At 34.6% G+C, this 72,089-nt stretch overlaps 1 long non-coding RNA gene across 1 annotated transcript; it reads right to left on the bottom strand.

Annotated features, from left to right (window-relative positions):
• Positions 1-22,506: 22,506 nt before the first annotated feature.
• On the bottom strand, positions 22,507-49,475 carry LOC141369402 (uncharacterized). The gene is made up of 3 exons (XR_012373077.1): positions 49,263-49,475; positions 24,805-24,866; positions 22,507-24,711 (listed from the first exon to the last, which is right to left on the bottom strand). It is a non-coding gene; the product is annotated as an uncharacterized lncRNA (long non-coding RNA).
• Between the last annotated feature and the right edge of the window lie 22,614 nt (positions 49,476-72,089).

The following is a 72,089-nucleotide window of genomic DNA, read 5'->3' on the forward strand; positions in this document are numbered from 1 at the left end:
AATTTAAAAGGTAATATCAACTGTGTGCTAATTATTTTTCAAAATATTTTCTTCATCATTTATCAAAATACTTCCAAAATATTTTTTTCCTACTATGGAAGTCAATGGTAATGTATTTCATTATTTGCTTTTACAGGCTTGCAGAGGTGATATGATGAAGACTTAAACATCCTTGACACAACTGAATGCACAACTTAAAGAGATAGTTCAATGAAAATTCTGTCATCATTTACTCATCCTCGTGTTGTTTAAAACCTGTATGCATTAGTTTTTTTATTAACACAAAAGAAAATATTTTGAGGAATGATGGTAAACCCACAACAGATAGTGACCATTGACTTCCATAGTAGGATTAAAAAAAATATGGAATTTAAAAGGTAATATCAACTGTGTGCTAATTATCATTTTTCAAAATATTTTCTTCATCATTTATCAAAATACTTCCAAAATATTTTTTTCCTACTATGGAAGTCAATGGTAATGTATTTCATTATTTGCTTTACAGGCTTGCAGAGGTGATATGATGAAGACTTAAACATCCTTGACACAACTGAATGCACAACTTAAAGAGATAGTTCAATGAAAATTCTGTCATCATTTACTCATCCTCGTGTTGTTTTAAATCTGTATGCATTATTTTTTTCTGATTAACACAAAAGAAAATATTTTGAGGAATGATGGTAAACCCACAACAGATAGTGACCATTGACTTCCATAGTAGGATTAAAAAAATTATGGAATTTAATAGGTACCATCAACTGTGTGCTAATTATCATTTTTCAAAATATTTTCTTCATCATATATCAAAATACTTCCAAAATATTTTTTTCCTACTATGGAAGTCAATGGTAATGTATTTCATTATTTGCTTTACAGGCTTGCAGAGGTGATATGATGAAGACTTAAACATCCTTGACACAACTGAATGCACAACTTAAAGAGATAGTTCAATGAAAATTCTGTCATCATTTACTCATCCTCTTGTTGTTTTAAATCTGTATGCATTATTTTTTTCTGATTAACACAAAAGAAGATATTTTGAGGAGTGATGGTAAACCCACAGCAGATAGTGACCATTGACTTCCATAGTAGGAATAAAAATGATGGAATTTAAAAGGTAATATCAACTGTGTGCTAATTATTTTTCAAAATATTTTCTTCATCATTTATCAAAATACTTCCAATTTTTTTCCTACTATGGAAGTCAATGGTAATGTATTTCATTATTTGCTTTACAGGCTTGCAGAGGTGATATGATGAAGACTTAAACATCCTTGACACAACTGAAGGCACAACTTAAAGAGATGGTTCAATGAAAATTCTGTCATCATTTACTCATCCTCGTGTTGTTTAAAACCTGTATGCATTAGTTTTTTTATTAACACAAAAGAAAATATTTTGAGGAATGATGGTAAACCCACAACAGATAGTGACCATTGACTTCCATAGTAGGATTAAAAAAATTATGGAATTTAATAGGTACCATCAACTGTGTGCTAATTATCATTTTTCAAAATATTTTCTTCATCATATATCAAAATACTTCCAAAATATTTTTTTCCTACTATGGAAGTCAATGGTAATGTATTTCATTATTTGCTTTTACAGGCTTGCAGAGGTGATATGATGAAGACTTAAACATCCTTGACACAACTGAATGCACAACTTAAAGAGATAGTTCAATGAAAATTCTGTCATCATTTACTCATCCTCGTGTTGTTTTAAATCTGTATGCATTATTTTTTTCTGATTAACACAAAAGAAGATATTTTGAGGAGTGATGGTAAACCCACAGCAGATAGTGACCATTGACTTCCATAGTAGGAATAAAAATGATGGAATTTAAAAGGTAATATCAACTGTGTGCTAATTATTTTTCAAAATATTTTCTTCATCATTTATCAAAATACTTCCAATTTTCTTTTCCTACTATGGAAGTCAATGGTAATGTATTTCATTATTTGCTTTACAGGCTTGCAGAGGTGATATGATGAAGACTTAAACATCCTTGACACAACTGAAGGCACAACTTAAAGAGATAGTTCAATGAAAATTCTGTCATCATTTACTCATCCTCGTGTTGTTTAAAACCTGTATGCATTAGTTTTTTTATTAACACAAAAGAAAATATTTTGAGGAATGATGGTAAACCCACAACAGATAGTGACCATTGACTTCCATAGTAGGATTAAAAAAATGATGGAATTTAATAGGTACCATCAACTGTGTGCTAATTATCATTTTTCAAAATATTTTCTTCATCATATATCAAAATACTTCCAAAATATTTTTTTCCTACTATGGAAGTCAATGGTAATGTATTTCATTATTTGCTTTTACAGGCTTGCAGAGGTGATATGATGAAGACTTAAACATCCTTGACACAACTGAATGCACAACTTAAAGAGATAGTTCAATGAAAATTCTGTCATCATTTACTCATCCTCGTGTTGTTTTAAATCTGTATGCATTATTTTTTTCTGATTAACACAAAAGAAGATATTTTGAGGAGTGATGGTAAACCCACAGCAGATAGTGACCATTGACTTCCATAGTAGGAATAAAAATGATGGAATTTAAAAGGTAATATCAACTGTGTGCTAATTATTTTTCAAAATATTTTCTTCATCATTTATCAAAATACTTCCAATTTTTTTCCTACTATGGAAGTCAATGGTAATGTATTTCATTATTTGCTTTACAGGCTTGCAGAGGTGATATGATGAAGACTTAAACATCCTTGACACAACTGAAGGCACAACTTAAAGAGATGGTTCAATGAAAATTCTGTCATCATTTACTCATCCTCGTGTTGTTTAAAACCTGTATGCATTAGTTTTTTTATTAACACAAAAGAAAATATTTTGAGGAATGATGGTAAACCCACAACAGATAGTGACCATTGACTTCCATAGTAGGATTAAAAAAATTATGGAATTTAATAGGTACCATCAACTGTGTGCTAATTATCATTTTTCAAAATATTTTCTTCATCATATATCAAAATACTTCCAAAATATTTTTTTCCTACTATGGAAGTCAATGGTAATGTATTTCATTATTTGCTTTTACAGGCTTGCAGAGGTGATATGATGAAGACTTAAACATCCTTGACACAACTGAATGCACAACTTAAAGAGATAGTTCAATGAAAATTCTGTCATCATTTACTCATCCTCGTGTTGTTTAAAACCTGTATGCATTATTTTTTTCTGATTAACACAAAAGAAGATATTTTGAGGAATGATGGTAAACCCACAGCAGATAGTGACCATTGACTTCCATAGTAGGAATAAAAATGATGGAATTTAAAAGGTAATATCAACTGTGTGCTAATTATTTTTCAAAATATTTTCTTCATCATTTATCAAAATACTTCCAATTTTTTTTCCTACTATGGAAGTCAATGGTAATGTATTTCATTATTTGCTTTACAGGCTTGCAGAGGTGATATGATGAAGACTTAAACATCCTTGACACAACTGAAGGCACAACTTAAAGAGATAGTTCAATGAAAATTCTGTCATCATTTACTCATCCTCGTGTTGTTTAAAACCTGTATGCATTAGTTTTTTTATTAACACAAAAGAAAATATTTTGAGGAATGATGGTAAACCCACAACAGATAGTGACCATTGACTTCCATAGTAGGATTAAAAAAAATGATGGAATTTAATAGGTACCATCAACTGTGTGCTAATTATCATTTTTCAAAATATTTTCTTCATCATATATCAAAATACTTCCAAAATATTTTTTTCCTACTATGGAAGTCAATGGTAATGTATTTCATTATTTGCTTTTACAGGCTTGCAGAGGTGATATGATGAAGACTTAAACATCCTTGACACAACTGAATGCACAACTTAAAGAGATAGTTCAATGAAAATTCTGTCATCATTTACTCATCCTCGTGTTGTTTTAAATCTGTATGCATTATTTTTTTCTGATTAACACAAAAGAAGATATTTTGAGGAGTGATGGTAAACCCACAGCAGATAGTGACCATTGACTTCCATAGTAGGAATAAAAATGATGGAATTTAAAAGGTAATATCAACTGTGTGCTAATTATTTTTCAAAATATTTTCTTCATCATTTATCAAAATACTTCCAAAATATTTTTTTCCTACTATGGAAGTCAATGGTAATGTATTTCATTATTTGCTTTACAGGCTTGCAGAGGTGATATGATGAAGACTTAAACATCCTTGACACAACTGAAGGCACAACTTAAAGAGATAGTTCAATGAAAATTCTGTCATCATTTACTCATCCTCGTGTTGTTTAAAACCTGTATGCATTAGTTTTTTTATTAACACAAAAGAAAATATTTTGAGGAATGATGGTAAACCCACAACAGATAGTGACCATTGACTTCCATAGTAGGATTAAAAAAATTATGGAATTTAATAGGTACCATCAACTGTGTGCTAATTATCATTTTTCAAAATATTTTCTTCATCATATATCAAAATACTTCCAAAATATTTTTTTCCTACTATGGAAGTCAATGGTAATGTATTTCATTATTTGCTTTTACAGGCTTGCAGAGGTGATATGATGAAGACTTAAACATCCTTGACACAACTGAATGCACAACTTAAAGAGATAGTTCAATGAAAATTCTGTCATCATTTACTCATCCTCGTGTTGTTTTAAATCTGTATGCATTATTTTTTTCTGATTAACACAAAAGAAGATATTTTGAGGAGTGATGGTAAACCCACAGCAGATAGTGACCATTGACTTCCATAGTAGGAATAAAAATGATGGAATTTAAAAGGTAATATCAACTGTGTGCTAATTATTTTTCAAAATATTTTCTTCATCATTTATCAAAATACTTCCAAAATATTTTTTTCCTACTATGGAAGTCAATGGTAATGTATTTCATTATTTGCTTTTACAGGCTTGCAGAGGTGATATGATGAAGACTTAAACATCCTTGACACAACTGAATGCACAACTTAAAGAGATAGTTCAATGAAAATTCTGTCATCATTTACTCATCCTCGTGTTGTTTAAAACCTGTATGCATTATTTTTTTCTGATTAACACAAAAGAAGATATTTTGAGGAATGATGGTAAACCCACAACAGATAGTGACCATTGACTTCCATAGTAGGAATAAAAATGATGGAATTTAATAGGTACCATCAACTGTGTGCTAATTATCATTTTTCAAAATATTTTCTTCATCATATATCAAAATACTTCCAAAATATTTTTTTCCTACTATGGAAGTCAATGGTAATGTATTTCATTATTTGCTTTTACAGGCTTGCAGAGGTGATATGATGAAGACTTAAACATCCTTGACACAACTGAATGCACAACTTAAAGAGATAGTTCAATGAAAATTCTGTCATCATTTACTCATCCTCGTGTTGTTTTAAATCTGTATGCATTATTTTTTTCTGATTAACACAAAAGAAAATATTTTGAGGAATGATGGTAAACCCACAACAGATAGTGACCATTGACTTCCATAGTAGGATTAAAAAAATTATGGAATTTAAAAGGTAATATCAACTGTGTGCTAATTATCATTTTTCAAAATATTTTCTTCATCATTTATCAAAATACTTCCAAAATATTTTTTTCCTACTATGGAAGTCAATGGTAATGTATTTCATTATTTGCTTTACAGGCTTGCAGAGGTGATATGATGAAGACTTAAACATCCTTGACACAACTGAAGGCACAACTTAAAGAGATAGTTCAATGAAAATTCTGTCATCATTTACTCATCCTCGTGTTGTTTAAAACCTGTATGCATTAGTTTTTTTATTAACACAAAAGAAGATATTTTGAGGAATGATGGTAAACCCACAACAGATAGTGACCATTGACTTCCATAGTAGGAATAAAAATGATGGAATTTAAAAGGTAATATCAACTGTGTGCTAATTATTTTTCAAAATATTTTCTTCATCATATATCAAAATATTTCCAAAATATTTTTTTCCTACTATGGAAGTCAATGGTAATGTATTTCATTATTTGCTTTTACAGGCTTGCAGAGGTGATATGATGAAGACTTAAACATCCTTGACACAACTGAATGCACAACTTAAAGAGATAGTTCAATGAAAATTCTGTCATCATTTACTCATCCTCGTGTTGTTTTAAATCTGTATGCATTATTTTTTTCTGATTAACACAAAAGAAGATATTTTGAGGAGTGATGGTAAACCCACAGCAGATAGTGACCATTGACTTCCATAGTAGGAATAAAAATGATGGAATTTAAAAGGTAATATCAACTGTGTGCTAATTTTTTTTCAAAATATTTTCTTCATCATTTATCAAAATACTTCCATTTTTTTTCCTACTATGGAAGTCAATGGTAATGTATTTCATTATTTGCTTTACAGGCTTGCAGAGGTGATATGATGAAGACTTAAACATCCTTGACACAACTGAAGGCACAACTTAAAGAGATGGTTCAATGAAAATTCTGTCATCATTTACTCATCCTCGTGTTGTTTAAAACCTGTATGCATTAGTTTTTTTATTAACACAAAAGAAAATATTTTGAGGAATGATGGTAAACCCACAACAGATAGTGACCATTGACTTCCATAGTAGGATTAAAAAAAATATGGAATTTAATAGGTACCATCAACTGTGTGCTAATTATCATTTTTCAAAATATTTTCTTCATCATATATCAAAATATTTCCAAAATATTTTTTTCCTACTATGGAAGTCAATGGTAATGTATTTCATTATTTGCTTTTACAGGCTTGCAGAGGTGATATGATGAAGACTTAAACATCCTTGACGCAACTGAATGCACAACTTAAAGAGATAGTTCAATGAAAATTCTGTCATCATTTACTCATCCTCGTGTTGTTTTAAATCTGTATGCATTCTTTTTTTCTGATTAACACAAAAGAAGATATTTTGAGGAGTGATGGTAAACCCACAACAGATAGTGACCATTGACTTCCATAGTAGGAATAAAAATGATGGCATTTAAAAGGTAATATCAACTGTGTGCTAATTATTTTTCAAAATATTTTCTTCATCATTTATCAAAATACTTCCAATTTTTTTTCCTACTATGGAAGTCAATGGTAATGTATTTCATTATTTGCTTTACAGGCTTGCAGAGGTGATATGATGAAGACTTAAACATCCTTGACACAACTGAAGGCACAACTTAAAGAGATGGTTCAATGAAAATTCTGTCATCATTTACTCATCCTCGTGTTGTTTAAAACCTGTATGCATTAGTTTTTTTATTAACACAAAAGAAAATATTTTGAGGAATGATGGTAAACCCACAACAGATAGTGACCATTGACTTCCATAGTAGGATTAAAAAAATATGGAATTTAATAGGTACCATCAACTGTGTGCTAATTATCATTTTTCAAAATATTTTCTTCATCATATATCAAAATATTTCCAAAATATTTTTTTCCTACTATGGAAGTCAATGGTAATGTATTTCATTATTTGCTTTTACAGGCTTGCAGAGGTGATATGATGAAGACTTAAACATCCTTGACACAACTGAATGCACAACTTAAAGAGATAGTTCAATGAAAATTCTGTCATCATTTACTCATCCTCGTGTTGTTTTAAATCTGTATGCATTTTTTTTCTGATTAACACAAAAGAAGATATTTTGAGGAGTGATGGTAAACCCACAGCAGATAGTGACCATTGACTTCCATAGTAGGAATAAAAATAATGGAATTTAAAAGGTAATATCAACAGTACGAATATATCAGTATAAAAGAATACAACAGTATGAACCTGTAGCTGGAATCAGCTTTCAAATGAGATCAGATGTGTTTCAACAGTGGGCACTTTTAAATCTAGATTTAAAGACACATCGGTTTAACTTTGCATTTACTGAAGAATATAAAACAGTACGAATTAAACAGTATAAAAGAATACAACAGTATGATCGGTTTAACTTTGCATTTACTGAATGATTTAAAACAGTACGAATAAAACAGTATAAAAGAATACAACAGTATGAACCTGTACCTGGAATCAGCTTTCAGAAGAGATCAGATGTGTTTCAACAGAAGACACTTTTAGATCTAGATTAAAAACATATCGGTTTAACTTTGCATTTACTGAATGATTTAAAACAGTATAAAAGAATACAACAGTATGATCGGTTTAACTTTGCATTTACTGAATGATTTAAAACAGTACAAATAAAACAGTATAAAAGAATACAACAGTATGAACCTGTAGCTGGAATCAGCTTTCAGAAGAGATCAGATGTGTTTCAACAGAAGAAACTTTTAGATCTAGATTAAAAACACATCGGTTTAACTTTGCATTTACTGAATGATTTAAAACGGTACGAATATCAGAGTATAAAAGAATACAACAGTATGAACCTGTAGCTGGAATCAGCTTTCAGAAGAGATCAGATGTGTTTCAACAGAAGACACTTTTAGATCTAGATTAAAAACACATCGGTTTAACTTTGCATTTACTCAATGATTTAAAACAGTATAAAAGAATACAACAGTGAAAAAGAATACAACAGTATGATCGGTTTAACTTTGCATTTACTGAATGATTTAAAACAGTATGAATAAAACAGTATAAAAGAATACAACAGTATGAACCTGTAGCTGGAATCAGCTTTCAGAAGAGATCAGATGTGTTTCAACAGAAGACACTTTTAGATCTAGATTAAAAACACATCGGTTTAACTTTGCATTTACTGAATGATTTAAAACGGTACGAATATCACAGTATAAAAGAATACAACAGTATGAACCTGTAGCTGGAATCAGCTTTCAGAAGAGATCAGATGTGTTTCAACAGAAGACACTTTTAGATCTAGATTAAAAACACATCGGTTTAACTTTGCATTTACTGAATGATTTATCGGTTTAACTTTGCATTTACTGAATGATTTAAAACAGTACGAATAAAACAGTATAAAAGAATACAACAGTATGAACCTGTAGCTGGAATCAGCTTTCAGAAGAGATCAGATGTGTTTCAACAGAAGACACTTTTAGATCTAGATTAAAAACACATCGGTTTAACTTTGCATTTACTGAATGATTTAAAACGGTATAAAAGAATACAACAGTATGAACCTGTAGCTGGAATCAGCTTTCAGAAGAGATCAGATGTGTTTCAACAGAAGACACTTTTAGATCTAGATTAAAAACACATCGGTTTAACTTTGCATTTACTGAATGATTTAAAACAGTATAAAAGAATACAACAGTGAAAAAGAATACAACAGTATGATCGGTTTAACTTTGCATTTACTGAATGATTTAAAACAGTACGAATAAAACAGTATAAAAGAATACAACAGTATGAACCTGTAGCTGGAATCAGCTTTCAGAAGAGATCAGATGTGTTTCAACAGAAGACACTTTTAGATCTAGATTAAAAACACATCGGTTTAACTTTGCATTTACTGAATGATTTAAAACGGTACGAATATCACAGTATAAAAGAATACAACAGTATGAACCTGTAGCTGGAATCAGCTTTCAGAAGAGATCAGATGTGTTTCAACAGAAGACACTTTTAGATCTAGATTAAAAACACATCGGTTTAACTTTGCATTTACTGAATGATTTAAAACGGTACGAATATAACAGTATAAAAGAATACAACAGTATGAACCTGTAGCTGGAATCAGCTTTCAGATGAGATCAGATGTGTTTCAACAGTAGGCACTTTTAAATCTAGATTAAAAACACATCGGTTTAACTTTGCATTTACTGAAGGATTTAAAACAGTACGAATGAAACAGAATAAAAGAACACAACAGTATAAACCTGTAGCTGGAATCAGCTTTCAGATGAGATCAGATGTGTTTCAACAGTAGGCACTTTTAGATCTAGATTAAAAACACATCGGTTTAACTTTGCATTTACTGAATGATTTAAAACGGTACGAATATAACAGTATAAAAGAATACAACAGTATGAACCTGTAGCTGGAATAAGCTTTCAGATGAGATCAGATGTGTTTCCACAGTAGGCACTTTTAAATCTAGATTAAAAACACATCGGTTTAACTTTGCATTGACTGAAGGATTTAAAACAGTACGAATGAAACAGTTTAAAAGAATACAACAATATGAACCTGTACCTGGAATCAGCTTTCAGAAGAGATCAGATGTGTTTCAACAGAAGACACTTTTAGATCTAGATTAAAAACACATCGGTTTAACTTTGCATTTACTGAATGATTTAAAACAGTATAAAAGAATACAACAGTAAAAAAGAATACAACAGTATGATCGGTTTAACTTTGCATTTACTGAATGATTTAAAACAGTACGAATAAAACAGTATAAAAGAATACAACAGTATGAACCTGTAGCTGGAATCAGCTTTCAGAAGAGATCAGATGTGTTTCAACAGAAGACACTTTTAGATCTAGATTAAAAACACATCGGTTTAACTTTGCATTTACTGAATGATTTAAAACGGTACGAATATCACAGTATAAAAGAATACAACAGTATGAACCTGTAGCTGGAATCAGCTTTCAGAAGAGATCAGATGTGTTTCAACAGAAGACACTTTTAGATCTAGATTAAAAACACATCGGTTTAACTTTGCATTTACTGAATGATTTAAAACGGTACGAATATAACAGTATAAAAGAATACAACAGTATGAACCTGTAGCTGGAATCAGCTTTCAGATGAGATCAGATGTGTTTCAACAGTAGGCACTTTTAAATCTAGATTAAAAACACATCGGTTTAACTTTGCATTTACTGAAGGATTTAAAACAGTACGAATGAAACAGAATAAAAGAACACAACAGTATAAACCTGTAGCTGGAATCAGCTTTCAGATGAGATCAGATGTGTTTCAACAGTAGGCACTTTTAGATCTAGATTAAAAACACATCGGTTTAACTTTGCATTTACTGAATGATTTAAAACGGTACGAATATAACAGTATAAAAGAATACAACAGTATGAACCTGTAGCTGGAATAAGCTTTCAGATGAGATCAGATGTGTTTCCACAGTTGGCACTTTTAAATCTAGATTAAAAACACATCGGTTTAACTTTGCATTGACTGAAGGATTTAAAATAGTACGAATGAAACAGTTTAAAAGAATACAACAATATGAACCTGTACCTGGAATCAGCTTTCAGAAGAGATCAGATGTGTTTCAACAGAAGACACTTTTAGATCTAGATTAAAAACACATCGGTTTAACTTTGCATTTCCTGAATGATTTAAAACAGTATAAAAGAATACAACAGTATTGTGAAGTACGTGTGCGTTATTTGCTGGCGCTACCCAAGCTGGCTATGTACTCCGGTAAGAGAGTCGCTGCAACCTTGGATTTATTCAACAGATTTATTGACATCCCATTCTTGCAGGCAAATACAGTGCTTTGTGTTAGTGCAATTGTCTGTGTGTGTGTGTGGTTTTCTGTAAATAAAGAAATACAGAATATGTAAATAAAACCTGTACATAACAATTACACATATACACAGATTAAAGATTAATAAGTAACTACTCACTCTGAAGTATAATAATTATATGCAATAAATAACTGCTATACAACAACAAACAATACTGAGTAGTAATGGAAATTACTATAATCCAATAAAGTAAAGAATGCAGTTATATCTATTGGCCACTAGATGTCAGTCTAAGACCACAAATGAACATATCGTCAATATGCAGGTGCAACAGTCACGTGACAGACTGGTGGCGCGAACGGCACAATGAAACGCGCTTCAACATTTAAATAAGCAAATACCATTGCTAGTGCAAACTAAACTAATCCTAAACAGGATTATAATTAACAAATGTACAACATATGCATAAATCAAGATATTAACTATTGTTTCTAAATTATATTAACAGCACGTTATTATCATTACAGAAAACGTGAGCATGCTGAACTATAATTAAGAGAAACACTATTATGTTAACAAAACAAATAAAGACACATGCAATACCATCATTGACATAATATTGTGCACTTACGTTCTCAATAACGCACACGGCAACACAACAGAAAAGTATACAATTAACATACAACTCAGGAGCAGCTGTAATCGTGTCAGCAGCGAACTATAAAGTAAAATGGCGAAACTGCGCATGTGCACAAATACGTGAGTCTAGGGAGTGACGTAAGATCATCAGTCCAGCAGGGAGTTTTCCACAGCCGCCCCCGGATTCGTAGGACGAATGCGCAGTAACAGTAAAGTTGTCACAAGTCGGGGTGGACCCAGATGTAAATAAGGTCACGCCCCTTTCTCCACCTCGAGGAGATTCCCAAAGCCACCCCAATGACCAGACACACAAGGTAGGCATAAATTAAAATGTATTTTATTTAATTTATTTAAAAATAATAAATAGGGCAGGGAACAAGGGGAACTTAAAATAACGGCCCCTCTAGGCTCTCTTCACAACTCGGCATCTCAGCGTTCACGCTAGCTCTCCTTCTCTCCACAGACGTCTGCTGGGACACAAAGACACAGTGAATCGTTTTCCAATGGTTCTCTCACCTCGTCGCTGACTACAGCTTTGGGTAGGTATGGCTCTCTTCACAGGTCGGTATCTCAGCGTTCACGCTGTCTCCACAGATGTCTGCTGACTACCGCTTCGAGGTAGGTATGGCTCTCTGCACAGCTCTCACAACACTCTCCTCTTCCCTGTCGATTCGGCAACTTCAACAGGTTATGTTTCATTCAACAGGGTGGCGGACTTACGATGGCTGGCTACGCGATGCGTCAACTGGACAGTGGTTTCCTAGGTGGCGCCGGGGGCCAAAACCCTCTCGGCGAGCTCGTTGGTCTACAGAGGGGCGAGGACGTCACGCCGGCACACCGGGTCGAGCGCTGCCCTTTCCTCGAGACCCGTTGGTCGATCGAAAACTGGACCGGGGCGCCCTTTCGTCGAGACCTCGGGGCGGCGGATCTCCTTCGCCTCAAGCTCTGTGATGATCAAAAGACACAGGTAAGGTAGCAATATTATAGGTAATATTCACACACAGTCAATAGCACAGTTCTTCACCGCCACTCCTAAACCCAAGTCCGCCGAGCGTTTGGCTGGGAAAATACTTCGAGATGACACTCCGTGATTTTAAGACTGAAACACACTCACAGCATAATCATGTACAGGTCTTACTCTAGGACCGTTCTTTCCTCTTCGTCGCCTCAGGAGCGAGTGGCTGGAGGCGGGGGTACGTCAGACAAGACAACAGCAATCCCACTGCAATACACAGCATTACACAGCACCACTTCAAGTGAAAATTTCTACATCCAAGGCTCACCCACCACTCAGTGCACACAATAGACGCCCGTCTTCCTTTACTTCGCTCTGGACGAGAATATGGAGATGGTAACACGGCCTAGTGTTTGTTTTCGTCACTGGAGTTGTGTCCACACAAAGACCCTTCGGCTCACCCACCGCGCTGGCTCAGGGGTAGGGCCGTCCACTCTCTTTCGGAAACACTCAGAGAAACATACAGGTCAAATACATGCACAACACTTCCATAAGAAGGTTCCGTTACTCACACTTGCTGTACTTTCTTTGTCCTAGGTTGCCTTCACGCTGTAATAATTCCAGATGCACAGACAGGGCGTTTTCCAGCCACCAACAACACTTTTCCACAGACGTATACTCACAATGGTGCGTCTTTCCTTCGTTTCTTTCATCCACGGTCAGTATTCGTTTAATCCTTCTACCTATAAGGTCTTCGGTATCTTCCTCAATGTAAGTCTATAATCCAAACGAGAGAGAGAGCAATACAGCAATCCAGAATAGCGTACCCGGTGAGCCCAACTCAGCGCTACGACACACATCGACAGACAGCGGATAGCATCAACGGTTTCGGGGTGCTCCTTCTTAAAGATCCACGACCTGCCTTTCTTTCACCCTGTTTGGCTCTGTCCTCTTTCCGCCCGCTTCAGCGATCGCCGGATCAACAGAGCCTTCGGGCTCTTCAAAAGGTGCGTGTCTTCGTTTGCCTTTGGCAAAGGAGCTTCCCCCGTGTCAACCGCTTCCCATGTACATCGCTCCGTGTCAATCGCTCTTTTTTTCTCTGTGTTCCAACAGAGCTATTTAAATCCTTCATCTTTCCGCAACCTCCAATCACACTTCATTTCGTTAATGCTTTACACCTGTGGCTCGTAAAGCCCTGATAGCGTTTCCCTGGAAACCAGGAAGTCAAAAGGTCCGTCTTCATATGTGGCCCGATGGGGAAACCTTCCGGGCGGAACCAAAACTTCCCTAACTTTGGTTCCGCCCTTAAAAAGATCGTCACCTTGTGACAAAGTCACTGCTGGGCTAGGAAGAGCTAGTATCTTCGTTGTCAGGCATCCTCGGAAGCTCTATCAGTTTGGCGACAGGACGTGTGTAAAGTTTCCCCTTGATGTCGATCTCTGCAGTGCGAACCTTGCCATCATCGCTGTGAATGATCCGTGTGATGCGTCCAACCGGCCATAGCGCTCTTGGGAGCTGTGAATCAACCACCATGACGACAGCATCCACAGCTAGGTCTGATGTTGAGTTCCGCCACTTCTGACGTGGTTGGAGACCAGGGAGATACTTGTGGGTGAACTGACTCCAGAAATGGTCAGCGAGTACCTGACTGTGTCGCCAACGGCGGCGTCCTAATAGATCACTGGAGCCGTACACAGCTTCAGGCAGCGAAGCATCCCGCCGCCCCATGAGCAGAAGATTAGGGGTCACTGGATCAGGGTCGGCAAGATCCGATGAAGCATATCCTAACGGCTTGGAATTTAGAATTCCCTCAATTTCAATTAGGACGGTCAGTAGAACTTCCTCAGGGATAGCCTGGTCCTTCAGGATGGTTTGGAGAGATGTCTTCACAGATTTGATTTCCCTCTCCCATGTTCCACCAAAGTGTGGAGCCAGAGGCGGGTTAAATCTGAAGGTGATGCACTGTGTTGCCAACTGTTCCTTGAGCGATGGTTCGAGAGCCTCAAATGCCTCCTGAAGCTCCTTGTCCCCACCGCGGAAGTTGGTGCCTCTGTCGCATAAGATCTCGAAGGGTTTTCCTCTTCTTGCGATGAAGCGGCGGAGAGACAAGAGAAATGAATCGGTGTCCATATGAGGCAGTAGATCAAGGTGAGCACACCTGGTAGTGAGACACTTGAACACAATGCCCCATCGTTTCTCCTGTCGCCGTCCTATCTTGACCATATATGGTCCAAAACAGTCCACACCAGTTGACCAGAAGGGGGGCTTATTGAGTCGGAGTCGAGCGGCTGGGAGGTCTGCCATTTTAGGGATCACCGGTTTACTGCGCCACTTGCGACACTCCACACACTGTCGCTGGTGTTTCTTAATGGCTTGTCTCCCTCTAAGGATCCAATATGTCCTTCTGATCTCTGCGAAGATTCGCTCAGGGCCTGCATGGAGTAAACGATCATCATAGTCTCGCACCAACAGCTGTGTAATGGGGTGATCAGGCGCAAGAACAATAGGATGAACTGAGTCCTCAGGCAAATCCTCTGCTTTACGGAGACGACCCCCAACTCGGATAAGGCCTAGAGTCTGGTTGTACTCGGGAGAAAGTGGAATGAGATGACTGGTAGACCGGAGAGGGTGAGAATGCTGCAGTGTGTTGATTTCCTCAGGGAAGCTTTCACTCTGTGCTCGCCTAAGAAGGACTACCTCTGTGTCCAGTCGGTCTGAAGCAGACATAGGGAGTGCTGCCGCCCCATGAAGGGACTGGTAAGTAGCCTGAAGTAGGTCAAACCAGGTGTTGTACTGTGATGGGTCAGGAGTAGATGCATCAGGGACAGTCAGCTGACCACAGAAGGTGAATTTCTTGAGCTCACCTATGTCTTCTGATTTTACCGTGTGGATAGCTGGCCATTGAGCAGGGTGATCATACAGGAAAGCTGGTCCATTCTTCCAGCGGGTAGGTTGTGTCAGCTGATATAGTGACTTTCCCCGTGTTATGTCATCTGCCGGGTTATGCTCAGATGAGACGTACCTCCAGCTAGTAGCATCTGTGAGCTCCTGTATTTCACCTATACGTGTCCCAACAAACACCTTATACTGAGACGAGTCAGACTGGATCCAGCTGAGTACAGTCGTAGAGTCTGACCACATTGTCGTCTGCCTAATAGGTATGGTGAGCTCAGTATGTAGCAGTTTGGCCAGTTGAGCTCCAGTAAGTGCAGCACTGAGCTCCAAGCGGGGCATGGAGAGCTGTCTTCGTGGAGCAACACGAGATCTGGACATAACGAATGAAACATGAATGTGTCCTTCATCACCTTCGGCACGCAGATAGGCGACAGATCCATACGCCTTCTCTGAGGCGTCACAGAAGATATGCAAGTCCACAGGAGAGTTATAAAGATCAAAGCCAACTGGCATGTAGCACCGAGGCATGTTAATGTTATGGAGATGAGACAACTCGTTCTCCCATGACTGCCATACAGAGAGGAGTTCACCGGTGATAGGCTCATCCCAGCCTTGCTCATTCCTCCATAGAGCCTGGATCAAGACCTTAGCCCGCGTGGTGTAGGGAATAATGTATCCGAGTGGGTCATATTGAGATGCTAACACTCTGTATACATTTCTCAGTGTGGGCTCTGTAGCTACTGCTTGCCGGTGCTTGTAACCGATGGTGTCAGAGGGGCAGTGCCACCGGAGACCTAGTGTTGACTCCTGGGGATCAGCTCTGTCTGCAGTCAGCCACAGCTCGTAGCCCTCTGATCGTGCCTCGGGGGGAAGATGAGCAATGACCTCTGGTTGATTACTCGCCCATTGTCTCATATCAAATCCACCATCAGCGAGCAGGGCTCTCATCTTGTCAATAAGCTGTTTTGCTTGTGATGGGGTACGAAGAGACTGCAGGCAGTTATCCACATAAAAGGCGTTGATGACAGAGTCCAGTACCTCTTGATTGCCAGAGCTGTTGTCCTTGGCGTGCCGCTGCAGTGCGTATATGGCACAGCACGGACTGCAGGTAGTGCCAAAGGGTAGGACACGCCATTCATAGATATCAGGATTACGGTCTCTTTCCATATCCCGCCAGAGGAAGCGGAGAAGTGGTTGATCTTCACGAAGGAGCCTGATCTGGTGGAACATCCCACGTATGTCCCCACTTATGGCGACTGGATACTCCCTGAACCTGAGGAGTACACCTAGTAGTGTTGAACCAAGGTTAGGACCAGGAAGCAGGGTGTCATTAAGAGCAAGTTGCTGGTATTTGAATGAGCAATTAAATACCACTCTGGCCTTTCCGTTGTGGTGAACAATGTGGTGAGGAATATACCACGATTCATTGGATTGACTTGCCTCATCACTACTGATCTTCACAACGTACCCAGCCTTCACCAACTTGTTTATTTCCTCCTTGTAGACCTTAGCTAGATCTGGTCTGCCGACCAAGCGCCGCTCAGTAGCTCTTAGAAGGGGCATTACTGCAGCTGGAGGAGCATATAGCCTTGGTGACGCTGCTTTACGTAGAAGGGGCGTAGCGTAGCGGCCTACTCCATCTACTGTGACTCGAGTAGTTTGCTTCTCCAGTGTGCTGATAGCTACCTGGTCTTGCTTAGAACGCACAGCTTCCTTTTCAGATCTGTATGGCAATGTGTCGATTTGCCAAAGCCTTTCAACGTGCTGATGCAGGTCTTGAGCAGAAGGCAGGAATGCTGTGTGTAGACAGGAGGCTTCTCTGGTAGGGTTCTGTAGGAAGTTGGTCGGTCCCTGAATAGCCCAGCCTAACAGTGTAGATATAGCCACTGGGCCACCTGGAGGTCCCATCTGTACTGGACATACTGGAGTGATCAAATGAGGATGGTCGGAACCAATGAGAAGCATGGGCTGTACTCTATTGAAACCACATATTGGTACTCCACGCAGATGGTCATACCCCTTTTTTAGGGACTCCACTGGACATGACTGATCAGCAAGACTCAGCTCATCTGCAGTAAAAGCATGGTGTATTTGGTATTTCACCTGTTTGTTGGTCTGAGAAGACACCTCAAATGATACAGATGCACCTTTAAGTTTCACAACATCCTGGCGAATAGTCCTAAGGGGCAAGACTTCATCCTCCTTGTAGAGACCAAGATGTTTGGCAGCAGCTGGAAGGATGATGGTTCGTTCAGAGCCGTCATCCAATACGGCATGTGTATCCAGAGTCCTGCCTCCATTGTGAAGCTGTACAGGGACTACTTTCAAAAGGACACGACTGGAGTGGCTAGCCTGGCCCACATACACCATACTAGAGGTAGTACTAACTGTGAGGACACTCTGATTGGCTTGGAGTGCAACATCATGTAGGACAATGAAGTGCTGATCATTACATGTAGAGCATGGCTTCTTTAAGGTACATATCTCTGGTTTATGTCCACGTCCACATCTCCAGCATTTGTTCTTTTCTTTTATCCAGTTAGCCTTCTCAGTTGTGTTGAGCTTAGCGAACTCAGTACAGGCACTGAGGTAATGTTCCTGATTAGAACAGTAGGGGCAGTACGGCTTAAAGCGCTCTCGCTTCTTAGTAGTGGACTGACCTGGCTTGTGATAACCGCTGGGTGTGTCAGGGTTGTGAGGGGGCTCCGAAGTCACCTGTCGATTGGTGATGTAGACATTAGCAGACTTAGACTTCTGGGGCCTTGTTGCCCTGTCTCTACGCTCTATTTGGGCAGGTTCCATCCTGGATGCTTCAGTAACTCTCCTTGATACCTGTATGGCTTGGGCTTTCCTTTCCAACCACAGAGCAAAGTCAGGGAGCGTGTATGTATTATCAGTGCCACTGCGGATGATACCTTGAGATATGCAGTACTCAACAAAGCCTTCTCTGTAGTTGGCAGGCAGCTTACTAAGCAGAGTGTCTACGTGAGAGCCACATCTCAGCTCAGCTCTGGAGGGGCCATCCATAGTCCCTAGCAGCCCCACCAAGGTACTAACAGCTGCTGAGAAATCCTCAAAGGCTTGTGCATCACCTGGCTTGATAGGAGGAGAGTTAAGAATGGTCTTCAGCTCTCCTTGAACAAGCTGCCGTGGCTGGCCATAACGCTGTTCTAGGGCGTGGATGGCGCTAGTGTATGGAGTTGGATCGTTCACATACCTCTTCGCCACCTGATAGGCATTTGGTAGTTTAAGGAGTTCTAAAAGCACCTGGTACTTATAATCCTCTGATAGATGCTTGTGTGGACCAAGCACACTGTCCAGTCCTTTCTTCATCATTATGAAGTCACTCTCCTTACCAGTACTGAATGGAGTCAGTTTAGGCTTAGGGATACCAAATGAAGAAGCAATGGCCATTTCCAAGATACCTGGGACTGTAGGGTCTGCCAATGGCATGGACGGTGCATAATGCACAGCTGGCTGCATCGGTAATGGTTGCCCTGGTGGAGGTGGCACATGCTGTGGATAATACAACCCAGCTGGATAAGGAGGATATGGACAGTAGGATTGGTACTGTAGCGGCGACTGACGAGGAGACGGAGGATGAGCCTGATGCATGACGGGCTGGGCAGGCGAAGCCTGATGTAGAGCAGACTGAGGCACAGACCGTTGATGCAGAACAGTATCCTGACCAAGATGAGGAGAAAGCAGAGAGGTGTGCTGAACAGGTACTGCATAATCCGTAGCTACCGTTTGCCTGGACGTGACACCTGAGGTAGTATGCCCCAAGGGACTGTGAATTGGGCTGCCTAACTCTAGCTGAGGCAGACTGCTGTAATGTTGAGGATGCTGGTGATAATGTGAAGGATAAGCTGGGCAGCTTTGAGGATAAGGCATACGTTTAGTACTATCCATCGTAATCTGCAGCTCTTCCAGCCTTTTACTCATGTCCTTATAACGCGCTACCCAAGCTGGCTATGTACTCCGGTAAGAGAGTCACTGCAACCTTGGATTTATTCAACAGATTTATTGACATCTTATTCTTGCAGGCAAATACAGTGCTTTGTGTTAGTGCAATTGTCTTTGTGTGTGTGTGTGGTTTTCTGTAAATAAAGAAATACAGAATATGTAAATATAACCTGTACATAACAATTACACATATACACAGATTAAATATTAATAAGTAACTACTCACTCTGAAGTATAATAATTATATGCAATAAATAACTGCTATACAACAACAAACAATACTGAGTAGTAATGGAAATTACTATAATCCAATAAAGTAAAGAATGCAGTTATATCTATTGGCCACTAGATGTCAGTCTAAGACCACAAATGAACATATCGTCAATATGCAGGTGCAACAGTCACGTGACAGACTGGTGGCGCGAACTGCACAATGAAACGCGCTTCAACATTTAAATAAGCAAATACCATTGCTAGTGCAAAACTAAACTAATCCTAAACAGGATTATAATTAACAAATGTACAACACATGCATAAATCAAGATATTAACTATTGTTTCTAAATTATATTAACAGCACGTTATTATCATTACATAAGACGTGAGCATGCTGAACTATAATTAAGAGAAACACTATTATGTTAACTAAACAAATAAAGACACATGCAATACCATCATTGACATAATATTGTGCACTTACGTTCTCAATAACGCACACGGCAACACAACAGAAAAGTATACAATTAACATGCAACTCAGGAGCAGCTGTAATCGTGTCAGCAGCGAACTATAAAGTAAAATGGCGAAACTGCGCATGTGCACAAATACGTGAGTCTAGGGAGTGACGTCAGATCATCAGTCCAGCAGGGAGTTTTCCACAAGTATGATCGGTTTAACTTTGCATTTACTGAATGATTTAAAACAGTACAAATAAAACAGTATGAAAGAATACAACAGTATGAACCTGTAGCTGGAATCAGCTTTCAGAAGAGATCAGATGTGTTTCAACAGAAGACACTTTTAGATCTAGATTAAAAACACATCGGTTTAACTTTGCATTTACTGAATGATTTAAAACAGTACGAATAAAACAGTATAAAAGAATACAACAGTATGAACCTGTACACTGTAAAAAAATTCCGTATAAATTACAATGGCATTGCAGCTGGGTTGCCGGTAATTCACCGCAGATTAACATTTATGTAATCTACTGGCAAGAGTTTGTTCAAAGTTAAATAAATTTTTAACATCAACAAGTCTTTATCTTTACAGAATAAAACCATACAACAACAGACTCATGCAAAGCATTCTGGGAACCAGAAATCATCATCAACCTTTTTCTGATTTTTGCTTCAGATTTTGTTTCCCGGAATGTTTTGCTTGATGCTGTTTTTTTAGTTTTACTCTGTAAAGACAAAGACCTGTAAATGTTTCATGTTCATTTAACTTTGAACAAAATGTTGCCAGTAAAAAACAAATTTAAATCCACGGCAAATTACCGGCAACCCAGCTGCAATTTCTACGGAATTTTTTTACAGTGTAGCTGGAATCAGCTTTCAGAAGAGATCAGATGTGTTTCAACAGAAGACACTTTTAGATCTAGATTAAAAACACATCGGTTTAACTTTGCATTTACTGAATGATTTAAAACGGTACGAATATAACAGTATAAAAGAATACAACAGTATGAACCTGTAGCTGGAATCAGCTTTCAAATGAGATCAGATGTGTTCCAACAGTGGGCACTTTTAAACCTAGATTAAAGACACATCGGTTTAACTTTGCATTTACTGAAGAATTTAAAACAGTACGAATAAAACAGTATAAAAGAATACAACAGTATGATCGGTTTAACTTTCCATTTACTGAATGATTTAAAACAGTACGAATAAAACAGTATAAAAGAATACAACAGTATGATCGGTTTAACTTTGCATTTACTGAATGATTTAAAACGGTACAAATATCACAGTATAAAAGAATACAACAGTATGAACCTGTAGCTGGAATCAGCTTTCAAATGAGATCAGATGTGTTTCCACAGTGGGCACTTTTAAACCTAGATTAAAGACACATCGGTTTAACTTTGCATTTACTGAAGAATATAAAACAGTACGAATGAAACAGTATAAAAGAATACAACCGTATGAACCTGTAGCTGGAATCAGCTTTCAGATGAGATCAGACGTGTTTCCACAGTAGGCACTTTAAAATCTAGATTAAAGACACATCGGTTTAACTTTGCATTTACTGAAGAATATAAAACAGTACGAATGAAACAGTATAAAAGAATACAACCGTATGAACCTGTAGCTGGAATCAGCTTTCAGATGAGATCAGACGTGTTTCCACAGTAGGCACTTTTAAACCTAGATTAAAGACACATCGGTTTAACTTTGCATTTACTGAAGGATTTAAAACAGTACGAATGAAACAGTATAAAAGAATACAACAGTATAAACCTGTAGCTGGAATCAGCTTTCAGATGAGATCAGATGTGTTTCAACCAACCCATTCTCACCAAAAAGCATACAAATGACACGCAGTGTCATTATCGTGCAATAGATACGCCAAATTCCGATTTTGCGTGCATATGATACGCCAGTCCTTCCCATTCACTTATATGGCGAATCGTTTCGTGACGTTTTATTTATTGTTTTCTCATTTGTTTTCTGTTTTTTTTACAATTTTTGCTTGGGTTTAGGGTTAGAACAAATTTTTGTTATATAAAAATGACATCCTAACCCAAACCCCAACTCTAACCCCAACTCCAAGCGACCATGGCTTAAAAATAGATAAAAACATAGAGAAACCTGTATATTAAATAACCTGCTTAAACAAATGTGAAATCTAACCCTAAACCCAAGCGAAAATGGTTTAAAAAACAGAAAACAAATGAGAAAACAATAAATAAAACGTCACGAAACGATTCGCCATATAAGTGAATGGGAAGGACTGGCGTATCATATGCACGCAAAATCGGAATTTGGCGTATCTATTGCACGATAATGACACTGCGTGTAATTTGTACGCATCTTGGTGAGAACGGGTAGGTTTCGACAGTGGGCACTTTTAAACCTAGATTAAAGACACATCGGTTTAACTTTGCATTTACTGAAGAATATAAAACAGTACGAATAAAACAGTATAAAAGAATACAACAGTATGATCGGTTTAACTTTGCATTTACTGAATGATTTAAAACAGTACGAATAAAACAGTATAAAAGAATACAACAGTATGATCGGTTTAACTTTGCATTTACTGAATGATTTAAAACAGTACGAATAAAACAGAATAAAAGAATACAACAGTATGATCGGTTTAACTTTGCATTTACTGAATGATTTAAAACAGTACGAATAAAACAGTATAAAAGAATACAACAGTATGAACCTGTAGCTGGAATCAGCTTTCAGAAGAGATCAGATGTGTTTCAACAGAAGACACTTTTAGATCTAGATTAAAAACACATCGGTTTAACTTTGCATTTACTCAATGATTTAAAACGGTACGAATATAACAGTATAAAAGAATACAACAGTATGAACCTGTAGCTGGAATCAGCTTTCAAATGAGATCAGATGTGTTCCAACAGTGGGCACTTTTAAACCTAGATTAAAGACACATCGGTTTAACTTTGCATTTACTGAAGAATATAAAACAGTACGAATAAAACAGTATAAAAGAATACAACAGTATGATCGGTTTAACTTTGCACTTACTGAATGATTTAAAACAGTACGAATAAAACAGTATAAAAGAATACAACAGTATGATCGGTTTAACTTTGCATTTACTGAATGATTTAAAACAGTACGAATAAAACAGTATGAATACAACAGTATGATCGGTTTAACTTTGCATTTACTGAATGATTTAAAACAGTACGAATAAAACAGTATAAAAGAATACAACAGTATGATCGGTTTAACTTTGCATTTACTGAATGATTTAAAACAGTACAAATGAAACAGTATAAAAGAATACAACAGCATGAACCTGTAGCTGGAATCAGCTTTCAGAAGAGATCAGATGTGTTTCAACAGTAGGCACTTTTAAATCTAGATTAAAGACACATCGGTTTAACTTTGCATTTACTGAATGATTTAAAACAGTACGAATAAAACAGTATAAAAGAATACAACAGTATGATCGGTTTAACTTTGCATTTACTGAATGATTTAAAACAGTACGAATAAAACAGTATAAAAGAATACAACAGTATGATCGGTTTAACTTTGCATTTACTGAATGATTTAAAACAGTACAAATGAAACAGTATAAAAGAATACAACAGCATGAACCTGTAGCTGGAATCAGCTTTCAGAAGAGATCAGATGTGTTTCAACAGTAGGCACTTTTAAATCTAGATTAAAAACACATCGGTTTAACTTTGCATTTACTGAATGATTTAAAACAGTATGAATAAAACAGTATAAAAGAATACAACAGTATGATCGTTTTACTTTGCATTTACTGAATGATTTAAAACAGTACGAATAAAACAGTATAAAAGAATACAACAGTATGAACCTGTTAGCTGGAATCAGCTTTCAGAAGAGATCAGATGTGTTTCAACAGAAGACACTTTTAGATCTAGATTAAAAACACATCGGTTTAACTTTGCATTGACTGAAGGATTTAAAACAGTACGAATGAAACAGTATAAAAGAATACAACAGTATAAACCTGTAGCTGGAATCAGCTTTCAGATGAGATCAGATGTGTTTCAACAGTAGGCACTTTTAAATCTAGATTAAAAACACATTGGTTTAACTTTGCATTTACTGGATAAATTAAAACAGTATGAATGAAACATTATAAAAGAATACAACAGTATGAACCTCTAGCTGGAATCAGCTTTCAGATGAGATCAGATGTGTTTCAACAGTAGACACTTTTAAATCTAGATTAAAAACACATCGGTTTAACTTTGCATTTTCTGGATAATTTAAAACAGTATGAATGAAACATTATAAAAGAATACAACAGTATGAACCTCTAGCTGGAATCAGCTTTCAGATGAGATCAGATGTGTTTCAACAGTGGGCACTTTTAAACCTAGATTAAAGACACATCGGTTTAACTTTGCATTTACTGAAGAATATAAAACAGTACGAATAAAACAGTGTAAAATAATACAACAGTATGATCGGTTTAACTTTGCATTTACTCAATGATTAAAAACGGTACGAATATAACAGTATAAAAGAATACAACAGTATGAACCTGTAGCTGGAATCAGCTTTCAAATGAGATCAGATGTGTTCCAACAGTGGGCACTTTTAAACCTAGATTAAAGACACATCGGTTTAACTTTGCATTTACTGAAGAATATAAAACAGTACGAATAAAACAGTATAAAAGAATACAACAGTATGATCGGTTTAACTTTGCATTTACTGAATGATTTAAAACAGTACGAATAAAACAGTATAAAAGAATACAACAGTATGAACCTGTAGCTGGAATCAGCTTTCAGAAGAGATTAGATGTGCTTTAACAGCAGGCACTTTTAAATCTAGATTAAAAACACATCGGTTTAACTTTGCATTTACTGAATGATTTAAAACAGTACGAATAAAACAGTATAAAAGAATACAACAGTATGATCGGTTTAACTTTGCATTTACTGAATGATTTAAAACAGTACGAATAAAACAGTATAAAAGAATACAACAGTATGATCGGTTTAACTTTGCATTTACTGAATGATTTAAAACAGTACGAATAAAACAGTATAAAAGAATACAACAGTATGATCGGTTTAACTTTGCATTTACTGAATGATTTAAAACAGTACGAATAAAACAGTATAAAAGAATACAACAGTATGATCGGTTTAACTTTGCATTTACTGAATGATTTAAAACAGTACGAATAAAACAGTATAAAAGAATACAACAGTATGAACCTGTAGCTGGAATCAGCTTTCAGAAGAGATCAGATGTGTTTCAACAGAAGACACTTTTAGATCTAGATTAAAAACACATCGGTTTAACTTTGCATTTACTGAATGATTTAAAACAGTACGAAATGAAACAGTATAAAAGAATACAACAGTATGAACCTGTAGCTGGAATCAGCTTTCAGAAGAGATCAGATGTGTTTCAACAGTAGGCACTTTTAAATCTAGATTAAAAACACATCGGTTTAACTTTGCATTTACTGAATGATTTAAAACAGTACGAATAAAACAGTATAAAAGAATACAACAGTATGATCGGTTTAACTTTGCATTTACTGAATGATTTAAAACAGTACGAATAAAACAGTATAAAAGAATACAACAGTATGAACCTGTTAGCTGGAATCAGCTTTCAGAAGAGATCAGATGTGTTTCAACAGAAGACACTTTTAGATCTAGATTAAAAACACATCGGTTTAACTTTGCATTTACTGAATGATTTAAAACAGTACGAATGAAACAGTATAAAAGAATACAACAGTATGAACCTGTAGCTGGAATCAGCTTTCAGATGAGATCAGATGTGTTTCAACAGTGGGCACTTTTAAACCTAGATTAAAAACACATCGGTTTAACTTTGCATTTACTGAATGATTTAAAACAGTACGAATAAAACAGTATAAAAGAATACAACAGTATGATCGGTTTAACTTTGCATTTACTGAATGATTTAAAACAGTACGAATAAAACAGTATAAAAGAATACAACAGTATGAACCTCTAGCTGGAATCAGCTTTCATAAGAGATCAGATGTGTTTCAACAGAAGACACTTTTAGATCTAGATTAAAAACACATCGGTTTAACTTTGCATTTACTGAATGATTTAAAACAGTACGAATATAACAGTATAAAAGAATACAACAGTATGAACCTGTAGCTGGAATCAGCTTTCAGATGAGATCAGATGTGTTTCAACAGTGGGCACTTTTAAAACCTAGATTAAAGACACATCGGTTTAACTTTGCATTTACTGAATGATTTAAAACAGTACGAATAAAACAGTATAAAAGAATACAACAGTATGATCGGTTTAACTTTGCATTTACTGAATGATTTAAAACGGTACGAATATAACAGTATAAAAGAATACAACAGTATGAACCTGTAGCTGGAATCAGCTTTCAAATGAGATCAGATGTGTTTCAACAGTGGGCACTTTTAAACCTAGATTAAAGACACATCGGTTTAACTTTGCATTTACTGAAGAATATAAAACAGTACGAATAAAACAGTATAAAAGAATACAACAGTATGATCGGTTTAACTTTGCATTTACTGAATGATTTAAAACAGTACGAATAAAACAGTATAAAAGAATACAACAGTATGAACCTGTAGCTGGAATCAGCTTTCAGAAGAGATCAGATGTGTTTCAACAGAAGACACTTTTAGATCTAGATTAAAAACACATCGGTTTAACTTTGCATTTACTGAATGATTTAAAACAGTATGAATAAAACAGTATAAAAGAATACAACAGTATGATCGGTTTAACTTTGCATTTACTGAATGATTTAAAACAGTACAAATGAAACAGTATAAAAGAATACAACAGTATGAACCTGTAGCTGGAATCAGCTTTCAGAAGAGATCAGATGTGTTTCAACAGAAGACACTTTTAAATCTAGATTAAAAACACATCGGTTTAACTTTGCATTTACTGAATGATTTAAAACAGTATGAATAAAACAGTATAAAAGAATACAACAGTATGATCGGTTTAACTTTGCATTTACTGAATGATTTAAAACAGAACGAATAAAACAGTATAAAAGAATACAACAGTATGAACCTGCAGCTGGAATCAGCTTTCAGAAGAGATCAGATGTGTTTCAACAGAAGACACTTTTAGATCTAGATTAAAAACACATCGGTTTAACTTTGCATTTACTGAATGATTTAAAACGGTACGAATGAAACAGTATAAAAGAATACAACAGTATGATCGGTTTAACTTTGCATTTACTGAATGATTTAAAACAGTACGAATAAAACAGTATAAAAGAATACAACAGTATGAACCTGTAGCTGGAATCAGCTTTCAGATGAGATCAGATGTGTTTCAACAGTGGGCACTTTTAAACCTAGATTAAAGACACATCGGTTTAACTTTGCATTTACTGAAGAATATAAAACAGTACGAATAAAACAGTATAAAAGAATACAACAGTATGATCGGTTTAACTTTGCATTTACTGAATGATTTAAAACAGTACGAATAAAACAGTATAAAAGAATACAACAGTATGAACCTGTAGCTGGAATCAGCTTTCAGAAGAGATCAGATGTGTTTCAACAGTAGGCACTTTTAAATCTAGATTAAAAACACATCGGTTTAACTTTGCATTTACTGAATGATTTAAAACAGTACGAATAAAACAGTATAAAAGAATACAACAGTATGATCGGTTTAACTTTGCATTTACTGAATGATTTAAAACAGTACGAATAAAACAGTATAAAAGAATACAACAGTATGAACCTGTAGCTGGAATCAGCTTTCAGATGAGATCAGATGTGTTTCAACAGTAGGCACTTTTAAATCTAGATTAAAAACACATCGGTTTAACTTTGCATTGACTGAAGGATTTAAAACAGTACGAATGAAACAGTATAAAAGAATACAACAGTATAAACCTGTAGCTGGAATCAGCTTTCAGATGAGATCAGATGTGTTTCAACAGTAGGCACTTTTAGATCTAGATTAAAAACACATCGGTTTAACTTTGCATTTACTGAATGATTTAAAACAGTATGAATGAAACATTATAAAAGAATACAACAGTATGAACCTCTAGCTGGAATCAGCTTTCAGATGAGATCAGATGTGTTTCAACAGTAGACACTTTTAAATCTAGATTAAAAACACATCGGTTTAACTTTGCATTTACTGAATGATTTAAAACAGTATAAAAGAATACAACAGCATGAACCTGTAGCTGGAATCAGCTTTCAGAAGAGATTAGATGTGCTTTAACAGCAGGCACTTTTAAATCTAGATTAAAGACACATCGGTTTAACTTTGCATTTACTGAATGATTTAAAACAGTACGAATAAAACAGTATAAAAGAATACAACAGTATGATCGGTTTAACTTTGCATTTACTGAATGATTTAAAACAGTACGAATAAAACAGTATAAAAGAATACAACAGTATGAACCTGTAGCTGGAATCAGCTTTCAGAAGAGATCAGATGTGTTTCAACAGAAGACACTTTTAGATCTAGATTAAAAACACATCGGTTTAACTTTGCATTTACTGAATGATTTAAAACAGTATGAATAAAACAGTATAAAAGAATACAACAGTATGATCGGTTTAACTTTGCATTTACTGAATGATTTAAAACAGTACAAATAAAACAGTATAAAAGAATACAACAGTATGAACCTGTAGCTGGAATCAGCTTTCAGAAGAGATCAGATGTGTTTCAACAGTGGGCACTTTTAAAACCTAGATTAAAGACACATCGGTTTAACTTTGCATTTACTGAATGATTTAAAACAGTACGAATAAAACAGTATAAAAGAATACAACAGTATGATCGGTTTAACTTTGCATTTACTGAATGATTTAAACGGTACGAATATCACAGTATAAAAGAATACAACAGTATGAACCTGTAGCTGGAATCAGCTTTCAAATGAGATCAGATGTGTTTCAACAGTGGGCACTTTTAAACCTAGATTAAAGACACATCGGTTTAACTTTGCATTTACTGAAGAATATAAAACAGTACGAATAAAACAGTATAAAAGAATACAACAGTATGATCGGTTTAACTTTGCATTTACTGAATGATTTAAAACAGTACGAATAAAACAGTATAAAAGAATACAACAGTATGAACCTGTAGCTGGAATCAGCTTTCAGAAGAGATGTGTTTAAACAGAAGACACTTTTAGATCTAGATTAAAAACATATCGGTTTAACTTTGCATTTACTGAATGATTTAAAACAGTATAAAAGAATACAACAGTATGATCGGTTTAGCTTTGCATTTACTGAATGATTTAGAACAGTCAATTTAACTACCACTATCAGATGATGCATGGGATTCTGGAGCTCAGGACCCCTCCCTCCACCTTCACACAGGCAACATCAAGTACCTAGGGATTCAGATTTCCCCCAGGCTGTCAGAGCTTTTCACTCTCAACTACACTCCTCTCCTTAAGAAAATTGAAGACGAATATAAACGCTGGTCTAAACATTCAATTCAATTCAATTCAATTCAATTTTATTTATATAGCGCTTTTCACAATACTCAATTGTTTCAAAGCAGCTTTACATTAATAGAAGCAGTAAAAGCACAGAAAAATGACAGATAGCACAACATAATACACAATAGCATAAGCTGTCAAATTTGCTGAGGCTATGACTCGACATTATGAACGAGCGTATTACTAATGTAACGTCTAGGAGAAGAAGCTAAATTAAGCCCAAGCAGGCTACCTCCCCGGGGTAAAAAACCCCCTAGGAGAAAAAAAACAAACACCCCGGGTTGTTGAGCCGAGGAAAAAAAAATAAAAAGTCCTAGGAGGGAAAAACCCTTGGGAGATATATATGTATATAAACACATATAAACGGATAAGGAGATTAAGCGGGGATTAAGCGGGGTTTAAGCGGGTTCTGCCGGTGGTCGTTGGTCAGGCATCAGCTGGGCATCACAGTGATGGACGACCAGTAGATCAGAGGTGAGTCGACTTTCACATCTACCGGAACTGGGTCTGTTTGTCCCATTGTCCTCAGGGTCGAGGACAGGACAGGGAGAGAAAAACAAAATCATATTAGCGTAGGGGCCGTTCACATGTAATGCAAGTGTCACACAGTGATGTGGTTTAATCAGCTTAGTTTCAGACAGACTAACTATTGCGGCATAATTATATTATCCACAGTTGAGGATTTTGCAAATTGGGGGCCCACTGCGACGGTATATATGGTAACTAAGGGTCACCTTCTGATTTTTAAGAGAAAGAGAAAATGAAACCTGTCGACCCGTTTGACTAAGGCCTGTAACCCCACTGTCGTCGTTAATGCAGGTTCAGTGGCAAACGGGTCTATATTGCATGCTATTTACAAGATCATGAGAAAACGCCAACATTGCAACCTGACCATACGTGCCAACCCGTTTGACTAAGGCTGGAGGCCCCACTGTAGTCGTTAATGCAGGTTCAGTGGCAAACGGGTCTGTATGGCATACTATTCACAAGACACAAAAAAGCGCCAAAATCGCAACCCGACCATACGTGCCAACCCGTTTGACTAAGGCTGGAAGCCCCACTGTCGTCGTTAATGCAGGTTCAGTGGCAAACGGGTATGTATGGCATAGTATTCGCAATATAAAGAAAGAGCCAAAAGCCCAACCCAACCGTACGTGCCAACCCGGTTGACTAAGGACGGATGCCCCACTGTCGTCGTTAATGCAGGTTCAGTGGCAAACGGGTTTGTATGGCATACTATTCACAAGAACACGAAAGTTCCAAAATCGCAATCCGACTATACGTTAAGATAAGGTTTTTATTTATTTATTTGGTTGGTCTGTTTTATGACCGCGAGTGCTATGTTCGGTACAAATAACTATTTCGAGTTAAGTACTTTTACTATACAAATTATGCGAATGCTTTGTTGAAGAGAAAAGTTTTAAGTCTAGATTTAAAATTATCGACTGTGTCTGATTCTCGGACATCGGTTGGTAAATCATTCCAGAGCTTAGGGGCTAAGTAGGAAAATGACCTTCCACTTTTAGACACTTTTGATAGTCTAGGGATAATCAAGAGACCAGAATTTTGTGACCGTAGTGTGCGTGATGGATTGTATTCTGATAGTAATTCTCTAAGGTATGAGGGTGCTAGGCCATTTAAAGCTTTGTAGGTGAGTAGTGATATTTTAAATTGTATGCGATATTTAACTGGTAGCCAGTGTAAAGATGCCAGAATTGGGCTTATGTGGTCGTACTTTTTAGATCGAGTAAGTACCCTTGCGGAAGCGTTTTGAACTAGCTGAAGCTTGTTTACTTGATTTGCATGGCATCCCCCGAGTAGCGAGTTACAATAGTCTATTCTAGAGGTCATAAAAGCATGGATAAGCTTCTCTGCGTCAGATGTAGACAGTATATGGCGTATTTTCGAGATATTTCTAAGGTGGAAGAAAGCTGTACGGCAGACGTTGGCGATATGACTATCGAAGGATAAGTTGCTGTCGAACATCACACCTAAGTTCCTTACCGTGGAAGATGGCACCACAGTGCAGCCTTCTATGTGCAACGTGTAATCTGACATATTATGTTTGTAGCGATTCGGTTCAATAATAAGTATCTCTGTCTTATTGGAGTTCAGCTTAAGAAAGTTATGTGCCATCCAGTCACTAACATCGCTAAGGCAGTCTGTTAGCTTAGAAAACGTGTGTGTTTCGCTGGGATGTGAGGAGATGTAAAGCTGGGTATCATCCGCATAGCAGTGAAAACTTATGTTATGTTTCCTGATAATGTCTCCTAGAGGTAACATGTATAACGAGAACAGGATAGGACCTAAAACCGATCCCTGCGGTACACCGTATTTAACCAGGGAGTGATATGACTCTTCCTCGTTTACATAAACAAAGTGATAGCGATTGGTTAGATACGACCTAAACCATGCTAGCGCCTGACCACTGATACCAACATAGTTTTCTAGTCTATTGAGTAAGATTGTATGATCTATTGTGTCAAAGGCTGCACTAAGGTCTAATAATATAAGAATTGAGATTTCACCACGATCGGATGTTAATAGGAGGTCATTTGTAACTCCAAGCAACGCTGTCTCTGTGCTATGGTGGGGCCTGAATCCTGATTGGAACTTTTCATATGTACTATTATTTGTCAAAAATGTGCGTAACTGGCTTGCCACTACCTTTTCTAATATTTTCGAAAGAAAAGGGAGATTTGAGATTGGTCTAAAGTTATTAAGCTCTCCCTGATCAAGCTGTGGTTTTTTAATCAGCGGTTTAATAACTGCTAGTTTGAAAGATGTTGGAACGTATCCTATTTCTAGCGATGAGTTAAAGATATTTAGAACCGGAGTTGACACTACAGGAAATACCTCTTTAAGTAGTTTTGTGGGAACGGGGTCTAATATACAGGACGATGATTTGGATGACGTTACTAGTTTAGAGAGCTCTTCTATTGTAGTAGGTTTAAATGAATCAAGATGTTCGTGTGGTAGTCTAGTGTTAAGTGAACTAACGGGTAGAGTGGTGGCTGCCTGTGTAGCTACGATGTTTTCCCTTATAGCCGTAATTTTGTTAGAAAAGAAGTTCATGAAGTCGTTACTATTGTGTTGGAGTTTACTATTGGTTTCTGTTTGTTCTTTGTTTCTAGTCAGTTTTGCAACGGTGCTAAAGAGGAAACGAGGGTTATTATGATTCTCATTTATAAGCTTGCTAAGATAGGTAGATCTGGCGGTTTTAATAGCCTGTCTGTAGTGTTTAACACTATCTTTCCATGCTGCACGCCATACTTCTAATTTTGTGCTTCTATAATTTCTTTCCATTTTCCTAGTTGCCTTTTTAAGAGCTGCGGTGTGATGATCATACCATGGAGCTGGCGGCTTTTCTTTGATTCTCTTTTTTCGAATGGGAGCAACGGCATCCAATGTGTTAGAACAGACATTGTTTAGGTTTTCTATTACAATATCTAGATCATCACAGTTATCTGCATGTTTAATTTGGGACAGGTCTGGAAGAGTGCTAATAAAGCTATCTTTAGTGGTGGAAATTATTGTTCTGGCTAATCTGTAGCATGTTGTGGATTGAGTGATCCTATCTAGAAGTACAGTGTATGACACAAGGTAATGGTCAGAAACTGCATCACTCTGAGGTGATATTTTGATGTCATTAATATTAAGCCCGAGTGACAGAATTAAGTCTAATGTGTGCTTACGAGTATGCGTTGGCCCTGTCACGTTTTGTCTAATATTGAGAAAATTTAGAACATCCATAAACGCACGTCCTAATGCATCTTTATGGTTATCCACATGAATATTAAAATCACCAACGATAAGAGCTTTATCTACAGTGACTACAAGCTCAGACAGAAAATCTGCTATTTCTTTAAGGAAATCTGCATGGTGGCCCGGAGGTCTATAGATTGTAGCTAAGGCAAAAGAGAGCTGTTTGTGGTTACGATCAGTTATTTCCATATTTAACAACATTAGTTCAAATGATTTAAATTTTAGTTCAGATTTTTGGTTTACTTTAAAAATTTTGTTGTATATTGTAGCTACACCACCCCCTCTCCCCTTTAACCTAGGTTCGTGTTTATAATAATAGTCTTGTGGGGTGGATTCGTTTAAACTAATGTAGTCGTCTGCTTTAAGCCAGGTTTCTGTTAAACAGAGTGCATCTAAGTTTTGGTCATTAATTATTTCATTAACAATAGGTTCTTTATTGGTAAGCGATCTAATGTTAAGAAGGCCGAATTTTAACATTCGAGGTTCATCTTGTAATGTATTGTTTTCTAATTTTATGTTGGTCAAATTTGTACGTGATGTGGCAAGCGGTGCTCTGTATTTGCTTGTTCGGGGAACAGATACAGTTGAAATGTGTTGATATTCTGGTAAGATCGACTCGAAGTTCTGGGATATATGTGATCTAGACATATCATGCCAGCTAACAGACGGACAGTTAAGCTGATCCGTCTGTTTCCTGACCTGGGCCCTGGATAGTCATACTATATCAGAATTAAGAATATTAATCAGATTTCTGGTGAGTATAGCACTTCCTTCTGATGTCGGATGAAGGCCATCTCGGGTTAGGAGAAATGGTCTACCCCAGAAATGCTTCCAATTGTCTATAAACCCTACATTATGCTGAGGGCACCACTTTGACATCCAGCCATTGAGAGACACTAATCTACTATGTGTTTCATCTCCCCGGTAGGCGGGGAGGGGACCAGAGCATATTACATTGTCTGACATTGTTTTTGCAATTTCACACATCTCCTTAATATTATCTTTGGTGATTTCCGACTGTCGGAGTCTGGTGTCATTTGTTCCGGCGTGAATAACAATCTTAGAAAACTTCCGTTTAGCATTAGCCAGCACTTTAAGTTTGGATCTAATGTCAGACGTTCTGGCTCCCGGTATACAGTCGACTAGGGTGTTTGGTGCCTCAAATTCAATGTTAGTGTTCCTGAGTATAGAATCTCCAATGACCAGGGCACTTTTAACAGGTGTTTCAGCTAGTGTATTCCTTAGGGGATCGAATCTGTTAGAAAGTACCGTAACGTTATGGGTCTTAGATGGACGCCGTATAAGACTATGCCGCCTGACAGTCACCCAGTTAGACCGCCGACTTGACTCTGATGTCGGAACCGAGCCATGTGTATTATTGTAAACACTATGCGCGCTCGATACAGTATTTATAATGTTTACATTAGCATCTGATGTCGGAACACTATGTGCGCTTGATACATTGTTTGTAATGTTTACATTAGCATCTGATGTCGGAACCGAGCCATTAGTCTTTTCGCTCGATACAGTATTTACAACAGTAACATTAGCGGTTTTGCTATCCTCAACTAGCGTTCGGATGCGCGATTCTAGTTCAGCAACCTTCTCAGTTAATCTTAATACTTCAATACACTTAGTGCATGTAAACCCATCTATGCTAACGGCAGAAGCTAAACTGTACATGTAGCAAGTAGTACATGTTACAATAACAAGCGGAGTCTTACCGCTTTCATGCTGGGCGATGGCGTCTTTGTTTACCCGAACGCGCTCCGCGGAGCTGCATCGCGTTGGGGGTTTGGTTGTGGTAAGCCTCAGTCGCCTGCGAACGTCTGGGTCCAGGGTGATGTTGGGCATGCTGAATCTGCGAAGGCCGGGCAGCGGCTCCTCCACAGCTTCCCGATCGCTTTCATGTTGGGCAATGGCGTCTCCGTTCACTCGCTTACGGTCCGTAAAGCTGCATCGCGTGGAGCACTCGTTTGTCGCATTCCTCGGTCGCTTGTGGACGTCCGGAGACATGGTGAAGTGGGCGCTGTAGCTCGCGTTGGATCTGCTCAAACCGATCAACTCCTTCGCACCTTCCCGCTCAGGCGAGGACAGGTCAGAAAAGCATATATCAGATGAATCCGCCATTAGATCGGAAAATGCTAGCTTCAGTCGGCAGCGTTTGTTGAAGCTAGCGGGCCACTAACATTAATCGGAAGAATAGCCGCTGTAAAGATGAAAACCCTACCTCAGATTAACTACCTTTTTTCTATGATCCCTGTCACTCCTACAGATAAATGGTTCAAAACTCTTAATTCTTTAACAACACAATTTTATTGGAAAAATAAAAAACCCAGAATTTCACTCTCAACACTACAAAATAAAAAATCACATGGGGGGCTTGAGGCTCCAAACTTCCATCATTACTTCCTGGCGAATCAATTACAGTATTTAGTTAAATGGATCAATATACACAAGTACAATTACCCATGGCTAGAATTGGAACAAAACCAATGCATAAATATCCCAATTTCAGATCTCCCCTTCCTCTCACAATCAATTAAGAAATCCAACCTATTCCAAAGCATTACTATACAATCAACTCTGACAGCCTGGTGGAAAACAAATCAAATCACAAAATCATCACTAGAATTAAATAAGTTTACCCCACTTTGGCACAACCCAGAATTCAAGATTCAAAATAAACCTCTTTTTTTCCCGACATGGGCACAAAAAGGAATCACACATCTTCACCATGTATTTGAGAACCACCACTTCATGTCATTTGACACACTCACACAGAAATATGGGGTTGGGAAAGAACAATTTCTTCAATATCAACAACTTAGACTTAGAATTAAACACAAAACCAGACTTATCAACAACACATTACAACCATCTCAACTTATAGAAGAACTTATGAGAATTAATACTTTCAAAAAATTAACCTCCCAACTATACACACTGATTTCCCACCAAAACACAACAATAACACTCCCAACAACCAAATGGGAAGCTGACTTGGCCTTATCTTCCAACCCTGAGTACTGGGAACAAATCTGCAGGAACACATTTTTCATGACCAATAACACAAACCTGCAGCTTATACAATATAAAGTCATTCACAGAACTCACATCACCCAAAGTAAAATGTTTAAAATGGGCCTACACAACACCAATATTTGTTCACAATGCACTTTAGGTAGGATAGATGACTATTTACACGCCATGTGGCAATGCCAACCAGTTCAATTATTTTGGGTTACAGTCACCGAGACATTATCCACCGTCCTGAGTCACAGAATCCCATTATCTCCAACACCCTGTCTCATTGGCGACATTTCTGAAATCCATATCCCCCAAAAATACAGGAATCCATTGCTCGTCTCTCTAGCTGTCGCTAAGAAAGTAGTTCTCCAAAACTGGAAATCAAAGAAATCTTGCAACATCAATCATTGGATAAATTTAATTTCTGAACACATTTCAATAGAGAAATATAATGCACGCAGATGGAAGCAGATATCAGCCTTTGAAGACATCTGGTCCCCATTTCTATCATTTCTTAACACAAAAACATAGCTACAAGCCGTGTACATTACCAATCACACATCTCTCTCTTCTATTATGTAATTTTATTTATTTTATCTCTATAGGCACACACTATTTAAACTCATGCATAACATGTTTTTCCAACCCTTTTTAAACCCATTTCCGCTTAAATACTCTAACTGTGACTAACGAACGTGAACCTCAAGATCATTCTATTCAACCAGCAATAATAATGTCTCACTGCAACTGTATTGTCCTTTTGTAATTTGTCTGTTATTTTGTTGTATGTATGTTATGTGTTACACTTTTACGTGGTGCTTAATCCCCCTCCCCTTATGTGCACTGTAAAGAAGTATTTCTATTTTCCGTACTGTAAAAAAATGTACTTTATATAAAAAAAAAAAGTTGTCCTCCGAAGAGGGGGGGGTGGTGGCGGGCCAAAAAAAAAAAAAAAAAAAAAAAATGATTTAGAACAGTACAAATAAAACAGTATAAAAGAATACAACAGTATGAACCTGTAGCTGGAATCAGCTTTCAGAAGAGATCAGATGTGTTTCAACAGAAGACACTTTTAGATCTAGATTAAAAACACATCGGTTTAACTTTGCATTTACTGAATGATTAAAAACAGTATAAAAGAATACAACAGTATAAAAGAATACAACAGTATGATCGGTTTGACTTTGCATTTACTGAATGATTTAAAACAGTACGAATAAAACAGTATAAAAGAATACAACAGTATGAACCTGTAGCTGGAATCAGCTTTCAGAAGAGATCAGATGTGTTTCAACAGAAGACACTTTTAGATCTAGATTAAAAACACATCGGTTTAACTTTGCATTTACTGAATGATTTAAAACGGTACGAAACTCACAGTATAAAAGAATACAACAGTATGATCGGTTTAACTTTGCATTTACTGAATGATTTAAAACAGTACGAATAAAACAGTATAAAAGAATACAACAGTATGAACCTGTAGCTGGAATCAGCTTTCAGATGAGATCAGATGTGTTTCAACAGTGGGCACTTTTAAACCTAGATTAAAGACACATCGGTTTAACTTTGCATTTACTGAAGAATATAAAACAGTACAAATAAAACAGTATAAAAGAATACAACAGTATGATCGGTTTAACTTTGCATTTACTGAATGATTTAAAACAGTACGAATAAAACAGTATAAAAGAATACAACAGTATGAACCTGTAGCTTTCAGAAGAGATCAGATGTGTTTCAACAGAAGACACTTTTAGATCTAGATTAAAAACACATCGGTTTAACTTTGCATTTACTGAATGATTTAAAACGGTATGAATATAACAGTATAAAAGAATACAACAGTATGAACCTGTAGCTGGAATCAGCTTTCAGATGAGATCAGATGTGTTTCAACAGTAGGCACTTTTAAATCTAGATTAAAAACACATCGGTTTAACTTTGCATTTACTGAAGGATTTAAAACAGTACGAATGAAACAGTATAAAAGAACACAACAGTATAAACCTGTAGCTGGAATCAGCTTTCAGATGAGATCAGATGTGTTTCAACAGTAGGCACTTTTAGATCTAGATTAAAAACACATCGGTTTAACTTTGCATTTACCAAATGATTTAAAACGGTACGAATATAACAGTATAAAAGAATACAACAGTATGAACCTGTAGCTGGAATCAGCTTCCAGATGAGATCAGACGTGTTTCCACAGTAGGCACTTTTAAATCTAGATTAAAAACACATCGGTTTAACTTTGCATTGACTGAAGGATTTAAAACAGTACGAATGAAACAGTATAAAAGAATACAACAATATGAACCTGTACCTGGAATCAGCTTTCAGAAGAGATCAGATGTGTTTCAACAGAAGACACTTTTAGATCTAGATTAAAAACACATCGGTTTAACTTTGCATTTCCTGAATGATTTAAAACAGTATAAAAGAATACAACAGTATGATCGGTTTAACTTTGCATTTACTGAATGATTTAAAACAGTACAAATAAAACAGTATAAAAGAATACAACAGTATGAACCTGTAGCTGGAATCAGCTTTCAGAAGAGATCAGATGTGTTTCAACAGAAGACACTTTTAGATCTAGATTAAAAACACATCGGTTTAACTTTGCATTTACTGAATGATTTAAAACGGTACGAATATAACAGTATAAAAGAATACAACAGTATGAACCTGTAGCTGGAATCAGCTTTCAGATGAGATCAGACGTGTTTCCACAGTAGGCACTTTTAAATCTAGATTAAAAACACATCGGTTTTACTTTGCATTGACTGAAGGATTTAAAACAGTACGAATGAAACAGTATAAAAGAATACAACAGTATAAACCTGTAGCTGGAATCAGCTTTCAGATGAGATCAGATGTGTTTCAACAGTGGGCACTTTTTAACCTAGATTAAAGACACATCGGTTTAACTTTGCATTTACTGAATGATTTAAAACAGTACGAATAAAACAGTATAAAGAATACAACAGTATGAACCTGTACACTGTAAAAAAAATTCCGTATAAATTACAATGGTATTGAAGCTGGGTTGCCGGTAATTAACCGTAGATTAACATTTATGTAATTTACTGGCAAGAGTTTGTTTAAAGTTAAATAAATTTTTAATATTAACAAGTCTTTATCTTTACAGAATAAAACTATACAATAACAGAGTCATGCAAAGCATTCTGGGAACCAGAAATCATCATCAACCTTTTTCTGATTTTTGCTTTAGATTTTGTTTCCCAGAATGTTTTGCTTGATGCAGTTTTTTTAGTTTTACTCTGTAAAGACAAAGACTTGTAAATGTTTAATGTTCATTTAACGTTGAACAAAATGTTGCCAGTAAAAAACATAAATTTAAATCTACGGTAAATTACCGGCAACCCAGCTGCAATTTCTACGGAATTTTTTTACAGTGTAGCTGGAATCAGCTTTCAGAAGAGATCAGATGTGTTTCAACAGAAGACACTTTTAGATCTAGATTAAAAACACATCGGTTTAACTTTGCATTTACTGAATGATTTAAAACGGTACGAATATAACAGTATAAAAGAATACAACAGTATGAACCTGTAGCTGGAATCAGCTTTCAAATGAGATCAGATGTGTTCCAACAGTGGGCACTTTTAAACCTAGATTAAAGACACATCGGTTTAACTTTGCATTTACTGATGAATTTAAAACAGTACGAATAAAACAGTATAAAAGAATACAACAGTATGATCGGTTTAACTTTGCATTTACTGAATGATTTAAAACAGTACGAATAAAACAGTATAAAAGAATACAACAGTATGATCGGTTTAACTTTGCATTTACTGAATGATTTAAAACGGTACAAATATCACAGTATAAAAGAATACAACAGTATGAACCTGTAGCTGGAATCAGCTTTCAAATGAGATCAGATGTGTTTCCACAGTGGGCACGTTTAAACCTAGATTAAAGACACATCGGTTTAACTTTGCATTTACTGAAGAATATAAAACAGTACGAATGAAATAGTATAAAAGAATACAACCGTATGAACCTGTAGCTGGAATCAGCTTTCAGATGAGATCAGACGTGTTTCCACAGTAGGCACTTTAAAATCTAGATTAAAAACACATCGGTTTAACTTTGCATTGACTGAAGGATTTAAAACAGTACGAATGAAACAGTATAAAAGAACACAACAGTATAAACCTGTAGCTGGAATCAGCTTTCAGATGAGATCAGATGTGTTTCAACAGTGGGCACTTTTAAACCTAGATTAAAAACACATCGGTTTAACTCTGCATTTACTGAAGAATATAAAACAGTACGAATAAAACAGTATAAAAGAATACAACAGTATGATCGGTTTAACTTTGCATTTACTGAATGATTTAAAACAGTACGAATAAAACAGTATAAAAGAATACAACAGTATGAACCTGTAACTGGAATCAGCTTTCAGATGAGATCAGATGTGTTTCAACAGAAGACACTTTTAGATCTAGATTAAAAACACATCGGTTTAACTTTGCATTTACTCAATGATTTAAAACGGTACGAATATAACAGTATAAAAGAATACAACAGTATGAACCTGTAGCTGGAATCAGCTTTCAAATGAGATCAGATGTGTTCCAACAGTGGGCACTTTTAAACCTAGATTAAAGACACATCGGTTTAACTTTGCATTTACTGAAGAATATAAAACAGTACGAATAAAACAGTATAAAAGAATACAACAGTATGATCGGTTTAACTTTGCATTTACTGAATGATTTAAAACAGTACGAATAAAACAGTATAAAAGAATACAACAGTATGAACCTGTAGCTGGAATCAGCTTTCAGATGAGATCAGATGTGTTTCAACAGTGGGCACTTTTAAACCTAGATTAAAGACACATCGGTTTAACTTTGCATTTACTGAAGAATATAAAACAGTACGAATAAAACAGTATAAAAGAATACAACAGTATGATCGGTTTAACTTTGCATTTACTGAATGATTTAAAACAGTACGAATAAAACAGTATAAAAAAATACAACAGTATGATCGGTTTAACTTTGCATTTACTGAATGATTTAAAACAGTACAAATGAAACAGTATAAAAGAATACAACAGTATGATCGGTTTAACTTTGCATTTACTGAATGATTTAAAACAGTACGAATAAAACAGTATAAAAGAATACAACAGTATGATCGGTTTAACTTTGCATTTACTGAATGATTTAAAACAGTACAAATGAAACAGTATAAAAGAATACAACAGCATGAACCTGTAGCTGGAATCAGCTTTCAGAAGAGATCAGATGTGTTTCAACAGTAGGCACTTTTAAATCTAGATTAAAGACACATCGGTTTAACTTTGCATTTACTGAATGATTTAAAACAGTACGAATAAAACAGTATAAAAGAATACAACAGTATGATCGGTTTAACTGCATTTACTGAATGATTTAAAACAGTACGAATAAAACAGTATAAAAGAATACAACAGTATGAACCTGTAGCTGGAATCAGCTTTCAGAAGAGATCAGATGTGTTTCAACAGAAGACACTTTTAGATCTAGATTAAAAACACATCGGTTTAACTTTGCATTTACTGAATGATTTAAAACGGTACGAATATAACAGTATAAAAGAATACAACAGTATGAACCTGTAGCTGGAATCAGCTTTCAAATGAGATCAGATGTGTTTCAACAGTGGGCACTTTTAAACCTAGATTAAAGACACATCGGTTTAACTTTGCATTTACTGAATGATTTAAAACAGTACGAATAAAACAGTATTAAAGAATACAACAGTATGATCGGTTTAACTTTGCATTTACTGAATGATTTAAAACAGTACAAATAAAACAGTATAAAAGAATGCAACAGTATGAACCTTAGCTGGAATCAGCTTTCAGAAGAGATCAGATGTGTTTCAACAGAAGACACTTTTAGATCTAGATTAAAAACACATCGGTTTAACTTTGCATTTACTGAATGATTTAAAACGGTACGATAATCACAGTATAAAAGAATACAACAGTATGAACCTGTAGCTGGAATCAGCTTTCAAATGAGATCAGATGTGTTTCAACAGTGGGCACTTTTAAACCTAGATTAAAGACACATCGGTTTAACTTTGCATTTACTGAAGAATATAAAACAGTACGAATAAAACAGTATAAAAGAATACAACAGTATGATCGGTTTAACTTTGCATTTACTGAATGATTTAAAAAAGTACGAATAAAACTGTATAAAAGAATACAACAGTATGAACCTGTACCTGGAATCAGCTTTCAGAAGAGATCAGATGTGTTTCAACAGAAGACACTTTTAGATCTAGATTAAAAACACATCGGTTTAACTTTGCATTTACTGAATGATTTAAAATGGTACGAATATAACAGTATAAAAGAATACAACAGTATGAACCTGTAGCTGGAATCAGCTTTCAAATGAGATCAGATGTGTTTCAACAGTGGGCACTTTAAAACCTAGATTAAAGACACATCGGTTTAACTTTGCATTTACTGAATGATTTAAAACAGTACGAATAAAACAGTATAAAAGAATACAACAGTATGATCGGGTTAACTTTGCATTTACTGAATGATTTAAAACAGTACAAATAAAACAGTATAAAAGAATGCAACAGTATGAACCTGTAGCTGGAATCAGCTTTCAGAAGAGATCAGATGTGTTTCAACAGTGGGCACTTTAAAACCTAGATTAAAGACACATCGGTTTAACTTTGCATTTACTGAATGATTTAAAACAGTACGAATAAAACAGTATAAAAGAATACAACAGTATGAGCGGTTTAACTTTGCATTTACTGAATGATTTAAAACAGTACGAATAAAACAGTATAAAAGAATACAACAGTATGAACCTGTAGCTGGAATCAGCTTTCAGAAGAGATCAGATGTGTTTCAACAGAAGACACTTTTAGATCTAGATTAAAAACATATCGGTTTAACTTTGCATGTACTGAATGATTTAAAACAGTATAAAAGAATACAACAGTATGATCGGTTTAACTTTGCATTTACTGAATGATTTAGAACAGTACAAATAAAACAGTATAAAAGAATACAACAGTATGAACCTGTAGCTGGAATCAGCTTTCAGAAGAGATCAGATGTGTTTCAACAGAAGACACTTTTAGATCTAGTTTAAAAACACATCGGTTTAACTTTGCATTTACTGAATGATTTAAAACAGTATAAAAGAATACAACAGTATAAAAGAATACAACAGTATGATCGGTTTAACTTTGCATTTACTGAATGATTTAAAACAGTACGAATAAAACAGTATAAAAGAATACAACAGTATGAACCTGTAGCTGGAATCAGCTTTCAGAAGAGATCAGATGTGTTTCAACAGAAGACACTTTTAGATCTAGATTAAAAACACATCGGTTTAACTTTGCATTTACTGAATGATTTAAAACGGTACGAAACACACAGTATAAAAGAATACAACAGTATGATCGGTTTAACTTTGCATTTACTGAATGATTTAAAACAGTACGAATAAAACAGTATAAAAGAATACAACAGTATGAACCTGTAGCTGGAATCAGCTTTCAGATGAGATCAGATGTGTTTCAACAGTGGGCACTTTTAAACCTAGATTAAAGACACATCGGTTAAACTTTGCATTTACTGAAGAATATAAAACAGTACGAATAAAACAGTATAAAAGAATACAACAGTATGATCGGTTTAACTTTGCATTTACTGAATGATTTAAAACAGTACGAATAAAACAGTATAAAAGAATACAACAGTATGAACCTGTAGCTGGAATCAGCTTTCAGATGAGATCAGATGTGTTTCAACAGTGGGCACTTTTAAACCTAGATTAAAGACACATCGGTTTAACTTTGCATTTACTGAAGAATATAAAATAGTACGAATAAAACAGTATAAAAGAATACAACAGTATGATCGGTTTAACTTTGCATTTACTGAATGATTTAAAACGGTACGAATATAACAGTATAAAAGAATACAACAGTATGAACCTGTAGCTGGAATCAGCTTTCAGATGAGATCAGATGTGTTTCAACAGTAGGCACTTTTAAATCTAGATTAAAAACACATCGGTTTAACTTTGCATTTACTGAAGGATTTAAAACAGTACGAATGAAACAGTATAAAAGAACACAACAGTATAAACCTGTAGCTGGAATCAGCTTTCAGATGAGATCAGATGTGTTTCAACAGTAGGCACTTTTAGATCTAGATTAAAAACACATCGGTTTAACTTTGCATTTACTGAATGATTTAAAACGGTACGAATATAACAGTATAAAAGAATACAACAGTATGAACCTGTAGCTGGAATCAGCTTTCAGATGAGATCAGACGTGTTTCCACAGTAGGCACTTTTAAATCTAGATTAAAAACACATCGGTTTAACTTTGCATTGACTGAAGGATTTAAAACAGTACGAATGAAACAGTATAAAATGAATACAACAGTATAATACAACAGTATGAATAGCTGGAATCAGCTTTCAGAAGAGATCAGATGTGTTTCAACAGAAGACACTTTTAGATCTAGATTAAAAACACATCGGTTTAACTTTGCATTTCCTGAATGATTTAAAACAGTATAAAAGAATACAACAGTATGATCGGTTTAACTTTGCATTTACTGAATGATTTAAAACAGTACAAATAAAACAGTATAAAAGAATACAACAGTATGAACCTGTAGCTGGAATCAGCTTTCAGAAGAGATCAGATGTGTTTCAACAGAAGACACTTTTAGATCTAGATTAAAAACACATCGGTTTAACTTTGCATTTACTGAATGATTTAAAACGGTACGAATATAACAGTATAAAAGAATACAACAGTATGAACCTGTAGCTGGAATCAGCTTTCAGATGAGATCAGACGTGTTTCCACAGTAGGCACTTTTAAATCTAGATTAAAAACACATCGGTTTTAACTTTGCATTGACTGAAGGATTTAAAACAGTACGAATGAAACAGTATAAAAGAATACAACAGTATAAACCTGTAGCTGGAATCAGCTTTCAGATGAGATATGATGTGTTTCAACAGTGGGCACTTTTTAACCTAGATTAAAGACACATCGGTTTAACTTTGCATTTACTGAATGATTTAAAACGGTACGAATATAACAGTATAAAAGAATACAACAGTATGAACCTGTAGCTGGAATCAGCTTTCAAATGAGATCAGATGTGTTCCAACAGTGGGCACTTTTAAACCTAGATTAAAGACACATCGGTTTAACTTTGCATTTACTGAAGAATTTAAAACAGTACGAATAAAACAGTATAAAAGAATACAACAGTATGATCGGTTTAACTTTGCATTTACTGAATGATTTAAAACAGTACGAATAAAACAGTATAAAAGAATACAACAGTATGATCGGTTTAACTTTGCATTTACTGAATGATTTAAAACGGTACAAATATCACAGTATAAAAGAATACAACAGTATGAACCTGTAGCTGGAATCAGCTTTCAAATGAGATCAGATGTGTTTCCACAGTGGGCACGTTTAAACCTAGATTAAAGACACATCGGTTTAACTTTGCATTTACTGAAGAATATAAAACAGTACGAATGAAACAGTATAAAAGAATACAACAGTATGAACCTGTAGCTGGAATCAGCTTTCAGATGAGATCAGACGTGTTTCCACAGTAGGCACTTTAAAATCTAGATTAAAAACACATCGGTTTAACTTTGCATTGACTGAAGGATTTAAAACAGTACGAATGAAACAGTATAAAAGAATACAACAGTATAAACCTGTAGCTGGAATCAGCTTTCAGATGAGATCAGATGTGTTTCAACAGTGGGCACTTTTAAACCTAGATTAAAGACACATCGGTTTAACTTTGCATTTACTGAAGAATATAAAACAGTACGAATAAAACAGTATAAAAGAATACAACAGTATGATCGGTTTAACTTTGCATTTACTGAATGATTTAAAACAGTACGAATAAAACAGTATAAAAGAATACAACAGTATGAACCTGTAGCTGGAATCAGCTTTCAGAAGAGATCAGATGTGTTTCAACAGAAGACACTTTTAGATCTAGATTAAAAACACATCGGTTTAACTTTGCATTTACTCAATGATTTAAAACGGTACGAAACTCACAGTATAAAAGAATACAACAGTATGATCGGTTTAACTTTGCATTTACTGAATGATTTAAAACAGTACGAATAAAACAGTATAAAAGAATACAACAGTATGAACCTGTAGCTGGAATCAGCTTTCAAATGAGATCAGATGTGTTTCAACAGTGGGCACTTTTAAACCTAGATTAAAGACACATCGGTTTAACTTTGCATTTACTGAAGAATATAAAACAGTACGAATAAAACAGTATAAAAGAATACAACAGTATGATCGGTTTAACTTTGCATTTACTGAATGATTTAAAACAGTACGAATAAAACAGTATAAAAGAATACAACAGTATGAACCTGTAGCTGGAATCAGCTTTCAGATGAGATCAGATGTGTTTCAACAGTGGGCACTTTTAAACCTAGATTAAAGACACATCGGTTTAACTTTGCATTTACTGAAGAATATAAAATAGTACGAATAAAACAGTATAAAAGAATACAACAGTATGATCGGTTTAACTTTGCATTTACTGAATGATTTAAAACGGTACGAATATAACAGTATAAAAGAATACAACAGTATGAACCTGTAGCTGGAATCAGCTTTCAGATGAGATCAGATGTGTTTCAACAGTAGGCAATTTTAAATCTAGATTAAAAACACATTGGTTTAACTTTGCATTTACTGAAGGATTTAAAACAGTACGAATGAAACAGTATAAAAGAACACAACAGTATAAACCTGTAGCTGGAATCAGCTTTCAGATGAGATCAGATGTGTTTCAACAGTAGGCACTTTTAGATCTAGATTAAAAACACATCGGTTTAACTTTGCATTTACTGAATGATTTAAAACGGTACGAATATAACAGTATAAAAGAATACAACAGTATGAACCTGTAGCTGGAATCAGCTTTCAGATGAGATCAGACGTGTTTCCACAGTAGGCACTTTTAAATCTAGATTAAAAACACATCGGTTTAACTTTGCATTGACTGAAGGATTTAAAACAGTACGAATGAAACAGTATTAAAAGAATACAACAATATGAACCTGTACCTGGAATCAGCTTTCAGAAGAGATCAGATGTGTTTCAACAGAAGACACTTTTAGATCTAGATTAAAAACACATCGGTTTAACTTTGCATTTCCTGAATGATTTAAAACAGTATAAAAGAATACAACAGTATGATCGGTTTAACTTTGCATTTACTGAATGATTTAAAACAGTACAAATAAAACAGTATAAAAGAATACAACAGTATGAACCTGTAGCTGGAATCAGCTTTCAGAAGAGATCAGATGTGTTTCAACAGAAGACACTTTTAGATCTAGATTAAAAACACATCGGTTTAACTTTGCATTTACTGAATGATTTAAAACGGTACGAATATAACAGTATAAAAGAATACAACAGTATGAACCTGTAGCTGGAATCAGCTTTCAGATGAGATCAGATGTGTTTCCACAGTAGGCACTTTTAAATCTAGATTAAAAACACATCGGTTTAACTTTGCATTGACTGAAGGATTTAAAACAGTACGAATGAAACAGTATAAAAGAATACAACAGTATAAACCTGTAGCTGGAATCAGCTTTCAGATGAGATCAGATGTGTTTCAACAGTGGGCACTTTTTAACCTAGATTAAAGACACATCGGTTTAACTTTGCATTTACTGAATGATTTAAAACAGTACGAATAAAACAGTATAAAAGAATACAACAGTATGAACCTGTAGCTGGAATCAGCTTTCAGAAGAGATCAGATGTGTTTCAACAGAAGACACTTTTAGATCTAGATTAAAAACACATCGGTTTAACTTTGCATTTACTGAATGATTTAAAACGGTACGAATAAAACAGTATAAAAGAATACAACAGTATGATCGGTTTAACTTTGCATTTACTGAATGATTTAAAACAGTACGAATAAAACAGTATAAAAGAATACAACAGTATGATCGGTTTAACTTTGCATTTACTGAATGATTTAAAACGGTACAAATATCACAGTATAAAAGAATACAACAGTATGAACCTGTAGCTGGAATCAGCTTTCAAATGAGATCAGATGTGTTTCCAACAGTGGGCACTTTTAAACCTAGATTAAAGACACATCGGTTTAACTTTGCATTTACTGAAGAATATAAAACAGTACGAATGAAACAGTATAAAAGAATACAACCGTATGGACCTGTAGCTGGAATCAGCTTTCAGATGAGATCAGACGTGTTTCCACAGTAGGCACTTTTAAAATCTAGATTAAAAACACATCGGTTTAACTTTGCATTTACTGAATGATTTAAAACAGTACGAATGAAACAGTATAAAAGAATACAACAGTATAAACCTGTAGCTGGAATCAGCTTTCAAATGAGATCAGATGTGTTCCAACAGTGGGCACTTTTAAACCTAGATTAAAGACACATCGGTTTAACTTTGCATTTACTGAATGATTTAAAACAGTACGAATAAAACAGTATAAAAGAATACAACAGTATGAACCTGTAGCTGGAATCAGCTTTCAGATGAGATCAGATGTGTTTCAACAGTGGGCACTTTTAAACCTAGATTAAAGACACATCGGTTTAACTTTGCATTTACTGAAGAATATAAAACAGTACAATAAAAAAACAGTATAAAAGAATACAACAGTATGATCGGTTTAACTTTGCATTTACTGAATGATTTAAAACAGTACGAATAAAACAGTACAAAAGAATACAACAGTATGATCGGTTTAACTTTGCATTTACTGAATGATTTAAAACAGTACGAATAAAACAGTATAAAAGAATACAACAGTATGATCGGTTTAACTTTGCATTTACTGAATGATTTAAAACAGTACGAATAAAACAGTATAAAAGAATACAACAGTATGAACCTGTAGCTGGAATCAGCTTTCAGAAGAGATCAGATGTGTTTCAACAGAAGACACTTTTAGATCTAGATTAAAAACACATCGGTTTAACTTTGCATTTACTGAATGATTTAAAACGGTACGAATATAACAGTATAAAAGAATACAACAGTATGAACCTGTAGCTGGAATCAGCTTTCAGATGAGATCAGACGTGTTTCCACAGTAGGCACTTTTAAATCTAGATTAAAAACACATCGGTTTAACTTTGCATTTACTGAATGATTTAAAACAGTACGAATAAAACAGTATAAAAGAATACAACAGTATGAACCTGTAGCTGGAATCAGCTTTCAGAAGAGATCAGATGTGTTTCAACAGAAGACACTTTTAGATCTAGATTAAAAACACATCGGTTTAACTTTGCATTTACTGAATGATTTAAAACGGTACGAATATAACAGTATAAAAGAATACAACAGTATGAACCTGTAGCTGGAATCAGCTTTCAAATGAGATCAGATGTGTTCCAACAGTGGGCACTTTTAAACCTAGATTAAAGACACATCGGTTTAACTTTGCATTTACTGAAGAATATAAAACAGTACGAATAAAACAGTATAAAAGAATACAACAGTATGATCGGTTTAACTTTGCATTTACTGAATGATTTAAAACAGTACGAATAAAACAGTATAAAAGAATACAACAGTATGATCGGTTTAACTTTGCATTTACTGAATGATTTAAAACGGTACAAATATCACAGTATAAAAGAATACAACAGTATGAACCTGTAGCTGGAATCAGCTTTCAAATGAGATCAGATGTGTTTCAACAGTGGGCACTTTTAAACCTAGATTAAAGACACATCGGTTTAACTTTGCATTTACTGAAGAATATAAAACAGTACGAATGAAACAGTATAAAAGAATACAACCGTATGAACCTGTAGCTGGAATCAGCTTTCAGATGAGATCAGACGTGTTTCCACAGTAGGCACTTTTAAAATCTAGATTAAAAACACATCGGTTTAACTTTGCATTTACTGAATGATTTAAAACAGTACGAATGAAACAGTATAAAAGAATACAACAGTATGAACCTGTAGCTGGAATCAGCTTTCAAATGAGATCAGATGTGTTTCAACAGTGGGCACTTTTAAACCTAGATTAAAGACACATCGGTTTAACTTTGCATTTACTGAAGAATATAAAACAGTACGAATAAAACAGTATAAAAGAATACAACAGTATGATCGGTTTAACTTTGCATTTACTGAATGATTTAAAACAGTACGAATAAAACAGTATAAAAGAATACAACAGTATGAACCTGTAGCTGGAATCAGCTTTCAGAAGAGATCAGATGTGTTTCAACAGAAGACACTTTTAGATCTAGATTAAAAACACATCGGTTTAACTTTGCATTTACTGAATGATTTAAAACAGTACGAATAAAACAGTATAAAAGAATACAACAGTATGATCGGTTTAACTTTGCATTTACTGAATGATTTAAAACAGTACGAATAAAACAGTATAAAAGAATACAACAGTATGAACCTGTAGCTGGAATCAGCTTTCAAATGAGATCAGATGTGTTTCAACAGTGGGCACTTTTAAACCTAGATTAAAGACACATCGGTTTAACTTTGCATTTACTGAAGAATATAAAACAGTACGAATAAAACAGTATAAAAGAATACAACAGTATGATCGGTTTAACTTTGCATTTACTGAATGATTTAAAACAGTACGAATAAAACAGTATAAAAGAATACAACAGTATGAACCTGTAGCTGGAATCAGCTTTCAGATGAGATCAGATGTGTTTCAACAGTGGGCACTTTTAAACCTAGATTAAAGACACATCGGTTTAACTTTGCATTTACTGAAGAATATAAAACAGTACGAATAAAACAGTATAAAAGAATACAACAGTATGATCGGTTTAACTTTGCATTTACTGAATGATTTAAAACGGTACGAATATAACAGTATAAAAGAATACAACAGTATGAACCTGTAGCTGGAATCAGCTTTCAGATGAGATCAGATGTGTTTCAACAGTAGGCACTTTTAAATCTAGATTAAAAACACATCGGTTTAACTTTGCATTTACTGAATGATTTAAAACAGTACGAATAAAACAGTATAAAAGAATACAACAGTATAAACCTGTAGCTGGAATCAGCTTTCAGATGAGATCAGATGTGTTTCAACAGTAGGCACTTTTAGATCTAGATTAAAAACACATCGGTTTAACTTTGCATTTACTGAATGATTTAAAACGGTACGAATATAACAGTATAAAAGAATACAACAGTATGAACCTGTAGCTGGAATCAGCTTTCAGATGAGATCAGATGTGTTTCAACAGTAGGCACTTTTAAATCTAGATTAAAAACACATCGGTTTAACTTTGCATTGACTGAAGGATTTAAAACAGTACGAATGAAACAGTATAAAAGAATACAACAGTATGAACCTGTAGCTGGAATCAGCTTTCAGAAGAGATCAGATGTGTTTCAACAGAAGACACTTTTAGATCTAGATTAAAAACACATCGGTTTAACTTTGCATTTACTGAATGATTTAAAACAGTACGAATAAAACAGTATAAAAGAATACAACAGTATGATCGGTTTAACTTTGCATTTACTGAATGATTTAAAACAGTACAAATAAAACAGTATAAAAGAATACAACAGTATGAACCTGTAGCTGGAATCAGCTTTCAGAAGAGATCAGATGTGTTTCAACAGAAGACACTTTTAGATCTAGATTAAAAACACATCGGTTTAACTTTGCATTTACTGAATGATTTAAAACGGTACGAATATAACAGTATAAAAGAATACAACAGTATGAACCTGTAGCTGGAATCAGCTTTCAGATGAGATCAGACGTGTTTCCACAGTAGGCACTTTTAAATCTAGATTAAAAACACATCGGTTTAACTTTGCATTGACTGAAGGATTTAAAACAGTACGAATGAAACAGTATAAAAGAATACAACAGTATAAACCTGTAGCTGGAATCAGCTTTCAGATGAGATCAGATGTGTTTCAACAGTGGGCACTTTTAAACCTAGATTAAAGACACATCGGTTTAACTTTGCATTTACTGAATGATTTAAAACAGTACGAATAAAACAGTATAAAAGAATACAACAGTATGAACCTGTAGCTGGAATCAGCTTTCAGAAGAGATCAGATGTGTTTCAACAGAAGACACTTTTAGATCTAGATTAAAAACACATCGGTTTAACTTTGCATTTACTGAATGATTTAAAACGGTACGAATAAAACAGTATAAAAGAATACAACAGTATGATCGGTTTAACTTTGCATTTACTGAATGATTTAAAACAGTACGAATAAAACAGTATAAAAGAATACAACAGTATGATCGGTTTAACTTTGCATTTACTGAATGATTTAAAACGGTACAAATATCACAGTATAAAAGAATACAACAGTATGAACCTGTAGCTGGAATCAGCTTTCAAATGAGATCAGATGTGTTTCCACAGTGGGCACTTTTAAACCTAGATTAAAGACACATCGGTTTAACTTTGCATTTACTGAAGAATATAAAACAGTACGAATGAAACAGTATAAAAGAATACAACCGTATGAACCTGTAGCTGGAATCAGCTTTCAGATGAGATCAGACGTGTTTCCACAGTAGGCACTTTTAAAATCTAGATTAAAAACACATCGGTTTAACTTTGCATTGACTGAAGGATTTAAAACAGTACGAATGAAACAGTATAAAAGAATACAACAGTATGAACCTGTAGCTGGAATCAGCTTTCAGATGAGATCAGATGTGTTTCAACAGTGGGCACTTTTAAACCTAGATTAAAGACACATCGGTTTAACTTTGCATTTACTGAAGAATATAAAACAGTACGAATAAAACAGTATAAAAGAATACAACAGTATGATCGGTTTAACTTTGCATTTACTGAATGATTTAAAACAGTACGAATAAAACAGTATAAAAGAATACAACAGTATGATCGGTTTAACTTTGCATTTACTGAATGATTTAAAACAGTACAAATGAAACAGTATAAAAGAATACAACAGTATGATCGGTTTAACTTTGCATTTACTGAATGATTTAAAACAGTACGAATAAAACAGTATAAAAGAATACAACAGTATGAACCTGTAGCTGGAATCAGCTTTCAGAAGAGATCAGATGTGTTTCAACAGAAGACACTTTTAGATCTAGATTAAAAACACATCGGTTTAACTTTGCATTTACTGAATGATTTAAAACGGTACGAATATAACAGTATAAAAGAATACAACAGTATGAACCTGTAGCTGGAATCAGCTTTCAGATGAGATCAGATGTGTTTCAACAGTAGGCACTTTTAAATCTAGATTAAAAACACATCGGTTTAACTTTGCATTGACTGAAGGATTTAAAACAGTACGAATGAAACAGTATAAAAGAATACAACAGTATAAACCTGTAGCTGGAATCAGCTTTCAGATGAGATCAGATGTGTTTCAACAGTGGGCACTTTTAAACCTAGATTAAAGACACATCGGTTTAACTTTGCATTTACTGAATGATTTAAAACAGTACGAATAAAACAGTATAAAAGAATACAACAGTATGATTAAAGACACATCGGTTTAACTTTGCATTTACTGAATGATTTAAAACAGTACGAATAAAACAGTATAAAAGAATACAACAGTATGATCGGTTTAACTTTGCATTTACTGAATGATTTAAAACAGTACGAATAAAACAGTATAAAAGAATACAACAGTATGATCGGTTTAACTTTGCATTTACTGAATGATTTAAAACGGTACAAATATCACAGTATAAAAGAATACAACAGTATGATCGGTTTAACTTTGCATTTACTGAAGAATATAAAACAGTACGAATAAAACAGTATAAAAGAATACAACAGTATGAACCTGTAGCTGGAATCAGCTTTCAGATGAGATCAGACGTGTTTCCACAGTAGGCACTTTTAAATCTAGATTAAAAACACATCGGTTTAACTTTGCATTGACTGAAGGATTTAAAACAGTACGAATGAAACAGTATAAAAGAATACAACAGTATGAACCTGTAGCTGGAATCAGCTTTCAGATGAGATCAGATGTGTTTCAACAGTGGGCACTTTTAAACCTAGATTAAAGACACATCGGTTTAACTTTGCATTTACTGAAGAATATAAAACAGTACGAATAAAACAGTATAAAAGAATACAACAGTATGATCGGTTTAACTTTGCATTTACTGAATGATTTAAAACAGTACGAATAAAACAGTATAAAAGAATACAACAGTATGAACCTGTAGCTGGAATCAGCTTTCAGAAGAGATCAGATGTGTTTCAACAGAAGACACTTTTAGATCTAGATTAAAAACACATCGGTTTAACTTTGCATTTACTGAATGATTTAAAACGGTACGAATATAACAGTATAAAAGAATACAACAGTATGAACCTGTAGCTGGAATCAGCTTTCAAATGAGATCAGATGTGTTCCAACAGTGGGCACTTTTAAACCTAGATTAAAGACACATCGGTTTAACTTTGCATTTACTGAAGAATATAAAACAGTACGAATAAAACAGTATAAAAGAATACAACAGTATGATCGGTTTAACTTTGCATTTACTGAATGATTTAAAACAGTACGAATAAAACAGTATAAAAGAATACAACAGTATGAACCTGTAGCTGGAATCAGCTTTCAGATGAGATCAGATGTGTTTCAACAGTGGGCACTTTTAAACCTAGATTAAAGACACATCGGTTTAACTTTGCATTTACTGAAGAATATAAAACAGTACGAATAAAACAGTATAAAAGAATACAACAGTATGATCGGTTTAACTTTGCATTTACTGAATGATTTAAAACAGTACGAATAAAACAGTATAAAAGAATACAACAGTATGATCGGTTTAACTTTGCATTTACTGAATGATTTAAAACAGTACGAATAAAACAGTATAAAAGAATACAACAGTATGAACCTGTAGCTGGAATCAGCTTTCAGAAGAGATCAGATGTGTTTCAACAGAAGACACTTTTAGATCTAGATTAAAAACACATCGGTTTAACTTTGCATTTACTGAATGATTTAAAACGGTACGAATATAACAGTATAAAAGAATACAACAGTATGAACCTGTAGCTGGAATCAGCTTTCAAATGAGATCAGATGTGTTTCAACAGTGGGCACTTTTAAACCTAGATTAAAGACACATCGGTTTAACTTTGCATTTACTGAATGATTTAAAACAGTACGAATAAAACAGTATAAAAGAATACAACAGTATGATCGGTTTAACTTTGCATTTACTGAATGATTTAAAACAGTACGAATAAAACAGTATAAAAGAATACAACAGTATGAACCTGTAGCTGGAATCAGCTTTCAGAAGAGATCAGATGTGTTTCAACAGAAGACACTTTTAGATCTAGATTAAAAACACATCGGTTTAACTTTGCATTTACTGAATGATTTAAAACGGTACGAATATCACAGTATAAAAGAATACAACAGTATGAACCTGTAGCTGGAATCAGCTTTCAAATGAGATCAGATGTGTTTCAACAGTGGGCACTTTTAAACCTAGATTAAAGACACATCGGTTTAACTTTGCATTTACTGAATGATTTAAAACAGTACGAATAAAACAGTATAAAAGAATACAACAGTATGATCGGTTTAACTTTGCATTTACTGAATGATTTAAAACAGTACGAATAAAACAGTATAAAAGAATACAACAGTATGAACCTGTAGCTGGAATCAGCTTTCAGAAGAGATCAGATGTGTTTCAACAGTGGGCACTTTTAAACCTAGATTAAAGACACATCGGTTTAACTTTGCATTTACTGAAGAATATAAAACAGTACGAATAAAACAGTATAAAAGAATACAACAGTATGATCGGTTTAACTTTGCATTTACTGAATGATTTAAAACAGTACGAATAAAACAGTATAAAAGAATACAACAGTATGATCGGTTTAACTTTGCATTTACTGAATGATTTAAAACAGTACGAATAAAACAGTATAAAAGAATACAACAGTATGATCGGTTTAACTTTGCATTTACTGAATGATTTAAAACAGTACGAATAAAACAGTATAAAAGAATACAACAGTATGAACCTGTAGCTGGAATCAGCTTTCAGAAGAGATCAGATGTGTTTCAACAGAAGACACTTTTAGATCTAGATTAAAAACACATCGGTTTAACTTTGCATTTACTGAATGATTTAAAACGGTACGAATATAACAGTATAAAAGAATACAACAGTATGAACCTGTAGCTGGAATCAGCTTTCAGATGAGATCAGATGTGTTTCCACAGTAGGCACTTTTAAATCTAGATTAAAAACACATCGGTTTAACTTTGCATTGACTGAAGGATTTAAAACAGTACGAATGAAACAGTATAAAAGAATACAACAGTATAAACCTGTAGCTGGAATCAGCTTTCAGATGAGATCAGATGTGTTTCAACAGTGGGCACTTTTAAACCTAGATTAAAGACACATCGGTTTAACTTTGCATTTACTGAATGATTTAAAACAGTACGAATAAAACAGTATAAAAGAATACAACAGTATGAACCTGTAGCTGGAATCAGCTTTCAGAAGAGATCAGATGTGTTTCAACAGAAGACACTTTTAGATCTAGATTAAAAACACATCGGTTTAACTTTGCATTTACTGAATGATTTAAAACAGTACGAATAAAACAGTATAAAAGAATACAACAGTATGATCGGTTTAACTTTGCATTTACTGAATGATTTAAAACAGTACGAATAAAACAGTATAAAAGAATACAACAGTATGATCGGTTTAACTTTGCATTTACTGAATGATTTAAAACGGTACAAATATCACAGTATAAAAGAATACAACAGTATGAACCTGTAGCTGGAATCAGCTTTCAAATGAGATCAGATGTGTTTCCACAGTGGGCACGTTTAAACCTAGATTAAAGACACATCGGTTTAACTTTGCATTTACTGAAGAATATAAAACAGTACGAATAAAACAGTATAAAAGAATACAACAGTATGAACCTGTAGCTGGAATCAGCTTTCAGATGAGATCAGACGTGTTTCCAACAGTAGGCACTTTTAAATCTAGATTAAAAACACATCGGTTTAACTTTGCATTTACTGAATGATTTAAAACAGTACGAATGAAACAGTATAAAAGAATACAACAGTATGAACCTGTAGCTGGAATCAGCTTTCAGATGAGATCAGATGTGTTTCAACAGTGGGCACTTTTAAACCTAGATTAAAGACACATCGGTTTAACTTTGCATTTACTGAAGAATATAAAACAGTACGAATAAAACAGTATAAAAGAATACAACAGTATGATCGGTTTAACTTTGCATTTACTGAATGATTTAAAACAGTACGAATAAAACAGTATAAAAGAATACAACAGTATGAACCTGTAGCTGGAATCAGCTTTCAGAAGAGATCAGATGTGTTTCAACAGAAGACACTTTTAGATCTAGATTAAAAACACATCGGTTTAACTTTGCATTTACTCAATGATTTAAAACGGTACGAATATAACAGTATAAAAGAATACAACAGTATGAACCTGTAGCTGGAATCAGCTTTCAAATGAGATCAGATGTGTTCCAACAGTGGGCACTTTTAAACCTAGATTAAAGACACATCGGTTTAACTTTGCATTTACTGAAGAATATAAAACAGTACGAATAAAACAGTATAAAAGAATACAACAGTATGATCGGTTTAACTTTGCATTTACTGAATGATTTAAAACAGTACGAATAAAACAGTATAAAAGAATACAACAGTATGAACCTGTAGCTGGAATCAGCTTTCAGATGAGATCAGATGTGTTTCAACAGTGGGCACTTTTAAACCTAGATTAAAGACACATCGGTTTAACTTTGCATTTACTGAAGAATTTAAAACAGTACGAATAAAACAGTATAAAAGAATACAACAGTATGATCGGTTTAACTTTGCATTTACTGAATGATTTAAAACAGTACGAATAAAACAGTATAAAAGAATACAACAGTATGATCGGTTTAACTTTGCATTTACTGAATGATTTAAAACAGTACGAATAAAACAGTATAAAAGAATACAACAGTATGAACCTGTAGCTGGAATCAGCTTTCAGAAGAGATCAGATGTGTTTCAACAGAAGACACTTTTAGATCTAGATTAAAAACACATCGGTTTAACTTTGCATTTACTGAATGATTTAAAACGGTACGAATATAACAGTATAAAAGAATACAACAGTATGAACCTGTAGCTGGAATCAGCTTTCAAATGAGATCAGATGTGTTTCAACAGTGGGCACTTTTAAACCTAGATTAAAGACACATCGGTTTAACTTTGCATTTACTGAATGATTTAAAACAGTACGAATAAAACAGTATAAAAGAATACAACAGTATGATCGGTTTAACTTTGCATTTACTGAATGATTTAAAACAGTACGAATAAAACAGTATAAAAGAATACAACAGTATGAACCTGTAGCTGGAATCAGCTTTCAGAAGAGATCAGATGTGTTTCAACAGAAGACACTTTTAGATCTAGATTAAAAACACATCGGTTTAACTTTGCATTTACTGAATGATTTAAAACGGTACGAATATAACAGTATAAAAGAATACAACAGTATGAACCTGTAGCTGGAATCAGCTTTCAAATGAGATCAGATGTGTTTCAACAGTGGGCACTTTTAAACCTAGATTAAAGACACATCGGTTTAACTTTGCATTTACTGAATGATTTAAAACAGTACGAATAAAACAGTATAAAAGAATACAACAGTATGATCGGTTTAACTTTGCATTTACTGAATGATTTAAAACAGTACGAATAAAACAGTATAAAAGAATACAACAGTATGAACCTGTAGCTGGAATCAGCTTTCAGAAGAGATCAGATGTGTTTCAACAGAAGACACTTTTAGATCTAGATTAAAAACACATCGGTTTAACTTTGCATTTACTGAATGATTTAAAACGGTACGAATATAACAGTATAAAAGAATACAACAGTATGAACCTGTAGCTGGAATCAGCTTTCAAATGAGATCAGATGTGTTTCAACAGTGGGCACTTTTAAACCTAGATTAAAGACACATCGGTTTAACTTTGCATTTACTGAATGATTTAAAACAGTACGAATAAAACAGTATAAAAGAATACAACAGTATGATCGGTTTAACTTTGCATTTACTGAATGATTTAAAACAGTACGAATAAAACAGTATAAAAGAATACAACAGTATGAACCTGTAGCTGGAATCAGCTTTCAGAAGAGATCAGATGTGTTTCAACAGAAGACACTTTTAGATCTAGATTAAAAACACATCGGTTTAACTTTGCATTTACTGAATGATTTAAAACAGTACGAATAAAACAGTATAAAAGAATACAACAGTATGATCGGTTTAACTTTGCATTTACTGAATGATTTAAAACGGTACGAATATCACAGTATAAAAGAATACAACAGTATGAACCTGTAGCTGGAATCAGCTTTCAAATGAGATCAGATGTGTTTCAACAGTGGGCACTTTTAAATCTAGATTTAAAGACACATCGGTTTAACTTTGCATTTACTGAAGAATATAAAACAGTACGAATTAAACAGTATAAAAGAATACAACAGTATGATCGGTTTAACTTTGCATTTACTGAATGATTTTTTAAAACAGTACGAATAAAACAGTATAAAAGAATACAACAGTATGAACCTGTAGCTGGAATCAGCTTTCAGAAGAGATCAGATGTGTTTCAACAGAAGACACTTTTAGATCTAGATTAAAAACATATCGGTTTAACTTTGCATTTACTGAATGATTTAAAACAGTATAAAAGAATACAACAGTATGATCGGTTTAACTTTGCATTTACTGAATGATTTAAAACAGTACAAATAAAACAGTATAAAAGAATACAACAGTATGAACCTGTAGCTGGAATCAGCTTTCAGAAGAGATCAGATGTGTTTCAACAGTGGGACACTTTTAGATCTAGATTAAAAACACATCGGTTTAACTTTGCATTTACTGAATGATTTAAAACAGTACGAATAAAACAGTATAAAAGAATACAACAGTATGATCGGTTTAACTTTGCATTTACTGAATGATTTAAAACAGTACGAATAAAACAGTATAAAAGAATACAACAGTATGAACCTGTAGCTGGAATCAGCTTTCAGAAGAGATCAGATGTGTTTCAACAGAAGACACTTTTAGATCTAGATTAAAAACACATCGGTTTAACTTTGCATTTACTGAATGATTTAAAACAGTACGAATAAAACAGTATAAAAGAATACAACAGTATGATCGGTTTAACTTTGCATTTACTGAATGATTTAAAACAGTACGAATAAAACAGTATAAAAGAATACAACAGTATGAACCTGTAGCTGGAATCAGCTTTCAGATGAGATCAGATGTGTTTCAACAGTGGGCACTTTTAAACCTAGATTAAAGACACATCGGTTTAACTTTGCATTTACTGAAGAATATAAAACAGTACGAATTAAACAGTATAAAAGAATACAACAGTATGATCGGTTTAACTTTGCATTTACTGAATGATTTAAAACAGTACGAATAAAACAGTATAAAAGAATACAACAGTATGTAACTTTGCATTTACTGAATGATTTAAAACAGTACGAATAAAACAGTATAAAAGAATACAACAGTATGAACCTGTAGCTGGAATGAGCTTTCAGAAGAGATCAGATGTGTTTCAACAGTAGGCACTTTTAGATCTAGATTAAAAACACATCGGTTTAACTTTGCATTTACTGAATGATTTAAAACGGTACGAATATCACAGTATAAAAGAATACAACAGTATGAACCTGTAGCTGGAATCAGCTTTCAGAAGAGATCAGATGTGTTTCAACAGTAGGCACTTTTAAATCTAGATTAAAGACACATCGGTTTAACTTTGCATTTACTGAATGATTTAAAACAGTACGAATAAAACAGTATAAAAGAATACAACAGTATGATCGGTTTAACTTTGCATTTACTGAATGATTTAAAACAGTACGAATAAAACAGTATAAAAGAATACAACAGTATGAACCTGTAGCTGGAATCAGCTTTCAGAAGAGATCAGATGTGTTTCAACAGAAGACACTTTTAGATCTAGATTAAAAACACATCGGTTTAACTTTGCATTTACTGAATGATTTAAAACGGTACGAATATAACAGTATAAAAGAATACAACAGTATGAACCTGTAGCTGGAATCAGCTTTCAAATGAGATCAGATGTGTTTCAACAGTGGGCACTTTTAAACCTAGATTAAAGACACATCGGTTTAACTTTGCATTTACTGAATGATTTAAAACAGTACGAATAAAACAGTATAAAAGAATACAACAGTATGATCGGTTTAACTTTGCATTTACTGAATGATTTAAAACAGTACAAATAAAACAGTATAAAAGAATACAACAGTATGAACCTGTAGCTGGAATCAGCTTTCAAATGAGATCAGATGTGTTTCAACAGTGGGCACTTTTAGAAACCTAGATTAAAGACACATCGGTTTAACTTTGCATTTACTGAATGATTTAAAACAGTACGAATAAAACAGTATAAAAGAATACAACAGTATGAACCTGTAGCTGGAATCAGCTTTCAGAAGAGGTCAGATGTGTTTCAACAGAAGACACTTTTAGATCTAGATTAAAAACACATCGGTTTAACTTTGCATTTACTGAATGAATATAAAACAGTACGAATAAAACAGTATAAAAGAATACAACAGTATGATCGGTTTAACTTTGCATTTACTGAATGATTTAAAACAGTACGAATAAAACAGTATAAAAGAATACAACAGTATGAACCTGTAGCTGGAATCAGCTTTCAAATGAGATCAGATGTGTTTCAACAGTGGGCACTTTTAAACCTAGATTAAAGACACATCGGTTTAACTTTGCATTTACTGAAGAATATAAAACAGTACGAATAAAACAGTATAAAAGAATACAACAGTATGATCGGTTTAACTTTGCATTTACTGAATGATTTAAAACAGTACGAATAAAACAGTATAAAAGAATACAACAGTATGAACCTGTAGCTGGAATCAGCTTTCAGAAGAGATCAGATGTGTTTCAACAGAAGACACTTTTAGATCTAGATTAAAGACACATCGGTTTAACTTTGCATTTACTGAATGATTTAAAACAGTATAAAAGAATACAACAGTATGATCGGTTTAACTTTGCATTTACTGAATGATTTAAAACAGTACGAATAAAACAGTATAAAAGAATACAACAGTATGAACCTGTAGCTGGAATCAGCTTTCAGAAGAGATCAGATGTGTTTCAACAGAAGACACTTTTAGATCTAGATTAAAAACACATCGGTTTAACTTTGCATTTACTGAATGATTTAAAACAGTACGAATAAAACAGTATAAAAGAATACAACAGTATGAACCTGTAGCTGGAATCAGCTTTCAGAAGAGATCAGATGTGTTTCAACAGAAGACACTTTTAGATCTAGATTAAAAACACATCGGTTTAACTTTGCATTTACTGAATGATTTAAAACGGTACGAATATAACAGTATAAAAGAATACAACAGTATGAACCTGTAGCTGGAATCAGCTTTCAGAATGAGATCAGATGTGTTTCAACAGTAGGCACTTTTAAATCTAGATTAAAGACACATCGGTTTAACTTTGCATTTACTGAATGATTTAAAACAGTACGAATAAAACAGTATAAAAGAATACAACAGTATGATCGGTTTAACTTTGCATTTACTGAATGATTTAAAACAGTACGAATAAAACAGTATAAAAGAATACAACAGTATGAACCTGTAGCTGGAATCAGCTTTCAGAAGAGATCAGATGTGTTTCAACAGAAGACACTTTTAGATCTAGATTAAAAACACATCGGTTTAACTTTGCATTTACTGAATGATTTAAAACGGTACGAATATAACAGTATAAAAGAATACAACAGTATGAACCTGTAGCTGGAATCAGCTTTCAAATGAGATCAGATGTGTTTCAACAGTGGGCACTTTTAAACCTAGATTAAAGACACATCGGTTTAACTTTGCATTTACTGAATGATTTAAAACAGTACGAATAAAACAGTATAAAAGAATACAACAGTATGATCGGTTTAACTTTGCATTTACTGAATGATTTAAAACGGTACGAATATCACAGTATAAAAGAATACAACAGTATGAACCTGTAGCTGGAATCAGCTTTCAAATGAGATCAGATGTGTTTCAACAGTGGGCACTTTTAAACCTAGATTAAAGACACATCGGTTTAACTTTGCATTTACTGAAGAATATAAAACAGTACGAATAAAACAGTATAAAAGAATACAACAGTATGATCGGTTTAACTTTGCATTTACTGAATGATTTAAAACAGTACGAATAAAACAGTATAAAAGAATACAACAGTATGAACCTGTAGCTGGAATCAGCTTTCAGAAGAGATCAGATGTGTTTCAACAGAAGACACTTTTAGATCTAGATTAAAAACACATCGGTTTAACTTTGCATTTACTGAATGATTTAAAACGGTACGAATATAACAGTATAAAAGAATACAACAGTATGAACCTGTAGCTGGAATCAGCTTTCAAATGAGATCAGATGTGTTTCAACAGAAGACACTTTTAGATCTAGATTAAAAACACATCGGTTTAACTTTGCATTTACTGAATGATTTAAAACAGTACGAATAAAACAGTATAAAAGAATACAACAGTATGATCGGTTTAACTTTGCATTTACTGAATGATTTAAAACAGTACAAATAAAACAGTATAAAAGAATACAACAGTATGAACCTGTAGCTGGAATCAGCTTTCAGAAGAGATCAGATGTGTTTCAACAGTGGGCACTTTTAAAACCTAGATTAAAGACACATCGGTTTAACTTTGCATTTACTGAATGATTTAAAACAGTACGAATAAAACAGTATAAAAGAATACAACAGTATGATCGGTTTAACTTTGCATTTACTGAATGATTTAAAACAGTACGAATAAAACAGTATAAAAGAATACAACAGTATGAACCTGTAGCTGGAATCAGCTTTCAAATGAGATCAGATGTGTTTCAACAGTGGGCACTTTTAAACCTAGATTAAAGACACATCGGTTTAACTTTGCATTTACTGAAGAATATAAAACAGTACGAATAAAACAGTATAAAAGAATACAACAGTATGATCGGTTTAACTTTGCATTTACTGAATGATTTAAAACAGTACGAATAAAACAGTATAAAAGAATACAACAGTATGAACCTGTAGCTGGAATCAGCTTTCAGAAGAGATCAGATGTGTTTCAACAGAAGACACTTTTAGATCTAGATTAAAAACATATCGGTTTAACTTTGCATTTACTGAATGATTTAAAACAGTATAAAAGAATACAACAGTATGATCGGTTTAACTTTGCATTTACTGAATGATTTAAAACGGTACGAATATAAAACAGTATAAAAGAATACAACAGTATGAACCTGTAGCTGGAATCAGCTTTCAGAAGAGATCAGATGTGTTTCAACAGAAGACACTTTTAAACCTAGATTAAAAACACATCGGTTTAACTTTGCATTTACTGAATGATTTAAAACAGTACGAATAAAACAGTATAAAAGAATACAACAGTATGATCGGTTTAACTTTGCATTTACTGAATGATTTAAAACAGTACGAATAAAACAGTATAAAAGAATACAACAGTATGAACCTGTAGCTGGAATCAGCTTTCAGAAGAGATCAGATGTGTTTCAACAGAAGACACTTTTAGATCTAGATTAAAAACACATCGGTTTAACTTTGCATTTACTGAATGATTTAAAACAGTACGAATAAAACAGTATAAAAGAATACAACAGTATGATCGGTTTAACTTTGCATTTACTGAATGATTTAAAACAGTACGAATAAAACAGTATAAAAGAATACAACAGTATGAACCTGTAGCTGGAATCAGCTTTCAGATGAGATCAGATGTGTTTCAACAGTGGGCACTTTTAAACCTAGATTAAAGACACATCGGTTTAACTTTGCATTTACTGAAGAATATAAAACAGTACGAATAAAACAGTATAAAAGAATACAACAGTATGATCGGTTTAACTTTGCATTTACTGAATGATTTAAAACAGTACGAATAAAACAGTATAAAAGAATACAACAGTATGAACCTGTAGCTGGAATCAGCTTTCAGAAGAGATCAGATGTGTTTCAACAGAAGACACTTTTAGATCTAGATTAAAAACACATCGGTTTAACTTTGCATTTACTGAATGATTTAAAACAGTACGAATATAACAGTATAAAAGAATACAACAGTATGAACCTGTAGCTGGAATCAGCTTTCAGATGAGATCAGATGTGTTTCAACAGTAGGCACTTTTAAATCTAGATTAAAAACACATCGGTTTAACTTTGCATTTACTGAATGATTTAAAACGGTACGAATATCACAGTATAAAAGAATACAACAGTATGAACCTGTAGCTGGAATCAGCTTTCAGAAGAGATTAGATGTGCTTTAACAGCAGGCACTTTTAAATCTAGATTAAAGACACATCGGTTTAACTTTGCATTTACTGAATGATTTAAAACAGTACGAATAAAACAGTATAAAAGAATACAACAGTATGATCGGTTTAACTTTGCATTTACTGAATGATTTAAAACAGTACGAATAAAACAGTATAAAAGAATACAACAGTATGAACCTGTAGCTGGAATCAGCTTTCAGAAGAGATCAGATGTGTTTCAACAGAAGACACTTTTAGATCTAGATTAAAAACACATCGGTTTAACTTTGCATTTACTGAATGATTTAAAACGGTACGAATATAACAGTATAAAAGAATACAACAGTATGAACCTGTAGCTGGAATCAGCTTTCAAATGAGATCAGATGTGTTTCAACAGTGGGCACTTTTAAACCTAGATTAAAGACACATCGGTTTAACTTTGCATTTACTGAATGATTTAAAACAGTACGAATAAAACAGTATAAAAGAATACAACAGTATGATCGGTTTAACTTTGCATTTACTGAATGATTTAAAACAGTACGAATAAAACAGTATAAAAGAATACAACAGTATGAACCTGTAGCTGGAATCAGCTTTCAAATGAGATCAGATGTGTTTCAACAGTGGGCACTTTTAAACCTAGATTAAAGACACATCGGTTTAACTTTGCATTTACTGAATGATTTAAAACAGTACGAATAAAACAGTATAAAAGAATACAACAGTATGATCGGTTTAACTTTGCATTTACTGAATGATTTAAAACAGTACGAATAAAACAGTATAAAAGAATACAACAGTATGAACCTGTAGCTGGAATCAGCTTTCAGAAGAGATCAGATGTGTTTCAACAGAAGACACTTTTAGATCTAGATTAAAAACACATCGGTTTAACTTTGCATTTACTGAATGATTTAAAACAGTACGAATAAAACAGTATAAAAGAATACAACAGTATGATCGGTTTAACTTTGCATTTACTGAATGATTTAAAACAGTACGAATATCACAGTATAAAAGAATACAACAGTATGAACCTGTAGCTGGAATCAGCTTTCAAATGAGATCAGATGTGTTTCAACAGTGGGCACTTTTAAACCTAGATTAAAGACACATCGGTTTAACTTTGCATTTACTGAAGAATATAAAACAGTACGAATAAAACAGTATAAAAGAATACAACAGTATGATCGGTTTAACTTTGCATTTACTGAATGATTTAAAACAGTACGAATAAAACAGTATAAAAGAATACAACAGTATGAACCTGTAGCTGGAATCAGCTTTCAGAAGAGATCAGATGTGTTTCAACAGAAGACACTTTTAGATCTAGATTAAAAACATATCGGTTTAACTTTGCATTTACTGAATGATTTAAAACAGTACGAATAAAACAGTATAAAAGAATACAACAGTATGATCGGTTTAACTTTGCATTTACTGAATGATTTAAAACAGTACGAATACAACAGTATAAAAGAATACAACAGTATGAACCTGTAGCTGGAATCAGCTTTCAGAAGAGGTCAGATGTGTTTCAACAGAAGACACTTTTAGATCTAGATTAAAAACACATCGGTTTAACTTTGCATTTACTGAATGATTTAAAACAGTACGAATGAAACAGTATAAAAGAATACAACAGTATGAACCTGTAGCTGGAATCAGCTTTCAGAAGAGATCAGATGTGTTTCAACAGAAGACACTTTTAGATCTAGATTAAAAACACATCGGTTTAACTTTGCATTTACTGAATGATTTAAAACAGTACAAATAAACAGTATAAAAGAATACAACAGTATGAACCTGTAGCTGGAATCAGCTTTCAGAAGAGATCAGATGTGTTTCAACAGTGGGCACTTTTAAATCTAGATTAAAGACACATCGGTTTAACTTTGCATTTACTGAATGATTTAAAACAGTACGAATAAAACAGTATAAAAGAATACAACAGTATGATCGGTTTAACTTTGCATTTACTGAATGATTTAAAACAGTACGAATAAAACAGTATAAAAGAATACAACAGTATGAACCTGTAGCTGGAATCAGCTTTCAGAAGAGATCAGATGTGTTTCAACAGAAGACACTTTTAGATCTAGATTAAAAACACATCGGTTTAACTTTGCATTTACTGAATGATTTAAAACGGTACGAATATAACAGTATAAAAGAATACAACAGTATGAACCTGTAGCTGGAATCAGCTTTCAAATGAGATCAGATGTGTTTCAACAGTGGGCACTTTTAAACCTAGATTAAAGACACATCGGTTTAACTTTGCATTTACTGAATGATTTAAAACAGTACGAATAAAACAGTATAAAAGAATACAACAGTATGATCGTTTTAACTTTGCATTTACTGAATGATTTAAAACAGTACGAATAAAACAGTATAAAAGAATACAACAGTATGAACCTGTAGCTGGAATCAGCTTTCAAATGAGATCAGATGTGTTTCAACAGTGGGCACTTTTAAACCTAGATTAAAGACACATCGGTTTAACTTTGCATTTACTGAATGATTTAAAACAGTACGAATAAAACAGTATAAAAGAATACAACAGTATGATCGGTTTAACTTTGCATTTACTGAATGATTTAAAACAGTACGAATAAAACAGTATAAAAGAATACAACAGTATGAACCTGTAGCTGGAATCAGCTTTCAGAAGAGATCAGATGTGTTTCAACAGAAGACACTTTTAGATCTAGATTAAAAACACATCGGTTTAACTTTGCATTTACTGAATGATTTAAAACAGTACGAATAAAACAGTATAAAAGAATACAACAGTATGATCGGTTTAACTTTGCATTTACTGAATGATTTAAAACGGTACGAATATCACAGTATAAAAGAATACAACAGTATGAACCTGTAGCTGGAATCAGCTTTCAAATGAGATCAGATGTGTTTCAACAGTGGGCACTTTTAAACCTAGATTAAAGACACATCGGTTTAACTTTGCATTTACTGAAGAATATAAAACAGTACGAATAAAACAGTATAAAAGAATACAACAGTATGATCGGTTTAACTTTGCATTTACTGAATGATTTAAAACAGTACGAATAAAACAGTATAAAAGAATACAACAGTATGAACCTGTAGCTGGAATCAGCTTTCAGAAGAGATCAGATGTGTTTCAACAGAAGACACTTTTAGATCTAGATTAAAAACACATCGGTTTAACTTTGCATTTACTGAATGATTTAAAACAGTATAAAAGAATACAACAGTATGATCGGTTTAACTTTGCATTTACTGAATGATTTAAAACAGTACAAATAAAACAGTATAAAAGAATACAACAGTATGAACCTGTAGCTGGAATCAGCTTTCAGAAGAGATCAGATGTGTTTCAACAGAAGACACTTTTAGATCTAGATTAAAAACACATCGGTTTAACTTTGCATTTACTGAATGATTTAAAACAGTATAAAAGAATACAACAGTATAAAAGAATACAACAGTATGATCGGTTTAACTTTGCATTTACTGAATGATTTAAAACAGTACGAATAAAACAGTATAAAAGAATACAACAGTATGAACCTGTAGCTGGAATCAGCTTTCAGAAGAGATCAGATGTGTTTCAACAGAAGACACTTTTAGATCTAGATTAAAAACACATCGGTTTAACTTTGCATTTACTGAATGATTTAAAACGGTACGAATAAAACAGTATAAAAGAATACAACAGTATGATCGGTTTAACTTTGCATTTACTGAATGATTTAAAACAGTACGAATAAAACAGTATAAAAGAATACAACAGTATGAACCTGTAGCTGGAATCAGCTTTCAGATGAGATCAGATGTGTTTCAACAGTGGGCACTTTTAAACCTAGATTAAAGACACATCGGTTTAACTTTGCATTTACTGAAGAATATAAAACAGTACGAATAAAACAGTATAAAAGAATACAACCTCATCACAAGCCGCCGCGCGTGCCAGCTATGGGTAGGGGGGTTTTCGGACGCACGTTCAAACCAACTTAAACTTGAAACAAAATAGGATCTTCTATCCTTCTAAATAAGCTACAACTTAAATATCTAATTCAAAAATGGTGTATGCATATCAGTGTAAATGAAAACAAAAGGTTTCAATTTTTCTTTTACTATCTGTTTGCGTGAATTTGTGGTCAAAAAACTATATCGCTCCCAACTGTGGCAAGCGCTTCCTTTCTAATGCCATTCCCCCTGGCTTCACTTCCTGTCTCCATATATGGATTTCCTGGAGGTGTCAATGCAAAATAAAAGTGCCAGAAAGGGGGGTAAATTTAAATAAAATAAACTGAAGTTTAAAATGGCCCTAACATACCGGCCCCTAATTGTGAGCCAACATGGATAACAATTACGAAAAAAAAAAATTGTTAGGTGTCAATGTACTGTCTTATTTTATTTGTGATCTTCTGCTTCCATCTTCTGCCTCCATAAGTAGGCATAGTTTACTCACTGGCCTTTCAAGAATGTTTGCTTTGGTCTTCACTAAAACACTTCGCACTAGACCCTTTGATCCAGGCAGAGATTTGACCACTCTGCCCAGCTGCCAGGAATTCCTAGGGGCAGTTTCATCTACAATCACAACAAGGTCTCCAGTGGTTAAGTTTCTCCTGGGTCTGTTCCATTTGATTCTCTCCTGCATGAGCGGCAAGTATTCCTTTATCCATCTCCGCCAGAAAAGGTCTGATATGTATTGTACTTGTCTCCATCTTCGCTGGGAGTACAAATCTCTTTTCTGGAAGAGTCCTGGTGGCATGACAGGTTTTGATTTCAACTGGAGAAGATGGTTCGGGGTAAGAGGTTCCAGATCGTTTGGGTCACTAGTCACTGTGGTGATGGGTCGATCATTCATGATGGCCTCGACTTCACACAGTGCTGTTTGGAGAGCCTCGTCGTCCAAGCGCTGTTCTTTCAGAACAGAATAAAGAATCTTTTTCACGAGACGAATCAACCTTTCCCATGTTCCTCCATAATGTGCTCCTGAAGGGGGATTAAAAGTCCACTTAACTCCTTCCTTGAGTATTGCATGTTGGATTTTGGAGTGATCAATTTCTTTCAAGGCTTCTTGTAACTCTCTGTTTGCACCAATGAAGTTAGTGCCACAATCGGATCTGATGCTTAGCACGGGACCTCTGCGGCAAATGAATCTGCGCAAAGCATTGATGCACGAGTCAGTGTTCAAGTAACTCGCCACTTCAAGGTGCACTGCACGGCAAACAAGACAAGTGAAGATCACTCCGTAACGTTTTACTTGTGACCGGCCCCGCTTTATCTCTATAGGTCCAAAGTAATCTACCCCCACATGGGTGAATGGAGGTTCATCTGGGGTTATGCGGTCCTGTGGCAAATCTGCCATCTTCTGCTGTTCCGCCTTAGCTTGATATCTTCGGCAGAAAATGCACCTTTTAATGGTTTTTCTAGCCATGGCATGAGCACAAGGTAGCCAGAATCTTTCTCGCAGCTTAGCTAGCATATGACTTCGTCCTGAGTGCCCTACTTGCAGATGGATTTGCTGTAGGATCAGTCTAGAAATGTGAGAGTTCTTTGGCAAAATTACTGGATTCTTCATTTCGCTTGGTAAGGCCGCTTTGTTGAGCCTACCTCCTACTCTCAAAATACCCTGGTCCAGGATTGGGTCCAGCTTGCGGAGAGTGCTTATTTTG

The sequence above is a fragment of the Misgurnus anguillicaudatus genome, chromosome 13, assembly GCF_027580225.2.
Source record: "Misgurnus anguillicaudatus chromosome 13, ASM2758022v2, whole genome shotgun sequence".
Lineage (NCBI taxonomy): Eukaryota > Metazoa > Chordata > Actinopteri > Cypriniformes > Cobitidae > Misgurnus > Misgurnus anguillicaudatus.